A 60,948-nucleotide genomic window follows, 5' to 3' on the forward strand; every position below is an offset into this window, starting at 1 on the left:
CATACACTTAAAATTTCTTCTAACAAACTAACATCTTGCTAGAGAAATATAAGGCATAAAATAAATACATTTTTAACCTTTGTATAAACTTTATTCTTATAACAAATTTAAACTTTGTTAAAGAATGTAAATCAAGGAAAATTTTGCATAACAGAGATATGATTTAACCCTTTTGACAAATCAATTTTATCAAAGGATTATAAAAGAAAACTTATGTAAAATACTCAATCCTCCTAATAAGTCATAGGATATCATCATATTGAAAGAAATATTATATAATCTCATACTAGAATTTCTTATAAATAAAATTTATAATTAACAACTCAACTTACTTACCCTTTGATTTGAAGATTGAATTGAACAAAGTTTTTTTTTTTTTTTTTTTTTTTTTCCTTGAATACCGAAACAAGAGCAAGAAAGAGGGAAAATTTCTGAATTTTTTGTTCACTTTGAAAGCTTAGGAAAAGTGAGGCAACTCAATGATGCTTAAGGATTAATAGGCACTTAAGAGGTGAGTTTAATTATGCCATAATACTCACTTATGAGAGGAGTTACAAACTCCTCCCCTTCCTCCTCATCACAACCGGCCACCCCTTCACTCCCCTCTCATTATTATTTTTTTTTTTAATTTAATTTAATTAATTAATTAAGTCATTATTATATTATTGTTAAAATAAAAAGAACGTTACGCGATAGTCTCGTACGCGATAAAACTCGTTACCGTTAAAATTTAACTCACTTTACTTCTTAAAATTATATATGTGAAATAATATAATTTAATAATACGTATTTATTTTATTTTATTATATTATTTCTTAAACCCGATAAATTACGGGGTGTTACAGACTACCCCCCTTAAAAGAAGTTACGTCCTCGTAACTTATGTGGCAACGGAAAACATAGAACACACATGCTATCACAATTAACTCCACATCATGACTCATGAGTAAAACACAACTACCAAAACAAGGATTTAACATTCCTTGCGCGAAATTCCTATCGCCCTCTACCCCCCTTAAGAAGTTACGTCCCCGTAACTCTACTGACCTGAAAAAGGTGAGGGAACTTTTCTCGCATAGCGTCTTCTGTTTCCCAAGTAGCCGCTTCACGCTCGTGATTTGACCACAGGACTTTTACCATAGATATATCCTTCCTTCGAGTGCTACGGACCTTTTTATCCAAGATTCGAACCGGTTGTTCAGGGTACGACAAAGATGCATCCAAATCTAAAGGTTCAGGGTCTAATACATGAGTGGCTGCGGCATGATACCGCTTTAACTGAGACACATGAAATACATCATGTACCTTTTCTAAAGAGTTTGGAAGAGCTAACCGATAAGCCACTTTACCCACACGTTCCAAAACTTCATATGGCCCAATGAACCGAGGGCTCAACTTTCCCCGAGCACCAAAACGTACTACTCCGCGCATGGGTGATACGCGAAGTAATACCTGTTCTCCCACGTTGAACTCCTCTGGCCGTCGTTTCAAATCAGCATACGACTTTTGGCGATCCTGTGCCGCTTTCAAACGATCCCTTATCAATCGTACCTTCTCACTCATCTGAAACAACAATTCAGGTCCTAAGGTCACCGCTTCAGTAAAATCGTCCCAATAAACCGGACTACGACAACGACGCCCATACAAAGCCTCGAATGGGGCCATCTGTATAGAGGCTTGATAACTGTTGTTATAAGAAAACTCAACTAGATCCAAATGTTCATCCCATGAACCTTGCCACTCCATGACAATAGCACGTAACATATCTTCCAATACCTGATTCGTTCGTTCTGTCTGTCCATCCGTCTGCGGATGAAACGACGTACTATAGAGCAACGTTGTACCCATGGCCTGTTGCAAGGTTTGCCAAAACTGTGACAGATATCGTGTGTCTCTATCTGACACAATAGTACGGGGTACACCGTGGAATCGTACAACATACTTAATGTAGGCTCGTGCCAATTGTTCCATCTCCCAGCGACAATTCATAGGGATGAAACGTGCCGATTTAGTCAAACGATCAACTATAACCCATAGTGCATCGTTACCTACTTTCGTTCGAGGTAAACCCACAACAAAATCCATAGAGATATCATCCCACTTCCACACTGGTATCTCTAACGGTTGCAATAATCCTCCTGGTCTCTTATGCTCACTTTTAACCTTCTGACAGGTCAGATAGCGTGAGACATACTCTGCAATATCTTTCTTCATCCCCGACCACCAAAACATTAACTTTAGATCTTGGTACATCTTGTCACCACCCGGATGTACTAAAAATTTCGTACAATGGGCTTCATCCAGGATACGTTCCTTCAAAGATTCCTCCCCTGTCGGTAAACACCAACGACCCTTGAACCTCAAGCTTCCATCTTCATGGACAAGGAATCCCTCTGCTGTTCCTTCCCGTGCTTGATCCTTTAATTTCAAGAGTTTCGGGTCTTTATCCTGGGAATTCAAAATTTCCTCAAAGAACGAAGGTCGAATAGCCAAGGCATTCAGACACCCCTGTAATTCACCTTTACGTACTATTTCCAAGTTCAGTCTAGCAAAATCCCGATGCAACTCTTCAACTCCGTTCAGGGCAGATAGCGAGTGACTAGACTTCCTACTCAAAGCATCGGCCACCAAGTTCGCTCGCCCTTCGTGATATATGAACTCCAGGTCATAATCTGTCATCAACTCTAACCACCGACGTTGTCGCATATTTAAGTCAGATTGGGTATAGAGGTATTTCAGACTCTGATGATCAGTGTAAATCCTACACTTAACGCCATACAAGTAATGCCGCCATATCTTGAGAGCGAAAACTATAGCGGCTAATTCCAGATCATGGGTCGGATAATTAACTTCATGTACCTTCAGTTGTCGTGATGCATAAGCAATCACCTTACGGTCCTGCATCAGAACACAACCCAACCCTTTCTTTGATGCGTCACTGTAAACAGTATAATCCAACTTAGGGTCAGGTAGAGTAAGAACAGGGGCCGTAGTTAACCTTTCCTTCAAAGTCATGAAGGCCTGTTCACATTCATCCGTCCATTCGAACTTCTTCTCTTTCTTCATTAACGAGGTCATGGGCCGAGCAATACGCGAGAAATCTTTAACAAAACGACGGTAATACCCGGCCAAACCTAGGAAACTTCGTACCTCGGTGACGTTCTTAGGTGACGGCCAACTTCGAACTGCCTCCACCTTTACCGGATCCACCGAAATACCTTCCTTAGAGACAAAATGACCCAAAAACGATACCTTATCCAACCAAAATTCACACTTTGACAACTTCGCGTACAACTTATTTTCTCGCAGGGTTTGCAGGACAAATCGTAGATGTTCCTGATGTTCTTCTCGGTCTTTCGAATAGACCAATATATCATCGATAAAGATAACGACGAATTTATCCAAGTATGCACTAAACACTTGGTTCATTAAGCACATGAACGCGGCTGGAGCATTTGTCAACCCAAACGGCATCACTGTGAACTCATAATGCCCATATCGTGTTCTGAAAGCGGTTTTATGTATATCCCCTTCAGCTATTCTTAGCTGGTGATAACCTGATCTTAAGTCAATCTTCGAAAAGATCCCGGCTCCTCTCAATTGATCAAACAAGTCATCTATCTGGGGCAACGGGTATTTATTCTTAACTGTTACCTTATTTAACTCCCTGTAATCAATGCATAACCTTAAACTACCATCTTTATTTCTCACAAACAGAACTGGAGCGCCCCAAGGTGAAACACTAGGTCGAATATAACCTTTATCCAACAATTCTTCAAGTTGAGACTTCAATTCCTCCATCTCCTTTGGAGCCATACGATAAGGGGCCTTAAAAACCGGTCCAGTTCCCGGTACCAAGTCGATCGTGAAATCAATTTCCCGTTGTGGTGGCATCCCGGGAATCTCGTCAGGAAAAACATCCAAAAATTCATTCACCACAGCAATATCCTGGGGATTCCCCTCTTTCTTATCCCCCTGGCTGATATGACATAAATACAAAGGGTGTCCTTGCCTCACAAGCCTTTGCAATTCTAAGGTCGACACCAAATTCGTCCTGGGTCCCTTGGGAAACTTCCTATATCTAACGCTTTCTCCTCTTGGTCCTTCCAACAAAACTCTCTGCTCTCTGCATTCAATAGTGGCCTTATACCTTCCCAGCCAATCCATCCCCAAAATTACTTCTAAACCTTCCATATCTAACACATACAAGTCGCTAGGAAACACAACCTTTCCTATCCTCAAGGGTACATCCCTATACAGTTTTTCACAGCTGTACAATTTTCCCGATGGTACAGCCACCGTATAAGAAACTTTTTCAAAGGTCTCCAAATTCAACTCGTTCACTTTACTCTTTGCAAGAAATGAGCATGTAGCTCCCGAATCAAACAATACATTCACAGCTATAGAATGAATGGCGAACGTACCTGTAACCACATCTGTTGCCTGGTCAGCTTCTCTTGCACTGACCGCAGATACCCTTCCGCTCGCCGGCTGTACATTATTTCCTCCCACGTGATTTCCCCCGCGCTGCATTCCTGACCCTTCTACTCGATTTCCATCTACCCGGCCTTGCCCGCCATAAAAAGGTCGCTGGAATCTCTGATCAGCACTACCACGATTTCCATTCCCGTGCTGTTGACTGGCTTGACTACCAGCGTTGTTTAAATTTTGTTGCCGGTTTTGACCACTCGGATGTTGACTTCTCCCCCCTTTCTTTATGTAGCATTCAAACTCTCTATGCCCTCTTTTGTGGCAAAAATTACATTCGATCAGATTTCCTTCACAATCCTTTGCCGGATGATTTTTCTTGCACCTCTTACAGAAATACTTCCTCTCATTGCCATCTCTGTCCAATAATGGCTTAGTAAGCTTCACGTTGTTCCTAATTCCTGAATTCGAACTAGACCCGCCTCCCTGAAAATTTCCAAAATTCCTTGCTTTCTTCTGATAGAAGCCCGACACATTCTCCAAAGCCTGGCCAGAAACTTCTTTCCTTTTCTCAGGGACATTACCCTTCTCTTTTTCCTTTTCTTTCCTCAAAATATTCCCTATTTGTGACGCTCGCTTATACATCTGCTCCAGTGTGTTATATCGGTCACTCTCAATATGCTTTTGAATATCGAAAGATAAACCTAGCTCAAAACGTTGCATCTTTTTCTCTTCAGTGGGTACATCATCAGGACAATACTTGAGGTACTCCATAAATTTGTGATAATATTCGTCTACCGTCATACTACCCATTTCCAATCGCGCAAACTCGTTCGATTTATCCTTTCTAACATGCAGCGGATAAAATTTCTCTCGCATAGCTCTTTTGAACAAATCCCAATCAAAGTCTCCCTCAGCTTGCTCTAATAATCCCGATCTACTGTTTGCCCACCAGTAGTCGGCTTCCCCCACCAAATAAAAGGCAGCTTGATTGACTTTTAATTCTTCTGGGCACTCAACGACATCGAAAAGTTTGTCAAATTCTCTTAACCAAAGTTCCAGTTCTGACGGTTCCCCATTACCATCGAAAGTTGAGGGTTTACTCTGGCTAATCCTTTTGCTCATTTCTGAGGCTAACTCCGACAAAGACTTCTCTCGGGGTGCATTTACATTTGTTAACGCTTTCACCAGATTTCTTATCGTACGGTTAGCATCACTTCGAGACAGTCTCTTCCTAGAAATTGGAGGCATCTTCTGCAAGCGAAAGAAAGGTACAAATCAAAAGAAAGTCCTAAGATTCTTAACCTTTGGAGAAAGAACAAGGTTTGCTGGGTAAACCTAACAGTCACTTACTTGTTTGTTTATTCCTAAATATATATACATATATATATAGGTATTGTTATTTTCATTATTCGTTATTTTTACTGTTATTGTTATTAATATTATTATTATTATTATTATTATTTTTTTTTTTTTTGAGTTGAATTGCTTACAAAAGAAGAATTACATGTATAATACACGAACTTACAACACCAAAAGAAACAGCAACACACCTCAATATTTTATAGATATCTGTTGATACATCAAAAGTTGTCTCATACAAGAGTTTACATTATTTCCTTATCGTTTATTTGATTAAAAAGATACAACTAAAAAGAAAAATAGCTCAAGGAAAGATGCGAAAACAAAACAAAAGGAATAGAACATCTAGCGCCAAGCATCCCAAGTGTCAGCACCCTCATCGTAACTTGCTATATCGAAGTCCTCATCTTCCCCGTCTTCTCCAGAATCAGAGCTGGAATCCGAATATGATTCTTCTGATTCACTACCACTATCTCTAGGGCTGCTTAATTGTAAACCTTCTACCTCTTCCTCAGGATCTTCCTCATCAGACCACCCCCTATCAAACCCAACCTCAAAGCCATATAAGTCGTAGTGCGATCCCCAGTTCTCCCTCTCGTCATCATCGCTGGAAATTTTTATATAAGTAGGCGGTTCACGACTAGGCTCCCACATCTCGATATCACTCTCTGCCTGAGCCTCAGTTTCCACCTGTGGGGAATCAGGAAGAACCCGCTCTCTTAACGGTTCCGTGGTCACATTGGTGCCGCCCGATACTGGAGACTCGCCCTTCCTCTCAGGTGCTACACTCTTCCTAGATTCAGACAAACGAAGTAACCTATTTAGGTCCAAATCTAGATCGTAACATATTCTATTGGCTTTTTCCCTGACCATAAGCATCCTCTCCCTATAGTCTTGGACACTTTCACCACTCCTTATTTTCCATATGTCAGCGTTGGAGACCTCCCTCCAGACAGTTTCAAGGTCAAACATCGGTACTTCTCTCGAGTCACTGGGGGTGTGTGGGTCCATATTCCTGAACATATACACATAACGATGAGGAACCAAGTAAGAAAATTGTTAACTAAGAACACCTAGACACTTCATAACCCTAATGGTCCAAAGCCAGCTACATCACAACAAACACATTCATTATATTTTTTTTTTATCACATTCGACCATTCCCCATCTCTCATTACTAAGGTCTGATATTCCTCTAACTCCTAGGGAACGTTGGCTCTGATACCAATTGTAACGGCCCGGTTTAAGTGACCCGGAATATTATGTGAGAACATGAATCCGGCTCACAAACGGACGCAAGAAAACTCATCCTTACTCGGATCGTCAACGTTCCAACGGTAAAGGAATATGGTCAACAAATAAAATAGCGCTAAACAAAACAAAACCAAACCAAACAGCGGAAGTCTTTACATACAACTCGAGAGCCCACCGGCCTCTAGACTAGCTAAAAGTTGTACGAAATAAAAAGAAAACATCATAAACTTTGTTTACATAAACTGAGGTATTTAGACTCATTACAAAGTAAGTCTAGACTTGATAGTTACGGGTTCTAAGCTGAATCCTCACTCCAGCCCCCTCCTGCAATTAACCTGCTGCACGTCATATGATAACACGTAGCAGGTTCCAAAGAACAACCAATACACGTCAGAGACTTCATACATATACAAAACAGGTTGAATACAAGCATTGTGTTTACCCTAGCATGCAAAGGCTCTATTATGTAATCTTTATTCATTATTTCCAAACCTTGTAACGTTGCCCGTCCTGTTCGGGTCGTACAAGTCATATTCCAAATTTGTTTTGGTGGAATACACTTAGGAGAGCTAATCCCAAGGCAACCACCTACCTAAGACGTTGCCCGTCCTGTTCGGGTCGCCAAAGGTTAAGTATGCATACCCCCATGGTGATCATAAAGATCCCTGAATGCCATGGGAAAAATAGTTGATAGTTTCCAACTTATTTGTTAACCCTTTTGGGTAACATATCCATAAATTCTCAATTTCCACATAATCATTTCATATTATTTGAGGTGTCTAATCCTTATGTGATTACAATGCCTTGATTAGGAATAAAACAACATTACTTGCACAACCATATAAACAGTATGGTCTAAGCGTGTACCTTTAAGCACAGCAAATCCAAACGACGTTTACGCACGACAAGAATTTCACCCTCTTATGAATCGAGGTCCTAATTAACAAACACACAAAACGACCACGTTTAATAACGGGTTTACACAAACAATCCACTCCATACTACTAAAATATCACAAAGACTTGATAATTTCAAATGTTTTCATCCAATTCATGATCGCTCCAAAATTCCCATTCTGACCAGAAACTTTTATGGCCAAATCGGACAGTTTAGAAAATTCAAATTAAAAATCCGACTTCACCGCTGCGTCCGGAACGCATCAATTATCTTGGGTACCAAATTTCATAATTTCTAGCATCCGATTACTATTTTTAATTATTTTAAGCGTTTTAACGAGTTTTTAAAAAAAAACGCATCGGTTAAATAAAACCACAACGAAACACACCCGATACTCGGATCGGAGCGCCACTACCGAGGCAGCAGCTGCTGTCCGAAAATTCCCGCTACTTAAATTATTTTTTTATTATATTTATATATATATATTTTTCTATTTAAATTATTTAATCCCTTTTTAAATCCCCATATCAAAATATACCTAACCAAAACCAAATTTACCTTTTACTAAAATAAAACAAATAAAACCAAATCTCCTATCCCACCATCCACTTGATATTTCCACACATGTAACAATACATAAAATCCCATCAACAATCCAAACCATCATCAAAACACAAAACTAACAATTTAAAAATATTCATCCACAACATCCTTCAAAAGCAATTAAAGTTTCATAACCCTTGACAATTAAATTAAATACTTGATTCTCTTATCAAATTAAAATTTTGTAGAGAATCATATATCATCATTTTTGAATCAAACACCTATATAAGGACAATCCTTTAAACAAATCAAATTTTGTTAAAGGATTTATAAACTCATGGATACCTACATTACTTAATCCATACACTTAAAATTTCTTCTAACAAACTAACATCTTGCTAGAGAAATATAAGGCATAAAATAAATACATTTTTAACCTTTGTATAAACTTTATTCTTATAACAAATTTAAACTTTGTTAAAGAATGTAAATCAAGGAAAATTTTGCATAACAGAGATATGATTTAACCCTTTTGACAAATCAATTTTATCAAAGGATTATAAAAGAAAACTTATGTAAAATACTCAATCCTCCTAATAAGTCATAGGATATCATCATATTGAAAGAAATATTATATAATCTCATACTAGAATTTCTTATAAATAAAATTTATAATTAACAACTCAACTTACTTACCCTTTGATTTGAAGATTGAATTGAACAAAGTTTTTTTTTTTTTTTTTTTTTTCCTTGAATACCGAAACAAGATCAAGAAAGAGGGAAAATTTCTGAATTTTTTGTTCACTTTGAAAGCTTAGGAAAAGTGAGGCAACTCAATGATGCTTAAGGATTAATAGGCACTTAAGAGGTGAGTTTAATTATGCCATAATACTCACTTATGAGAGGAGTTACAAACTCCTCCCCTTCCTCCTCATCACAACCGGCCACCCCTTCACTCCCCTCTCATTATTATTTTTTTTTTTAATTTAATTTAATTAATTAATTAAGTCATTATTATATTATTGTTAAAATAAAAAGAACGTTACGCGATAGTCTCGTACGCGATAAAACTCGTTACCGTTAAAATTTAACTCACTTTACTTCTTAAAATTATATATGTGAAATAATATAATTTAATAATACGTATTTATTTTATTTTATTATATTATTTCTTAAACCCGATAAATTACGGGGTGTTACACACGTTGTTATACATTTTATTTTTGATTTAGATATATTTTTTTATGTTAATTCTGCTTGTATGCAGGTGGAATGGACTCCGTACATGACTTCTGCAAGAGCATTGCTAAATGAGCACCCACGCACCGCCTAAATCGGGGGTATCACTTGCTTTGATATCGTCGAGGTATATTTTTCGGAGAGGACAGTGCAACAGCTGGGCTTTGTGCAGGCTATTCCCCCTACTCCTATGAGACCCACACGCTCTACGACCGGCTCAGGGTACCTATTCCGTCACCTTTGCTTTTCCGTCTATTTACACAGAGGCATGGAGTAGGTTCCCCTATTGTGCCCGCGTTGGTGATCAGGCACTTCGTCGAGCATCTGTTCCATCAAAGGCTGATCCGAGTTACATTGACTGGTTCAGAGTGTCCTCCCACCCATATGTCCTCCCCAGTGAAGGATCGAGTGCCGGTTTTGGTCCAGCTGAAAGCATAGTGGAATACGTTAGTTTTTTCAATTTATTTATTTCCTATTATGTGTTTGTGTTATTTAAATGTTGTTTATTATCTTGTTCACACCCTTTTTTTATTGCAGTTTCTAAATGAATGGCCGAGTGTAGTCACTCCATTACTGAGATTTCCTCCTGTTGCGGATATGAGCCCCGGGAAAGACAGGTTGTTGATCCATACATTGATGATGTTTGAGATTTATTTGCCGAATGACAAGCTTTTAAGGGGCATGGCCCTTCATAGACTGTTTGAGTTCGTATATTATGCAGGGGCGCTATTGGAAATTCAATATATATAGGGTCGCAATAAAAATGTTCGGGATTACTTTTAAACTTTTAATTTAATTTTTTTAAAGTGATAATAGTGTTATTAAGTGAGATTTAAGTGTGTTAAACAAATTTAAAGTGCAGGGGTATTTTTGTCATTTTATTTAAGTAGGGGCGACAATAAAATGAAAAGGGTGGCGATGAATAATAATACTCCCTCCGTTCCTAAATGTTTTTCCACTTTGGGTATTTTACGGGAATTAAGAAAATTAGAATCTTTGGTGGTAGTGGGTATTATTTTAATATGTAATAGTGGGAAGTAATGATTGTATTGGAATAATGAGAGAGAAATTAATTGTAGATATAATTAAATAATCAAAAAAAAATCTGATTTTATTGTAGAGAGAGAAAGTACATGGAGGGAAACTAATCACTTTCCAAATTGGGAAAGTTTACAATTTTGTTTCTAAAAAAAAAGGAGGGAATTAGAATTACATGTTCAGCAGTAACAGAAGTATTAGAAATACATGACCTTGCATTGGCCAAATTAGAAATACATGGATTAGTAAAATGAATAATTACAAGTACAATATCCAAAAAAATGACCTTACAAATTCCTAATCAGCTTATTTAAGCTGCTGATTTAAGGCATGAAGCATAAAAATCAAAACAGCTGCTGATTCGGTTACTCAGGAAGTTTATAGGAGCATGCTCATAGAAAAATTAATTCCAGCAATTCTTAGAAAATGGCCAAGTGATGGTCCATCCATAATTTTCATCCAACAAGATAATGCAAGGGTTCACATAACAAATGATGATCCAATTTGGCAACAAAACAACAGGCAAGGGGGCTTTACATTCATTCTAACTCAACAACCACCAAATAGTCCCGATTGTAATATTCTAGATTTGGGTTTTTTTAGGAGCATACAATCACTTATGCATAAGAAAATGCCAAAGAACATGAATGAGTTAATAAAAGCAGTGGAAGATGCATTCGAAGACTTACATCCAATGACTTTAACCAATGTTTGGATTTCATTACAACACAACTTAAATGAAATCCTAAAGGTTAAAGGGTCTAATGACTATGTTCAGCCACACCTAGGGAAGAAAGTTCAAGAAGACAATGGAAGGTTACGAATACAAGTGCGAGTACCATCACAATTGGTTAGGGAATGTGTACGTTTCCTCAACCCAAGCACAAATCAGCAAGGCACACAAACAGTAAATGAAGATGCTGCACAACATAATCAACAAATACTTGAAGCATATGATGAAGCAGTGGAAGAATCTCAAAGACGATTATAAATTACATCCCCTCAGTTTATTTTTTATCATCATCAAAATTATTTCTATAAAACTTAGGAGCAACTAATTATGAAATCAACATCAAAATGGAAATTTAAGGTCATGCATATGTATTTACGTCATTATATAATGATCAGTTCAGTTTTTTTGCCCCCTGATTCATCATTGAGGTGTTTGAACCTCTCAGCTTTTTAAAATTTCAACAACAAATGACGCAAATTACTGTACATGAAAAAAAATATCATATGATGTGTCGATTGTACACAATTGCTACTCAACCAAGTAATTATAGATAATTTTTCAGATTTTAAGTCAAGTAATTGCATAAACACATCACAGGGGTTTAAAAAAAAATTTCAAGAACAGACTTCCAGAAAAAATAAGACGAAATCAAAAAGGTTCAGAACAAATCCAACATCAAACATCACAAAATCAAACAAATCCAACAGCAAACATCACCAGCACTTATCATGAGTGTAGAATTAAAAGGAAATTCAAGAAAAAATTACATAATTCACGTGCGTTTTTTAGGATTTTTTTTACCCCTTGAAGCAATAACTTCCTCAGGAGTGTCAGGGACAACCAAATTAACTTCGTCTTCATGAATCTTAGATGGAGTTGAAGGATTAACATGAGATGGAGACTGCAAATAATACTCAAGAACACTTTGTGGTAATTCTTCTTCAACATTAGGAGAAGGGGTAGAATCACGAAACATAGATGTAGCATCATCCTCCATCGCCTTTTGATATGCCTCAAGATCTTTTTTAGTCCATTTAAGAATTTCATTTGAATAAGAGTGTGACCTCCCATTAATGGAACAAGAACAAAATTCTCCACGGTCACACAAACCGTCATAAAGGTATGATGGTATGGTGGAATCACTCTTAGATTCGACAGTTGTCATGGACAAACAAAAGCTTCAAACAGTAACAATGGAAGTCGAAGAAGAAAGCAAAACAGAGGGCTTGAAAAAATCAAACTCAACCAAAATTCACAAAACGAACATCAAAATGAAGACCAAATTCCGATCTACATTTTAATGCAGTAAAAATGGAGTAAAAATGAGGAATGAACAGGGGATAAAAGCTAAGAAAGCCATGGAAGAAACTCAAGGAAGAGAGAGAAAGCAACGGCTTCTTTTGGGGAGAGGAAGCAAAATATAATGATGAAGTTAAATGAGACTGCACACAAACCGTCATAATAAAAGAATCCAAGTAATAAAATAAAATTATTTAGGGTAAAAGAGGGTATTTGAGGGGTATAAATGGAAAAAAAACTTTCCAAAAATGGAAAGTATTCTAAAGTGGAAAAACTTATGGAACTACCCGTTTTAGTAATGTGGAAAAACAAAAAGGAACGGAGGGAGTACCCTTTAAGAATTTATAGATAAAAGTTCTTGAGCTATTTTTGTGAGAGCCTATCCTTTGAAGAGACAATCTTAAAATAAGAAACTCATATTTTTTTTTCTCTTTAATTTGTATTAATTGAGTTATTTAGCCTATATATCTGATGTGTCTCTCAGAGAGATCATCTCTCACAATAATTTGTGAAATTTTTATTTTTTTTGTTATGTTTTGTTATGGATTTGAAAGAAAGATAAAATAAAAGTCTAACCAAAATTGTAACGCTCTTCTTAAGACTTTTATCTAGGGATTTTATTAATTTTTTTTCGTTCACTATTTTCATTCCCTTTAAATAAATAAAGACTTAAATTTTTTTAGAACAAAGTCTCATTCTCTTCCTGAAATCCCATGTGCCAAACGGTCCATAATGAATACTAAACGGTAGGAATGAAAATATTTGCAATGTAAATTTATGTGATATGTATATGTCATTTGTATGGTGATTAAAGTTTGATCATAAAAAAGTTTGTTCCCAATTTTCCATTGCTCACTCACTTAATTTTTTCTTCTCTCATTTTTAGGTTAATTGTTTGTAGTATTGATGCAGGAAATGATAGACAAACTTTTCTCACACTTATCTTCTTTACTCACTTATTCTCATTTTCTCTCTCCTCTCCTTTCAATTAATCAATAGGAGTTACCAAGAATTAATCAAACATTATCTTTGAAGAAAAAGAAAATTTCAAATTCTTGAATGTATGGTCATATTATAAATTGGGTATCAAATATTTGGAAAAATGAAATTTTAAATGATTTGTAATTGTAAATTGAGATGCTTCACAAAAAGGATAAAAAAAATTGAAAATTTGTTTCCAGGACACGGTAGAAAGAACAAGAAAGCAGAAAGCAGAAAGAAAAAAGGTAAGAATTAACTAGATAGTTTGAATTTTTAGACGTTAAAAGTTTGAAGTTTTTGCACCAAGGTCGGATCGATTTGCTGAAACCCAGCAACTGAAGTTAGATTATTATATTGCACGACAAGAAAATTATTGTAATTCAAATTAGACCCCAACGCTCATGCCACATTATTGTAAGCCAAGTCTGGCCTTATTTTTTACTTTAGGCTTACCTTAACACAGTGGCCAAAGTCCGTAAGAGTGGTGGGTTGGGTAAATGGGTCAACAATTGATTGAAAATGGAGATTAGGGTCGTTAGGTGATGGTAGGAGGTGGTAGGTGGTGGTGGATGGATTAGAATAGGTGGTGGGTTGGGTAAATGAATCAACAGCTTTTTTTCTTTTTTCTCTTTTTTTTTTTGTGTTTTTAAGTTAGCAAAATCAAAGGTAACCTGTGTAACATGATGTAAGTCATTTGGCCCATTCATTGCATATAGACATCAAAAGTTAGCCCTTTGTAGAATAAATTAAAAAATTAACCCTTTATTTGCAAATGAGCTAAGGTTAGACTTTTAAATATGGTTTTTTCTTAATATCAGTTTTTCCTTAATTTTTTTGCTTGCATTTATTTGGTGTTAGTTGACTTATCCATATAAATCTCATCTTATTTAAGAATTTTTTTATATTTAATTCTTAATATACGCATAATTGTTGTCAACATAAAAACATGAAAAAAAAAAGCTCCTTCATTTTGGATGGTTGTATGGATTATAATTTTTTTTTGTCTATTTCACGTCGATTTAGGTAGTTTTTTTTATGTTGTTGTTGCTTTGACTAATACAGATTTTGAACCATTTTGTCGAGCCACACAACCTTTAGGGATATTACATCCATAACCTCTACAGACTTAAATAGGCACGATCCAAGCTAAGGAAGATTTAGATGCCCATGTATAGCTCTTCAAAAAAGCTTACTTGATCAAAATGAAAAACAAAAACTAATTTGAACCACATTAGGATATGTTGTTCAATGGGTGGTGTGCTTCTGACCAAACGCAGCCAACTCAACATAAAATTTCAAGTACAAACCACAAAATCGAGTCACTTTGCTTGATCCTATCGGCCGAGCCACCTCCCAAACCATTGATTTCTCTATAACACACCGCCTAAATGAAGCACCCCCTCACAAAAGTTATCTAGAAAACTTTTTACTGATTTCATGTAATTATTATTAATTTTCAATTAATTAAAAATATTTGAATTTTGAGAGTGTTTGCTTACGGTGGTGCACTCAACTCCCATGAAAGCTATAACTTATAAAACATGTCATTTTACCAAAAAAAAGTATTTTACAAAATTGAATTCCTTTTTTGGAAAAATAGATAGTTTTATTTGGTTTTTTATTTAACTTTTAAATTTACTATTTTTATTTTTATGATAATTAACCTATAAAAATTGATGGGAAATTATCAATGGTATTCCTAAGTTTTGGTATTTTATCAATAGTACCCCTAAGTTTTTTTATTATCAATTATACCCTCGTACTATTGAACGTTTTACAACCATAACCTTTTTAAAACTTTTTCCGTAAAAAATTGTCCAAAACCGTTAACTTTTTTTCTTTTTCTTTTATTTTTCAAAACATAAAAGAAAGTTAAAGATTTTAAACGATTTTGGACAGAAAAAGTAAAAAAGAGTTAAAGTTGTAAAACGCTTAATAATACAAGGGTACTATTGATAAAATTTGGGGGTACCATTGATAAAGTGTCAAAACTTAAAGTAACATTGATAATTTCCCAAAATTAATTATGATTTCAGCTACAACATTATGATTTATGAGTAACCTTAGAGTTAAGTTATATTCATAGTTGGGGTTATGCACTAACTATCTATTTTCATTTCACACAAATTTTGATAGAATTGTTATATACTCCTATAATATCTTTGCAAATTATTTATATCCTTTTTTGTCACTAAATTATTTCATTCCCATTATCTCCTACTACTTTGTGCCTAATACCATAACTGATCTAGTATTTTTGGTATGTTGTAAAAAGGAAAAAGAGATGATTAAAACTATTTAGTGAAACTCTTCATAGTAAATTGACAATTTATATAGAGTAATTGCAAATTTTTTCGGCCCATATTTGAATTGATTATTGTTAACATTTCTAAGGTTTATATATTCACCTTATTTGTTTATGACAATTGGATATAAATTAACAATCTATATAGAGTAACTAGTATAGAAACTCGTACAATGCACGAATTTATGAGTATAAAATATATTAAGATATAACATTAAAAAATAATACAAGTGTATATTAATGTGATTAAATATATCGAATATTTGACGTTTTTAAAGCAAAAATCAAATACTGATTTATATTTAAATTATTTATTAAGAATTTTTTTTTCCATTCAATTAAATATATCAAATTTTAAATTATTAGATATATAGAATTTCTAAAATAAATTATATTTTACGTACTTTAGCTCTAATTTTAAAAAAATAAATTTTAAATTAGGTAAATATTTTCATGTAATCAGCTATTATCCACTAAAATAATTTCATTTGTCAAGGCTCCTTAAGGATGTCCTTTGTCATTTTTCAGCACTTTTATTAGTATGTACTAGTCGATAGATACTCGTGCCTTGCATGGAGATTGAAAAAATATTTTTGATTTAATTATATCATTTTAAAAAAATTAGTTTACAAATATGTTTTTTTATATGTGAAGGTTGTTGGTTATTATTTTAAACATTATATATACTTCATATTGAATATATATATATATATATATATATATATATATATATATATATATATATATATATATATATATATATATATATATATATATATAAATTATATATAAGAAACTATATTAAATTATAAAATAAATAGAGTGAAAAAGTTATATAAATAAATTTAATTTAAATAAATTAAATTAATATTGTCTTTTAAAATCATACAAATAACCCCAGACATCATCCCCTTGCTTATCCACTTTTGGAGAGTTGGTGAAGATGCACTCACCTGCTATCAAGGATTGCATCATTTGCTTCGAGCAACTCTAGTAGCACCAAGTCTAAGGTTTATATTTTTCACATGCTATCTTTTTTTTTATTAAAAATATGTGGGTGCTTAGATTCTTACTCGACTTCTTAATAATTTCTTGTAAAGTTTCATTATATAAATTGGAATACAATTTTATAATAAAATAATAATAATAATAATAATAATAATAATAATAATAATAATAATAATTGTTATTATTATTCTTCTTCATGTTATTATTATCATTGATGACCCAAAGAATTTAAGATATTTTCTGCAAATATTATACGCTTATTAACTAATTAAAGATATTGTATTTATAGAAATAAGACAAGAACTTGTTGACTTTTTAAAAATTTGGCAGATTATTCAATAATAGACAGTCGTTACATTGCTTCAAATTCAATATACTAAATTAAGAAACAAATATTTAATTAAGAGCTAATTTATCATATATATTACCAAATTTTTATGGATGACCCAAAGATTTTTAGATATTTCAGTAAAAGTCTTGTCAGATTGCATATATAATATACTAAGAATGAATTACAAAAGACAATTTTTAATTCCACATCAGCATGAAAAATAAGTAGAAAATTTTTTACATATAATCTAACACATGTTAAGACTGTTTTTTATTAGTAGTTTTTATAGATAGATGATTGCAAAATTTTTTATTATACGACACAACTTTGTTACTAACTTTAACTTAAACCTTTTAAAGTGATTTAAAATAAATTTTTGGATCATACCATTCACCAATGGGTAGGAAGGTTCCAAAAACGAAAAACAAGTCCCATGGCGATGACGCAAAATTTCCAAAAGCCATATGTCCTTTCAAGGGTAGAAGGTCAAACATAACATCTTATCTCCCACTATGTATAGAAGTACATTCTTGCTCCCCCTATTCTAATCAAAATTTCCACCCGCTGATTTTGAATTTTTGAATTTTTCATAAATATTTTTTTAAATTTACGTGATAATTTTAAGCTTTTAACTTTTTTATGTAGTAGATAAAATATTTAAATTTTTAGTTAAATTAAGTATTTATTTCAACTAAATTTCAAAATATGTGTTTAATTAGGATGATAATGACATTTTTTTTAAAAAAAATATCATTACGCTGGGTAAAAATTACGTTAAGTTAACAAAAAAAAAATTCCTTTTATCTACCATGTGGAAAAACAAAAAAGTCAAGATTACCATGTTGATTAAAAAAAATTTATCTACCACATAAAAAGCCAACAATTTAGGGTTACCACATGAAATTTCCCAAATTATAAAAAAATAATATATAATAATTTTACATTTATATGAATCAAATAAATCTCAATTAAATATATCTTAGCTTATAAATAAAGAATAAGATACAAATTAAGAGTAATTAATAACTAATAAGACAAAATTTAGGTAAAATTTAGTGAAAAGAAAAATTAAATTGAAAAATAAGACAAAAAGGATAAACTCGGCTCCATAATTCAGCATTAGGATGTCTATGAAGCAAAACGCTTCTCCTGACATCCACAAGGAGAAATTGAAAACAACCAGGACTAAGAAACGAGAACTGTTGTTTACAAATGTTGCTAGTAAGTTTGTTACCAATGGTTAAAACGAAAATAGAGTATAAGTTGTAAATGAGATTAAAATGACCGAGAGTTAGACTATTGTAAAAAAGAAAATAGTGCAAAATTAATAGGATAAATTCAAATAAAAAATAATACAAGATAAAAGAGACCGTATATAATAAGTACTTTATACTTCCTCCGTTCCATATTAGTTGCAACACTAGAAAATATGACATTATTCATTCAACACTTTTAATTTGTGATTAATAAATCTATAAGTTAAAATATAGTTAAGTAAAATCTTATTTGATTTGTCTTATTGCAAAGATTATTAATATTAAATTTTATAATTTTTTATTATATAATTAGAGATATTAAAAGATTGAATTAGTATATTAGATTACCAAAAAACAAATATTGCAAGTATTTTAAAACAAAGGAAGTATTTTACAAGCAGTTAGTTTCTTGAGAGACCGTCTCTTTGAGAAACGTATCTCAAGCCCAGCCCATTGAAAATTAATACCTATTTATGTATTCTTAATGCCTACTTACATTATCCTTAATGCTTACTTACTATATTCTTAATGCCTACTTTCATATTTTAAATGTCTACTTACATTAATCCTAATGCCTACTTACAATATTTTAAAACATATATAATACGCTGACCCAATTAAAAATGGTCTTTCAAAGAGACCGTCTCACAAAAATTTGCGTTTTACAAGATATTTATGGGTAAACCCTCCTAAATTAATGCAACTAATGGATGCAATTTTACTGGATCAGAAAAGTCTACGTACATAGTAAGTTGCGACAGATGAAAGCAACTATTAATATTATGATAATTCAAATATCTAAGAATAATAACCAAAAGAAATATCTACCAGAAGCAATAATCAACACGTTTCCAGACACCAACATTCACAATTCAGAACAATCTCTTATTTGCTTATTGTTGTGAACAAGCAATGCAATGCAATGTCACCCTCATAAGCTAGGGTTACATTATTAAAAATATAAAAATTAAAATTGCACTTCAAACCGTTTTTTCTTACATGCCCCTTGCTCAATCCAACAGTACCAATCAGCAGAAGCCTCCATGATGCTAAATTATATTTAATTAGTATTAAGGAACAAATATATCAATCGTGATACGATAACAATGTGGTTATTATAATGTCAAATATTAGCCGAAAGCATGAGATATCCTTTAAAAACGGCGCAAAACGGAAGTTTTTTAACAATTTCAAAACGTGGTAAATATTGATAACGCAACTGACCAGATACGATGCGATCTAATTTTGCACTATGGGAAGAATATTACCCCTCGTACCAACTAATCTAATGCCTAAGCAACACCAACGGATGCTAAAGCATAAAATAAACTCCAAGAATTATCAAAAAAAAAAAAAAAAAAAAAAACTCATGTTTTTAAACTCTAAATTAAACTCTATACCGACCAGCATCAAAGTAGACTTCAATCCCAGATAAACTAAAAGCCTTAATACATCAGCCCATGTTGTATAAAATCGGCTCACGGTGAAATGACCTCAAAACAAAGTTTCTATTACTGGGTTACTCAACCCAACTACGAGGCATGTCTTTGGATGAGACGGTCTCATCAAAAAATTTATCTAACCACATTTGGGTACTAGAAGAGTTCAATTATTTTCGCAATTGCTACAAAAATTTGCATAAAAGAGCCAATTCAATGATTTCACAAACTCATGATACAATGCTAAGCTAGTCATGAAAAATGTGATGCTGAAACACCATGATCGAAGCGTAAGGCATTGAATAACATATGAACATCCTAGAGTTTGGTGTGTTTCAATGGAAGAACATGAAGTATGTCAAACCAAACATGACAAATCTATACCAAATTTACAATATGATTACATTATGATTTATGAGGAGCAGCAACAGCCATATTCCACCGGGAAAAAACTGTGATCATAGTTTATGACATCAACTAAAGCAAAGAAGGTAAAAAGAAGCATGTTATCAAACCTGATCTAACAGGTATAAAGGGAATCCGACACTCGACAGACCCTTAAGTGAAAGGAAAGGGCGATACCTACTATACAAATGAGAGCTCTACGAACTTTTGCGTTTCATATGGTGAAGAACACCCGGTGTTCCTTCAAACAAATCAGCCAAGTACCCATCTAAATCGTCGTGTGTGTATTTAATGTACTTCCCAGCATGTCTTGTGCTCTCTAATTGAGGACCAAACCTCCCCAAGAACGAACGATACGCAGGAATAACCTTCTCGGATATTGATATACGAAGCTCGGTCCTAAGTTGGGGATCTGGGACCTTCCAAGCAGTTTGAGTCCTATAAATTTCCTCAAAATAAGCATTGAAATTCTTGAACCTTTCTTTCAAAGCCATTTTAAAGGCACTACTTGATCCACCCCCAAGACCTTCATCCCTCAAACAAGCCAAGACCTTACTCCAAGAAGCTCTAAGGTAATTAGTAGCATATTTTCGAATGATCCCACGACGCCTCTTTACCCAATCATCTCCTAAAAGCTTTCTAAGTTCAGAATCTTTCACCTTTTGCAATACATAAAGTTTATTATTCATCAAGAAAATACATTGCATTGCACTATCCTCATATAATTTAGCCTTTGTTTCAAGGTTTGATTCTAAACAACTTATCAAGGACATCAATCGACGACCAAGGGCAGAAATTTCCCTCACTTCTTCTCCATCAAACCTACCTTCTGATTGTTCTCCTTCATTTTCTTCTTTTACTTCATCAGTTTCTAACAGATTATTTAAAGTATCACTATAATCAACTAGCAATTTAACATAATTCATTACATACCGAGCAAGTGGGTGAATCTCCCCTCCATGAACAGGCTTCCTGGATGCTTCACCTTTAACAGCACTCTCGAACTCGAAAAAAGTTCCCTTGGCTGCTTCACCTAACCCATCCAAAACACCTCGAGCCTCAGCACAAACAAACTCCCCTGAATCATCACAGAATAAAGCCCTCAGATACCGCAAAGTATCATTCAAAGCTTCGTGCATATCGAGTATTCGAAACAATTTCTCAGGGGATCTCTTCCCAATGGCCACAGCTTCACCGAAATTCAGCAACTGCAGAACGCAGCCTTTAGCAGTTTCTACGAAACAAACCTCTCTAATTAAACTAGATTCAGAACCATCGAAGATCAATTCACAAAGGTGCTTCTCCCCAGTAAGAAGAACCCTAACAAAGATCTTAACAGCTTGAACCCATTTCTTCATTTTCTCATCCAAAACACTCCACTCAATTTTCTGCACCTCTTCAATGCTCAATCTTTCAACCCCTAAATTTGCTAAACATTCTTCAAGTGCTTCTCTCCTTACGCTGCTATAAACTTGACAACATTCTTTTTCGTAGCCAGCTCGAATCATTCGATCGGAAATCTCACGAAGGTCAGAAATCACATCAGGATGAATTAAATCAACTGAAACATCACCAGCTAAACTCCCTCCTCTTTCATGAAAGGGATGATTAAAATTTCCAAATTCCTCATCGACTAAATCGCCGTCATGTGAAGCAAACGAGAGGGTTACCCGATGAATCGAACCGTACAACCTGTCTGCATCAATCGGAACAGCACTCCTTGAAAGAACCCTACGAAGCTCTTCCTCAAGTTTAGACATAGCAGATTGAACAGCAGATTCAGCACGATCCGATAAACTAGGGTTTTCTTGGACCTTAAGATCGGAAATCAATTCAAGAATTTCATCAACAGCAGCAAGAAATTCACATGAATCATCAGGAGATTCATTAAAAGGATTTTCATGGCGGAGTATGATATTTTCAGCAGAATCAAGACGGGAAATCTCAATAGAAAGAGAATCAACGTTACTAGTAGAGGTACTAGGGTTTCCACCGCCGATAAGGTCAGAAATATTGGAGAGACGATTATCAAAGGTAGAAAGAATGAAAAGCATATCATCAGTAACATCTTTAGAGGTTCTAAGACTCTTGACTATCTGTTGAGCTGTAGCAAGCACCCTGTCTTCACCCTCTACGGTTGTCGCCATTGCTAGGGTTTCCAAGCTTTTTTCAATTAAGAGAGAAGATGGGAAGACAAAGCAAGAAGAAGAGAGAGGAATGAAGCCGTTTAGAATTGTTGGAAATGTACACTTGCACAGGCAACTTGTTTGTTTCTTATTCCATTTATGTTTTTATTATTTATTTTTAGTTTAACAAAGTCCAAAGTCTTTATTTATTTTTTTATTTCTTGTTAAATTGTATTATTATAATTATTTATATATTTAATTATTATTAATTATATTATATGTAATTAAAAATCATAAAAAATTAATTAAATATTATAAAAGTATGTAATTAAACAAGCATTATCATCATACCCAGTGTATCCCACCCATAGAAAACTATGGTCAGGGTTTGGAGAGGAAAGGATAGTGGCAACTCATACCCATAAAGGAGAGCGCGGCCAAAGAATCCCTCGATTCGAGAAAAAATAAGAGCAGTCTCTGTAATGGCTAGGCCGAGTGAGGTTGAAGCTGACTCCACATGTTTGCATCACATCGCCAGGCGTGACCCTTAAACATAAAAAGATAAATACAATGCAAATATAAATAAAATAAAGTCAAAATAACAATTAAAAGGAAACAACAACAACAACAACAACAACAACAACAACAACAACAATAATAATAATAATAATAATAATAAAGCGAGTAAAAGCCAGAGAACAAGAACACCGACTATTAAGTGAAGAGCAAATCAGTAGTCTAAAGCATTGATAAGGCGCCTCCAACTACCCCTATCTCGGGTCAGATCCACAAAGAGGTGTAACTCGGGCATGTCAACTTTTATTTGCTCATCCCAAGTTCTCCTAGGTCTTCCTCGACTCCTCTTACCCTCTACTATGATACTTTCAATCCTTCTTAATAGGGCGTCGAAAGTTTTTCTCTGCACATGTCCTAACCATCTCAATCTATTTTCATGCATTTTTGTGGAAATGGGAACAACCCCTAGTTTGCCTCTAAACTCTTAGTTCCTAATTCGATCCATCAATGTGTTCCCGCACATCTACCTCAGCATACGCATTTATGTAACTTTCATCTTATGTTCAAAAAACTTCTTTACGGATCAGCATTCTGTCCCATACAACAAAGCAGGTCTGATTTCCACCAGGCAAAATTTCCCTTTTAACTTACTTGGGAACTTCCTATAATATAGCACCCCGGTGGCTGCTTGTCACCAGAGCCAACCCGCATGTATTCGATGATTGACATCTCTGTCAATCTCCCCATTACTCTGAATGATCAATCCCAAAATACTTGTACTTGGTCGTTCTCGTAACAACATCTTCACCAATGTACATCTATGGCTCGCCAGTCGGCGTTGTCCCACTAAAGTTGCAACGCAAATATTCGGTCTTCGTACGGCTAATGCGCAACCCTTTACCTTCTAAAACTTCCCTCCACTCATCCAATTTATTATTAACCTCCTCTTTAGTCTCTGCAACAAACACGATATCGTCAATGAAAAAATCATGCATCACGGTACTGTCTTCCAGATAGATTTAGAAATATCTTCCATAATTACCGTAAAAAGGAAAGGATTTAGTGCCGTTCCTGATGTAGTCCTACCTTAACCGGAAAAGACTCTGTTATCCCCACCGGTGTTTGAATGTTAGCCGAAACTCTGTCATACATATCCCGTATGACCTCAATGTACATTAATGATATACCTCTAGCCTTGAGGCTATCCCAAATAATGCGTTGTGGTATGTTGTCATATGCTTTTTCTAAGTCGATAACCACCATTTGCAAATCCTTCTTCCGCTCTCTTAAAAAACACCATATAATTAAACAATCCAAATAAAAATTTTCATGATTTTATTATTTCTTAAAAACAACCAGAATATTATAAAAATATATAATTTAACGATCCAAATAAAATTTTACATAACTCCTTTATTTCTTAAACAACTGCAATGTGGAGTATAAAATAAATTTGCATAACAAATAATTTTAATAATTATAACGTAGCAAATGTGAACTAATACCCCTAATTTAGGTTAGACAAAAAAGCCTCCTACTAGTAATAGTATTGGGTGTGTATAATCCGCGTATATATTCCTAATATATTACATTGCTCTTATATTATTTTGCACAAATAATTTTTTACGAGCTATTTTTGTAAGATATTGTCTTTCGGTAAAACGACTTTATATTAGTAATTTATATTTTCATAAATCATAAGTAATATGCGTGAGTTGGACTATTTAAGCCGTATATAAGGTGTGTCTCTCGGTAAAATCATCTTATATAACAATTTGTATTTATTTATACATTTTAGTTTAATTGGTCATTTGTTGTCCATATGTATTTCAAATGGCGGAAAAAAGTAATACTCTATATATTTTCAAATGTTTTTCCTATTCACTTTTCGCGAATCCCAATGTAAATTTTAAAATCAAATAATTTTAATTGTGAGTTTTTAAAATTTTTAAAAAGTTGATATTTAGAAAGCATATATTGAAACAAATCTAACAAGATTCCATATGAATATTTTTTTCTTTTATAGATCGAATAATCGATGAGAAATCGTAGTCAAAATTTAACACTAAAATTCATAAATTCTATTTTAAAAAACATGAAAACAAAAGGGAGTATAAATTTAAAAAGTAGCCCTACTACCACCATTTAATTTTAATAGTTAACCTCCTTTAGCCTTGTAAGTGGATTGTTTCTTTTTTTCTTTATTTCGATCGTTTAGACTCATGTCTTAAATTTTATCATGGCATTAGAATTCGATTTATAATGTAACCTTTATATTAATTGAATGTTCATTTCCAATGAAATTTATTGGGTGGAAAAGTGCCAAACTACCATTTTCTAAATTCTATCAATTTTACACGTTATTTATTGTGTCAGTTTAATTTTGAATATTTTTAATGTTGATGAAAGCGCAAAAATATGAAAAATCAATTAGAAAATTAAAAAATAATTTAAATTGGCATTATTTAAGCATTTATTATATTTTTATTACTTAATAGCATAGAATTTGAAATTTATTACCAACTCATGCTCGACCATTATAATTAGTATTTCATATTTCAGTTTCTTATGCATAGCACTTAGAATTATAAATATTATTTTCCTTTGTTGTTTTATAATGTGCTCTTAAAATATTAAGTATATTATTTTTCTCTTTGGTAAACGTTTGGGTACTTTTTTTTTTACTTTGCCTATTTCTAATTATTTATAATAATAATAATAATAATAATAATAATAATAATAATAATAATAATAATAATAATAATAATAATAATAAATAATAATAATAAATAATAATAATAAATAAATTGTATCAAAATGAATCAATAATATCTCCACCATGTTTTAACTTAAATTAAAAGAAAATTCAAATTCAAGTTTAATGCATAAAGTAAAAAAAAAAAATAAATAAAATATATATTCGTTTTTTAAAATCAGATAATACTTAAGAAGCTTAAATAATAATAATAATAATAAAAAAAAAAAACTAGAGAAAAAAACTCAAACCAAAAATCAGCGTTCATCTTCCATTCACCTCAATATATTTTGATACTCATTCAACTTTTATTATACATTTACGGTAGTTAAGTGCTCATTTACATGATCAAATCTCAAAATAATCACTAATAACGTTAAAGTAGTCACTTATAGCGTCAAAATGACTCATTATAACTTTAAAGTGATCACTTGCAAATTTAAAGTGAATACTTTATAATCTTAAATGATCACTTAAAATCTTAAAGTGATCAATTAACCTTAAAGTGATCACTTATAACCATTAAAATGGTCAATTATAACATTAGACTGATCGCTTATAATCTTAAGGTGCCCAATCCTAACTTAAAGTCATCACTAATTGGAAAATGTGCTAATTATATGAGACTATCTCATGGTGAGACAATCTCATACAATACTTGCTTTTTTTAATATTACAAGGTAAGCTAAGGAAAGGAGAGAGTTAGATTACAATTAAACCCAAGACAAGAAAAATAGTAATTAAAGTAAATCACCAAAAAACTTTAAACCCATCAATTTCCCACAATAATTCTTTAAAAAAAAAAATTAAGAGACAAAAATCATTTCTCACACGCTAATAATAATGAATTATTTGCGCACCTTTAGCAAATAATATTCAATACCTTTTCATCTTTCTGATAATCCATTCCTCAATCAACCTTGACGCTTCCATTTAAAATCCACCATTTTCTAGAATCAAACACCAACTACGCATTGTAGCTTATGGTTGTCATCGGCAAACACCCATCTTATCAATTCATCCATGAAAATTTAAAACAAAATTCTCCAATTTTTTAGATTAAAATTTTGAAATTTAATATTTGTCGTTTAAGATTATAACAATAGTGGATAAGAATTGCACAAGAGTTAACGAATGCTTTCGAAGATTGATGTATGCGAGAAAGGAATATGGTGAGCGATGCGAGCAACAAAAATCTCAAACCTACAACTCCCACGAATATACCGGCAAGCACAGGATCGAATACATAGTGAACCCAAGTAAATGACAACTTTAATTTATTGCTACAGGTAATCGTATGATTACAAGCAAGAGAACCACTGCTTCTAGACTTGGGCAATATACATGCATACAACTTGGGACCTAGATTTAGGAAGGTCGATTTCTGAGCATCAGACTCAACCACAGTAGCTAATTCAATTAAAGGTTCAATATCCTAATCACATTCAACAAATGAATCCACACAAAATGCAAACTCCGTCATCCTAAGGCCTTCTAGGTTTTACCGAGGAATCCTACTGAAGAGAAGCTTCTAGGCCACTCAAACACCATGATGAAACCATAATAAAGCATTTCCTATGTTGCTTGGACTCAGGTACGATTTTAAATATTGGTATATGACCAAGTGTCGAGTGCTGAATACGTTTATATATTCAATTCTATGCCTAAATTGAAGAGTTTAAGTGTCATGACAACGTCCGAGCATCAAGGATCGAACATGGATACGTGAAGCTAAATGAAGAGTTCGAGTAACATTGAGCATTTCATACACACTGAATATTAAAGATAATCATGGTTAATTTCTATTATATCAGTACCTTGTTTTGTGTTTGTAGGTTATCTCAAGGGTCCAAGGAAGCTTGTCCAAAGACTAAGAAGAAGTTGTTCCTCACGTGCTCAAGTATGAAGTTGTTCCTGTTTCTGTTATTTAGTTTGTTAGGTTAGCTTATAACAAACTTGGTTAGTTTCTTGTACAACTGTCATTCCTTGTATCTCTTAGTTCTTTAGGCTTTCTTGTATTAATCCCTTTTCCTATAAATATGAGACACAAAGCTCATATCCTGTAATGAATTACAATTCAATTTCTTGTAATACAAGTCTCTGTTATTTTTCATTGTTACATCTTACATGATATCAGAGCAGGATAGCTTCTGATTTCCTCCTTATATCCTGTTTGCCATACCTCTGTCTCCCTCCTTGCTTTCTACTGTTAGCTATCATGGTTAGACCATTCCCTCGAAGAATGCTGATCCCACAACAAATCTAGTGTATACTTCTTGCATCTCATTGATTTAGGCCAAAGAATCATTACCAAAATCTTTAATGGGGTTGGGTTTAAAGACTAGAAAAGGGCAATGGTTATTGCTTTATAAGACAAGAACAAATTGGGGTTTGTCAATGGCACCATAAAAAGGTCGACAACAAATGCCATTAATGGAAAAGCTTGGGATAGGGTTAACAATGTTGTGATTGGTTAGATTCTTTATAGCTAACACATTACAATGGTTAAAGACTGCCAAGGAGATTTCGGATGAACTTGAGGAAAGGTATGGGCAAACTTCATGTGCACAATTGTTTTCTGTTCAAGAAAAGATTAGTAAAGTTGTGCAATCCTCAGATGAGACTGTTGAAACTTTCTTCGTTAAAATGAAGGGACTATGGGATGAACTGGACAATCTTTATCCAGCACCCACTTGTACCTGTTTTGAGTGCACGCGTGATATACGAAAAAAGATTGTAAAGATCCAGCAAGGTAGAAGACTCATAGAGTTTCTAATGAAACTGAATCCAAAATATCAGCACATTAGGAGTAACATTCTATCGATGAAAGAATTACCAAGTGCAGCAAAGGCTTATAGAATCTTGATGCAAGAGCAAACCCATCAAGAATTGAGTAAGACAACCTTGTATGAAGACTTAGAAACACATGATGCTTGTAGACTTGAAAAGAGAAAATTTGTTGACAAGGCAAAGAATGTGCAGAACAAAAAGGGTAGCCATTTTTGTGAGCATTGCAAGGTGCATGGCCATAGTATGGAGAGGTGCTGGAAGATTCATGGGTTCCCAGCAAACTATAGACCTAATATCTGGAGAAAAGATGGGCCCAACAAGGCCAACACAACACATGTGAGCACACAAAGTGCAGAAAAGAATGCAGAACCCAAGCTAACCCAAAAGCAGTATGACAAACTCATGAGTCTGCTCAACACACAGTCCAACAAAACTGAGGACAAAGAATCTACTATTGCTGCCTCTGCACACTCTGAAGGTCAGTGTTCTTTAAAACCTGTTTGGATTCTTGATAGCGGAACAACAGACCATATTTGTTGTGATATTAACATTTTCAAACACTATAGTCATATTAACAAGCAATTTACTATAGTTATACCTGATGGTTCTCATGTTCTGATTAAATACATAGGAACTATTGAACTTGGTAATGGCTTGAAATTGAATAAAGTACTTTATGTACCAGGATTTCAATACAACTTGATCTCTATATACAAATTATGCCAGGATCAAAATGTCAAAATTAGCTTCATTACTAACATGTGTGTCATGTAGGGGTTTTTGATGAGGCCTTTGCTTCTTGGTAACTTGAGAAATAATCTCTATTACCTTGAAGACAAATTGATACCTGCACGTTTTGACAAACACACCTAATGGGGAAAGCTTTTGTCTATGTTCACATCTCTGTCAGAGAGTAAAAGCTTACACTCTTACAATGCCTGCCTACAGTCAGGAAGTTGCAACAACACTGATCTTGCCAAGATATGGCACTTAAGGCTAGGACATATACCTTTTAATAGGTTACATCTTGTTTTTCATGAGTTACAATGTAATAAGATTGATCATGAATTTGTATGTACTATATGCCCTTTGAGTAAGCAAACAAGAAAATTGTTTCCAAATAGTTTCATAAAGACTAGTGATATCTTTCAAATGATACACATAGATCTCTGAGGTCTTATCAAGTTCCCAAAAGATTAAAATGCAATATGTTTTGCACTATTGTTGATAATTTTTCAAGATCCACATGGGTGACATTCATCAAAAATAAGAGTGATTTCTTTGACATTTTCAAAAAATTCTACTTGTCAGTCCAAACTCAATTTGGAAAACTGATTGTAATAGTTATAGGACAGACAATGCACAAGAATTGAGTAAGGGAGACGTCTTGGAATTTTACAAGAGCAAAGGCATTCTTTTTTAAACTAGTTGCACTGAGACCCCACAACAGAATCGGGTAGTGGAACGCAAGCACAAGCATCTATCGGAAATTGCAAGAACACTTTATCACCAATCAAAAGTACCCTTAATGTTTTGGGGTGATTTTGTTCTTAGTGCAGCACACATTATGAATAGGATGCCTCTAGTTCCTTTGAATAATATTACACCCTATGAAAAATTGTATGGGACCAAGCCTTCATATGAGTCTTTTAAGAGTGTTTGGTTGCTTATGTTTTGTATCAACACTCAAAGGGATAGACACAAACTAGTTCCCAGGGCAGACCCTTGTACATTCATAGGATACTCTTTGAATCAGAAAGGTTATAGGTTATATAATCTTAAACTAAACTTACCCTTGAGTCAAGAGATGTAAGCTTCTATGAAAAGTGTTTTCCATATAGGTTTGATGACAAGGATCAAACACATATTGGGAATTTGTTTGTTCGAAGATAATATTCATATGAATAATACTGAGACTAAGACTGCAAAAGGAAACACATGATCCTTTAAACATTGACAAAGAAGAAGAACTGAGGTCTATAAGTGAAAAACCATGACATGATGATGATCCTGAGCTCCCATATGTGAGAATTGAGGATGAAAAGACTGATAATCCTCACAGACCCAACAGGCCTGAAAGAATTAAAAAGAAACCTGAGTATCTTGAAGATTATATGTGTAACTCCACTAAAAGCACACATTGGTGTAATTCAATCCAATTTCATGCTTTATCAAGTGCACATAAACAGATTGCTCAATCTCATTATAAATACATTGAACCAAACTTATGAGGAAGCATGCTACAATCCTCAATGGATAGGTGCCATGAATAAAGAGTTAAAGGCTCTCTCTGACAACCACACATGGGATGTTGTTTCCTTACCTTATGGTAAAAAACCAATTGGCAACAAGTGGGTCTACAAGGTTAAACTAAAATCTAATGGCTTCTTAAAAAGGTTTAAGGCTAGACTAGTGACAAAAGGATTTAATCAAAAACAAGGGATAGATTATCAGGAGACATTTTCCCCTGTAGTCAAAATGACTACCATAAGGTGCATCCTTGCAGTAGCAGCCAGTTATAACTGGATTGTACATCAATTGAATGTCAATAATGCCTTCCTACATAGAGACCTATATGAGGAAGTGTATATGAATATGCCTCAAGGCCTACCAAACCCTGAGAATAAAGTTTGCCTACTGAAGAAATCTTTATATGGCCTAAAACAGGCCTCTAGACAATGGCATGCAAAGCTTGCTGATGAATTATGTTTCTTAAGTTTTATACAGTCCAAAAACGACTATTCTCTATTCAGTAAGAGACAAGACAAGTTCATCACTATTATAGAAGTTATGTAGATGATATCTTGATAACGGGGAATCATAAAAATGAAATTGTTCAACTTAAGTAGCATCTGCACAAGGCCTACACTATAAAGATCTTGGTCAGCTCCACTTCTTTTTAGGTATAGAAATCAGCTATAGTCCTTAAGGGATGACTCTTATGCAACAAAAGTACACTGAAAAGTTATTGAATGACAGTGGCATCACTAAGTTTAAGAAGGCTGTTACACCATTACCTTTAAACCTAAAGTTGAATTCTCATGAAGGAGAGCCTTTGTTAGATGCTGAAAAATATAGAGGTTTAGTTGGGATGTTGAATTTTCTAACTAATACAAGGCCTGACATTGCTTTTACTGTTCAAACATTAAGCCAGTTTATGCAATCCCCTAGAACCCCACATTGGTAGGCCTTACTACATACCCTAAACTACATCTATTCCACTTGTGGACAAGGCATCATCTTAAAGGGAATGATAAACTTATACTCCAAGCCTACACTGACTTAGACTGGGGGGCATGTCCACAACTAGAAGGTCTATGTCTGGATATTTGGTGTTGCTAGGAAATTCTCCTATTAGCTGAAAATCAAAGAAGCAACCAACTGTGTCAAGATCCAGTGTAGATGCTGAGTATAGGGCAATGGCAACTGCTGCATTAGAGGTGACCTGAGTGGTTAGGCTGCTAAAGGAGATTGGGGTAGAAAAACTTGAGCCAGTTACTTTACATTGTGATATTTAGTCTGCCATATACATCGCAAAAAACCCCGTCTTCCATGATAGGACAAGACACATTGAAATTGATTGCCACTTTATAAGAGACAAAGTCTTGGAAGGGCTTATACAGTTGTCCTATTTACCTACAAAAACATCAATTGGCAGATGTGCTAACAAAAATCCCGCCCTCTGCTTACTTCAAAGAGCTTGTATCCAAACTAGGAGTGAGTGATCCCCCTCCTAGTTTGAGGGGGGATATAAAAGATAATCATGGTTAATTTCTATTATATCAGTAGCTTTGTTTGTTTTGTGTTTGTAGGTTATCTCAAGGGTCCAAGGAAGCTTGTCCAAAGACTAAGAAGAAGTTGTTCCTCACGTGCCCAAGTGTGAAGTTGTTCCTGTTTCTATTATTTAGTTTGTTAGGTTGTTAGCTTATAACAAACTTAGTTAGTTAGTTTCTTGTACAACTGTCATTCCTTGTATCTCTTAGTTCTTTAGGCTTTCTTGTATTAATCCCTTTTCCTATAAATATGAGACACAAAGCTCATATCCTCTAATGAATTACAATTCAATTTCTTGTAATACAAGTCTTTGTTTTTTTCATTTTGTTACACTGAACATCATTGGCCATAGTTAAATCTTGAAACAAAGTGAAATTCACTATCTAGGATTAGATTACTTCACCCTACTTGTTAAGCTTCTAAGGCTTCAACAATTTGGGTCTCTCACATCATGGACCACAAGAGAATAAATCCATACAAATTAACTCAATAAACCCTAAACCATACTAAAATAACTGTAACTCAAAAATTGCCCCCAACACCTAGCACGAACAGTAAATACTAGGGAACTTCTATATATAGTAGGCCACTTCTATTCTACAAATAAAATGTTCAATGGATAATGATGTATACTCTTCCTATTTTTTTCCTATTCCATATTCCCATTTTCATTTTTACTGAATTACTCTTTTAGTAGGACTCGAGATCAGCTGCACTGTGTAAAACAGGCTAGGACATTTACAGTACATCATCTTCTTTTCAAAGCTTCTTACAATCTTCTACCTCTATTTAAGCAAATTCAAGTAACAGAAGAAAGAAATATATAGAAGAATAAAGACCAAGTACCAATTAACACCGCAATCAACAGGGAGGTTACCAAGAAGTTGCCGACAGGGCGACAGGCTACAATAGAAGAATCGTCGATTGTATCAAGGAGTATCTTTTTCTTTCTTGGGGGAGGATCATCAGCTAATGTTCAAGGTGGAACACGTATTCTGTCAGGCGCTGCAATTTACTAGGATCCAATTTCTGTTCTGCTACAATAGATTGTTTCTTCACAGTGAACATTCCAGCAGCCGAGTCCAAACTCCAACCATTCAGCAAAACATCTATATAAAATAAAAGATTCATGTCAGTCATTTACCAAATAATTCAGGGAATTAAGATGAAGAAAATAAGACCAATAAAAACTATGGAAAATGAGGCCCACATGGAGTTCTTGCTTGTATTGAAAGATTGAAAAACAAGAAAACCTGACCCTTTTGTGCCCAAAATCAACTATGTGAGATCAATTCAGACATCCTAGAAAAGGAATGGATTATGGTACAAGAAAATTATCGTCCCTGCCCTTTCAAAGATTCGAGGTGAAGGTTATTGGCAGTGATGTTGATCAGGTGATGGCTGTGTTATTGATGTCTAAGAGCAGGAGGTCATGTGGAGAGACAAAGAAGGTGGGTGTTTGAGGGGGAAAGGGGAGAGAAAGAGCGAGGTAATTTCAGAAACAAAAAAATATATATAAAACTATATGAGAAATAAATGATGCCACGTCGTACGATTGCAAACTCCAACAAGTGAGTGACTGGCTCGGACTTGTGAAATGATAAGTGGTGATAAGATGAGATGTTCGAAATCATCCAAGTAAAAAGTGGGGTTTGAAAATTCTCTATTTCATTTAAATAAAATAGGTTTGTAAACCCTTGCAATAACATGGTTACTTCTCAATTTTGCTATTACAGGTGGCCATCAGTAACTTGGATTCACCTACACAAAGGAACTATCAAATAATCTAATCTAAGTATTGTTAAGAATTCATTTCAACAAGAACCAAATTATAAATTGGAAATTTCTATGTGTAAAACCATAATGTTTCTATGGGAATACTACCAAGAAATTGAATCATTTACACTTCTTATTTATGTGAGGTTGCACGTGATGTTGGCTACCAAGGGTCAATCGGAAAAAATCTCTTTGTTAATTTCATTATTAACAAGGGAAAGTTTGTGTACATCCGACCCTCCCAGCTCCCACCACACTTAATGGCGTAGGGGTAATGGAACTAGACATATAAGGATCCTTTTCCGAGCATCAAATAAGCTACATGGGGTTGATTTGCCCAAAATTTAGTTTATTTATCAACTTTTTCTCCCACTCCCTAATCTACTCTCCCACCAACTTTATCACCCTCCTTGATATATAATTTTATGTGCAAGATAAAATGGAGAATCTTCGAGAATCTATTCAGCGAACACTCAATATACCACACCGTGAAACTCGCAGGAAAAAGAACCAAATTACATCATAAATTCTTCATGGTTTAGTATGTGAACGCCTTTTTGGACTATTTTGAATTTCTGGCAATTACCTCTAAAGCACCTCTAAAGCAGCATGTCCATCATACAATCACATAAAGGAAGAACAAGAGAGGGCATATTCAATCCTTTGCTTTTGATTATTTACCTATTTTGCTGTTGTGGTGGAGAGAAGGAAGCACAAAATTTAGGGGGAAAGAAACAGGGTTTTATTTGTTTAATTTTAAACTCCATTCTATACTATTTTTTCTTTGGCTTATTTATATCAATCAATGTTAAATTATTAATTCAAATTAGAACGAGGGGGACAAGAGTTGAGTCACGAGGTTTCAAATTAAGTCGAACCATGACATAGTACATGGGGTAAAATTTTAGCACAAACGAGATAACGAGAGACACTATATTTTTAAATAAATATAGAAGAGAAAGAAATCGCTTTAAGGGGATGCTTCAAATATCTTAGGTCCATATTTTAGAGAAGCGGGGATATCAAATAACATGTGACCTATAGAATTAAGTGTGGGTGACAGAAATAGAGAGCAGTATCATGTGATCGAGGTGTGCCCTTAAAGTTAAAGGGAAAATTTTATCGAACGACCATTACACCAGCGCTACTATATGAATCAGAATGTTGGGCTTTTAGAAATGATCATAGTAGAAAAATGGGAGCAGCAAAAATGTGAATGCCTCATTGGAATCGTGGATACCTTGAGGGATAAATTCAAAATGGAGATATAAGAAGGGTTTAAAAGTTGCAATATTGAGGAAAAGATGAAAGAGAATCGTCTAAGATGGTTTGGGTATGTGCAAAGACGGAGTATTAGCAAACCTGTAAGAAAGATATAAAGTTGGAGCTCAAGAGACTTAAAAAAATGGGAAAGACCGAAGATGACTTGGATGACAAAAGCAAAAAGGATGTGAATGACCTAGACGTAGAAATTGCGATGGTAAGAAAATAGAATGAAGAAGAAGAATCCATATAGACGACCATTAGCACTCATTTAATGGTTCATGTAGCTGACCTCAAGCTTTAGATATTAAGGCCCTAGTATTGCTGTTGTTGTTATGTTATATTATTGTTAATAAGATAAAACTGACAAGACTATGACACTATGTACCAAGTTTGACACTCTCCAAAACTAAAAATATTTACCATATTCAGATAAATTAAGTTGGTCCTTCGTTAACTTTTGCAGAAGAGATCTCTTCGAATAAATCATGGCACTGTAGTAAATGAATAAAACTTGAACTATATTCTTTACTTCAAGAAGGATGACATCCCGTTCATATTTACCAATTACCACTTTAAGACGTTAAAAATATAATTGTATATTCTTGTTGATTATGCTAAGTCATGCAGGTAAATCATTATGAATCAGCTAATCATTTAGACAGAAATTTACTCACACTTTGTCACATCTTCTTCACTCATTCCCAAAAACAGTGCTGTATCCTGAACACTAATGGTTGAGTAAGCAGCAACCAGTAGATGAAACATCTTCTTGGTATAATTTTCTACAAAATTAATTAATTAAAATCAGGACAAGAAGCAAAACAAATTATAACAATTGGAGCTGCAATCAATATTTAAAAGTTGTTTACTTATTATTGGCTTTCAAAAAAGTAAAATTTTCGGCAAAATATTATACGAGAAAAAAAAATTAAAAAAAAATAAAATGTTCTGCCTTGCCTACGAAAATCCCACATATTCTCCTTTCGCCTAGGTTCGAGTTCTTATGTGCCTCAGTATGCCTTGCTTAATATAAAAAATGCAACAATAGAAAACTACAACAGCAGCTTGCTTTTACTTCGTTTTGTTTTCAACCAAAGAATGAGAAAGGCATAAACTAGAGGGCAAAAATGGTACTCTAAAGGACGGTAAAAGGAAAATACAGAAAACAGAAGATCAACGTAAGAAAATATCAAAGATTTAAAAAACCTTATGCCAACACATTTGTCTTCAATAATAATAATAAGAATGTGATGCTACAAAACTTAGCAATTGATATTACTTAATTCACCTAAACAAAAACCACAAATGATACAAAATTCCAATGAAGTTAGTCACATTATCATGTTCTTTGTTTAATGACAATCTCTAAATGAATGGCTATTGTAAAATAGGTAGAAAACCTTTTCCCCACAGAAGTTCTCTCTCAAAAGTAAGTCTACATATGATAATGAAATCCATTTTTTGATAGCTAAAATTTCTTTACAGATAAAGCACTAAAGCAGTCAGTAAAACTACAATTGGTAAAGTAGTCACTTATAGTTTGATGCTCGTTAATCCCAATATTGTGTTTGAACTTCCAAAATCCCTTGAGGATCTCACTCTCTTCAAATTTTCACCACTTTTGCTCAATTGAAGAAAAAACATAATCCCAGAAGTACAACATACTTCCATAAGATTATTTTGAAAAGATACACAATTGAAAACAAGGGATTTTTACAAGGTGGCTTCAACTATTTGTTAAACACTATTCTTTATAATTATCACTCACAACTAGAGCAAGCTACGCAGTCAGCATACATATCTTAAAAAAAGTATTATCCAAATGCTTTTAGGATTTCCCCTAACGTTGCTTTTCAAATTAGTAAAATTTTCATAGGGGTATTGATCATGATCCATGATCCATGATAACAAATCCCTTTATGAAAAGTAAAGTATCTAGTCTTCTTAACAAAAATGGTGTATCCTTTAAAAGCTCCCACCATGGTGCAAAAATGTGGTAATGACTTCAAAATCCTAGTTATGTTGACATTATCAACACCCAACTTAGTTGACATTATCAACAAGCACCAACCCATCCAACTATCAATGCATAAGCCTCATCAATTGTATAATACTTTACATGAGGCTATATATTCTTTTAACACCCACTAACCATAATTTTTCTCAATATCCTTCCTTCTCTAGTTAGTTTAACACCCTGATTCCAATGCAACATTAAAACTATCAAGCAGCAATGACTTCAAAATCCTTATTAAACGATGATTAAGTTTCTGTGATGAATTGGTAAGACAAATTTGACCCACTGTCTATGGTAATACCATTCACTTTCATTCATCAACTACGACCCAAACCAGATAGTTTATGGGTATCTTAAGTCCAACCTTAATAGTGAATCAAAACAACATACATACATATATACGTACATACATACATACACACGTCCCCAAACTGAAAACATGGTAGAATGATGATTTCACAAACAATAACACCCATTTTACTCCCTCTATTTCAACAAATGTAAACATTAATGTTAATATAGACAACGGAAGAAACCAGATCCAAAGACAATTTAGAATAAAGGTAACCTGAAAAGGCAGCAACAAGGGGTTGAATTTGTGGAGTCCAATTGAAAGAACGAAGAGCTTCATAAACAGCAGCATATTCCCGTGTCCAAAGCTTTTGACCAATCTTCCAAACTGCAACAACTTCAGGCTGATTCTCTTTTATAGCTAACGGCATAGATTTCCAAAGAAACCTCGCGCTATTACTGTATGTAAATCAGACATCAAAGATTAAACCAAAGGTATATTAGGGTTTATCAAACAAAATATCAAGAGTAAACTGACTTACATGTCACCGGCATATATGTGCCCTAGTAGGTGAATTGCGTACGGCCAATCGTTCTCATAGGTAATGCCTTCAGCGGAGACCTGAGACCAGAGTAAATGATCAACACTATGGATTAAGAGTGATCAATCGAGAAGAGAAGAGAGAGCCTGCCTGAAGCATCAAATTGTCGCAGACATCAGCGATTTTGTCGTAAGATTTTGCAGCAATTGCGTCAGTGAGTGATGAGAAATCTATGGCGGTCGCTTCCTCCATTGTTGTATCGGTGTATACTACTTCAGAGATTTGCGATTTAACTGTTAAACCTTCAAGCTCTTCTCACATTGAAAATGTAAACTAAAAACAGTTAGGCTTTTTAAAGATCGTTGAAAGACGTATCTTAATGCATATTTACCGTATTTTTAATGTCTATTTACATTATTATTATTAATATTTACTTATCGTATCTTTAATGTCTAGTTTTAATATTTTAAGTATTTACTTATATTAATTTTTAATACCTAGTTACAATATTTTAAAAAATATATAATGAGCCGGTCCAATTAAAGATAGTCTCTACAAAAGACTTTGTCTCGCAAGAATAAAGAACCTTGTACAACAATATTAGTAAGATTGAAACAAATAAGCTTATTTCAAAAAAAAAATTCCTAAATAAGCTAGGAAAAATATTAATTCTAAAAAATAAGCGTCTTCATGGCAAAGTTAAAGTCAGGTATGTTCGTTATTGCTAACAGCAAACAAAAAAAATAGTAAAAAAAGTCAAAATTTTTTGTTCGCTAATTTGTTTGTCAATATAACAGCGAACAAAATTTGTTTTAATTCTTTTTGTCCCTTCCAACGCTATGACATCGTCTCTTTTAGTTTGTTGTTACTCTGTTTTAATTTCTTGTTTCTTCTAACGCTATGACATTGTCTCGTTTTGTTCGTTGTTACTAACCGCGGACAAAGAATTTTGACTTGTTCTGACCAAATTCTTTGTTCGTTGTTACTTACAGCGAACATACTTGACCTTAGTTTTGACATGAAACGCTTATTTTGGGAATTGAATTTCCCGAAGCTTATTTTCGAAATTTTGTTGTACTTAGCTTTGCAATATCAAAAAACAACATACAATTCACAATTAGTTAAGGCTGTTAATTTTGTATTTGAGGCTTTACAACCAAATGTTTTGAAATTTGTATGGATCACTTTACAAGCATGTAAATTTGAGGTGATAAAAAAATTTGGGTGGTGTAGATTATCACATTCCATATATGAATAAGACCAAACTTGCAAGAAAAGGAAGACTTTCAAATTATTGTATGTAGGCATCAATGATTGAGAAGAGTATGTTTGAAGTCATTTTATTTTATGTAGGCATCAATGATAAAGAGTATTTTCACTAGACAACGGAACCAACAAAATAACCAACAATGAAAACAAGTAAACCAACATTAACATAACCACTAATAACACAACCGTCATCAAAATAAGCAGCACTAAAAGATCCAACATCAACATAAACAACAGCAAATGAACCAGCATATAAATAATAACACTTTTGTAAAAACCAGTTGCATATTAGATGGGCAAACAAATCACAAATCGCAAACAGTAGTATAACTTTTGGGTTACTTGTGAACACTCACACTTTTGGGAAAGTTTAAGTCAAAAAAATACGAAGTTATAAAAATCATGTACTAGATCTCAAAGTTTTTTAACACTAAACATTTTAATGGAACGCAAAATATTAAGAGTAAAATGATAGCTTAATACTTAAATCAATTGCATGTCTCTCAGAGAACAAATTGTTCTCATCACAGAGAAGTGAAGAACCCATAAAACAAATCAATTGCCTCCTAAATCCGACAAAGAACATAGCCTCCTAAACTTCAAGTTTGGTGGCCTTATGAACTCAAAATCTTAGATTGGTGGTAAAAAAAAATTAAATTTTTTAGAGTTTTTCAATAGCTAAGAATAAAAAATTTATCTTAAAAAATAAAAATCATAGGGCAAAAAAGAGGTCTCAAAATCATCATTGACCACAAACATCCATAAAATCAAGCAAAAAATAACGAAATCATCACAAGTCAGGAGGAAAGATAGATCCGCATACAAGAGAAGGGTCAATGTACATCAAAATTAGACTAAACGTCATCATCGAGTGATTCTTTATCTAAAGAACGGAAAAGATCATCCATATTTAGTAGATCTAGTTGTAAATCAAATATACACTGAATATCTTCATCCTCTAAATTCAACTCCCTTAGCCAAGTTGGATCCGTTTCTGCAGAAATGGTTGGAGAAGAGGCACATAAGTATTGTAAGAAAACCAAGGATTTGGAGGATTAGCAAAACCAATTTTTTTTGATGAGAATAACTAAGAAAGACCCCATTTTAGTGAACCATAATAATAAACCTAGATGAATACAAACCTAGATGAGGAAGATGAAGAACTGTATTTTAAGGATGAAGAACCAAAAGGAAGAAGATGGACAAGTTTTATTGAGTCAAATGAGGAAGATGAAGAACCGAATTTTAAAGATGAAGATAAAGAACCAAAAGGAAGAAGATAAACAAGTTTTAGTGAGTCAAAGGAGGAAGTTAAAGAACCGAATTTTAAGGATGAAGATGAAGAACCAAAAGAAAGGTGAATGAACAAATATGTATGGAAAAGGAAGAAGATTCGAGACTTAGGGTTTTAATGAGGTGAGTGAATGAGTGTAGGAGGTTAGATTAAATAGAAAGGGAGGGAATAATTAAGATTTTAATCAGAATTAGTGCATTAAATATACTAGATTAGTTAGATAAGTAAGGATAATTTTGTAATGACATAAGGGTAGATAATATAGTAAAAGACCAATACCAAAAAGGGAACACATTTTATTGTATGAGACGGTTTCACCGAGAGACATGCTTCATATTTAGATTAAATAATACAATAATTAAAACTTTTAATCAAATGAACTTTTTATATGAACTCGTCTCACGCTAAAACGGTTTCATACAAGTGTAAGGAAGAGAATGAGACCATTAAGGTGAATCTACCCCATGAGACCGGTATGAGGATAGGAACCCCAATTTGCAAGCCTTGAAGTTTAATTTGCATAAAAAAGGAGAACTAAACCTTGGAGTCTCTGGCCGTTGAACATCAGCGACACAGGAGTGGAGATAGACGTAGAAACGATAGAGAGAGAAGTAGCGAGAGCAGTGAGCGAAGATGTTCTTGAGAAGGATAGCGAGGCCATTAATGGCGAAAGTGAAGGAAACAACCGGGATCGTTGGGTTGGAGGTGGTTCCAAATGCACGGGAAGTTTTGATTTCTCTCTACACCAAAACCTTGAAAGAGATCCAATCTGTTCCCGAAGATGAAGGCTATCGTAAGGCTGTTGAAAGTTTCACTCGCCATCGTCTCAAGGTTTGCCAAGAGGAATTTGATTGGCAGACGATCGAGAAGCGTCTTGGTTGTGGTCAAGTTGAAGAACTCATTGAAGAAGCTCAAGATGAACTTAAGCTTATTGCTCATTTGAATGGTTTGTTTTCCTGTTTATCTACATATTTCTAGCTCCTTTCTATAATGACGATTAATTCGTACGTTATTTTTTGAGTTCTATATTGCCGTAAGCTTATCTTCAAACCCTAATTTGGTTTTCTCGATTTGGGATGGTTTTTGGATCTACATTTTCTATTAAAATACTGTTAATTCTACCTTCAATGATCGGATCATGAACACCATTGCTAAATGCTTCCGGAATTTTTTTTTTTTAGTTTATTCGATGGCGGACTCTGATTTTCTGCAATTATTTTCATTAGCTTATAGTTTTAAGTTCCAATGTCGATCATGAACACCAGATGTGGACATGTCTTTATGCCGCTTAAATTAGTTTTTAGAATGTGAAACTGGAAAGCTATTGGTCGGATAGCCGACGTATTTGTATAGGAGATTAACTGAAATTAGTTATTCTTGATTTATTAGTGATCCAGTAGAATGGAAATCTGTTCTATGTGTACCAAATTGGTGTGTCAACATTTTGCTGGTCTTGCTTGAAAATGTGTGCAACTTGGTATATCTTGACGTTTTCTGTATCTGATGTTTGACTATGTATTGGGCTTTCTTCTGACGTTATTCAATACTCACACAACAGACTGAGGAACTAAGATGAATTTTAAAGGTTCATGAATCATGCACTCCTCATCTGAGATTGGGACTAAACCAGCTTTCTGCTTGTTTGCCCTACATTATGAGGCAACACTGTAAAGTTTGGGAATCAGGATAGCAAATCACCCTTCTGAATCTTTTTTTCGATTTTATATCCTTTGTTGCATCTGCGAATGTTGTGAAATCATCCAAGGTGTACGCTAGAAGCTGAGAGGAAAAACATAACAAGTAGCTATGACAAAGTTGTTCTTGAGACACAACAAAGGAAAGGAGAAATAGGAGAATTAGAAGAAGATAAGTTAAATGGTTTTCTATGATACTACTTCAACCACAAATGATTTTTATTTCTATTATGTAATTATACACACAACTAACTTTATTGGAGTAAGTTCTGTTGAAGATTACCTCCCCTCTTTGGTGATGCTTCCCCCTCTCTCCGAACTTTCTTGGAGGTGGATGAGCTTAAGTTGTCACATTTCATCACACATCAATCTTTATCTTCAATACACATTTTTAAATCCCTCAAAAGGGCAAAGGAATCATTTTTGGAGTGCCAGATGAAGATTCTCAGAGCTAACAAAGTGTTCGTTTGATAATTGACATCGCTCAACTCAACATAAGTCATTTTTGTCTGAGCAAGCCACTTCGTGAAACTACACTTCTTGCTTGACCCAACTGCACTTCGCTCACTTTGCGCATCCGTGTGTGCACAACTCCTATGCTTGTTAACGGGGATTTGCTCGTCTAGGCAAGCGCTCAACCTAGCTATTGTCTGCCAGACCAGTGCATCTTTGATGCTCATTGGAGTCTTTTGCTTCCTTGCTCTACCATCATGATCATTACTCTTGGCTATCTAACACCTAGATCTTGTCATCATTTGGGAACTCTTCTTCTTCTTTACTCATTTTTTTAATGATGACATTCATTCTAGCAAATCCTTGCTTGTCTGAGCGAGCGTTGAACCCTGTTCGTCTGAGGAACCACTTCCAGCCAGCTTTTACTTTTCTCTTCACCATATGCGTGCTCCCTTGGTCACCTCTAGCTCGTCTGACTTTCTCTGCTTTGGTTGGCTTGGCCCTTAGACTTATAATGATATTACAAATACTTAAGATATTAAATGGCTCTTCTATCTCCTTGTTGATTTTCATTTCTTTGCGTTATATTTCCAGTCACAAGTAGCTAAGTGCTCAAGTTTGGGAATGTGAGAAGGAAGTTGACAGATTTAAACACTCACCAGGTTGTGGTCTTATGTCTACCCATTTGACCTTAATTATTACTCCCTAGTTCGTCCTGCTAATAGAATGTCTTTTATAGCAAGACTCTTAGATATTGTGGGTCTGGTTGTATCTTTCCCATTTTGAGTTTCCCATACACACAAATATCTGTCAATTGATTTAAAAACCCTCACCTATACCTAGAACTTGTCGATGCGGAAAAGGCTTGAGAATTAGGAGATCAAGCATTTCTCTACAAGTTTATTACTTATGAGAGTATTTAAAAACCCTTTTTTGTTTTGTAGGAAGAACAAGAAAAACTTAATTGTGAGTTTAGAAATTTAAAGGTATCCATTTACTTGTTTACTTGATGAAGTATGCTACTTGTGTGGATATAATCCATTAATGACTCATTAGTCACAAAGTAGTTCAAAAATTTGTTAACAAAATCTTTGACATGTCTGATCGGGACTTTACGTCCTTCAATAGTAATACCGCAAGTGCATGGCGTAGCGCAATACGTCGGCAAGTACGGGTCGAATGCACAAGGAGTGGGGTGTATATCAAGGGATTCTCAATCAATTAGTTGGTTCAACAATGTATATATATGTTTGTTGGTGTAATTAACTAAAATAAGAAAATAAAGACTAAAGCTAAAACAAAGCATAAAACAAGTAAAGATGCTAATTAACCAAGAACATTAGATTAAAGGCATAAAAACACATGAAAAGATAATATGATGATGAAGAGGCAAAAGACTAGACTTTCTCATTAAAATAGTGTTTACTAATCTTCAATCTAAGGTCATAGATATGGGTTATGGGGAAGAATGTATCTTGGATACTAATGTTCTCTCTCAAGCAACAAAAGCTTCTTAAAACATACTCAACTACCTATTCTCATGGAGCTAATCACATTTTAAGACATGGAGCACACATTCAACATTTCCAATCAAAACATCTACCTTTTTTCATAAAGATGATTCGATTTTAAAGCATGGATTATCATTAGAAATCGACTCTCGCCCTCAATCCAGACACTATGGTAATAGCAATATTCATCTCAAACCATAAACAACAAAACCAAGCCAAAGGTAAAGAAAGCAATTTAGACTACATACATGTGATAATACCTAGCCTAAGCCAAAATAAACTATTCACTCATATTGAAGTTAAACATAACTAAAGACATTGAATTCATGATAAGCACTAATAACAAAAATCAATAGCAATTAAATGTTGAGAATAGAAATTACTAGCTTGGAATTCAATCCAAAGAAGATAATCAATTGAAGAACTAAAGAATGCCAATGATAAACTCCATAAGCTCCAATTGCAATCCAAATGTTTGATGAAATGCTTCAATAGATTGACTTGATCTCAATTACATGAATATATCAAATGATCTTTAATAATGAACTAATAAAAAGCATGAACCCTCTAATAAGTGTTTGAATAGAATTTGCAACTAAGAGTACAAGAATGAATCAAGGAAAATACATAAAGAAAGATTAAAACTAACTAATAAAAGCTTAAAATTCAGAACATGAGTTGTAGAAGAAAATGGATCATTTGCCTGAGCCTTCTTTTTCTCTATTTATAGGAGGGAGGACAAGTGGTGGGTGGTGGCTTCATGATTTCTCCACCACCTTATGTGTGAGATAGGTAAGCTATAGATGGGTGGCAAATAGGGGTGGTGGAGCAGTAGAGTATAAGAGGCATAAGAAATGGGTAGGGCAGCGAATCAGCAGCTTTTAAAAGCGTAATTATTTCTGACCTCCCAAATTGCTCGACTCGAGCCAATCCGCTCGGCCTGTCGAGCAAGCATCAGGTACACAGGTCAAAATTTTAAAAACAGAGCAGTCACCAAAAAAAACTCCGCTCGACCCATTGAAAATGCTTCTGTCGATATTTTAAAGCTACTGGAAGTGAATAGTACTTTCGCTCGATCCAAGCCAACATCGCTCGACCGGGTCGAGCGGCCTTCAGGATGGTCTTGCTCAGCTTCTATCTCTAATACAAGTCTTTTTTATGTTCGAGCAAACTTGGCTCGACCCATTTTTGGTCGAGTGGGCTTAGAAAGGTCTACTTTAGCTCCTTTTGGTCTTGTTTCCTTGACTTGGGTCATCAAGGCTAAGTATTATGAAAAGTTGGTTGCTCTTTTCGGATTGATCAAGATATGAAAAGAAAATTGACTCTTGGCGAGGAATTGGTTCATCTGTTATAATTCCCTTCCCCATCTATTCTTTTTCTTTTCAAGTCACCAAAACTTGTCTTCTTAGATTTCCGCCTTCCACTCCTTGGGATTTGCCATTACTTTAACTCCTCTATAATTAGAAACCCCTTTACCAATGTTTGTTTTCCTACTTACTCTTATGTCCTTGGGTTTAATACCTTGCCATCACGGCCACCATCCTTACTCATGGTTGGAATTGCTAGTGAACATGAGTGTATATTAATCATTAGATATTATATGAATGATTTGGCATTTCGCTACGCTTATAAAAATACCTAGTCATCACCTCCTTCAACTTGTGTTGCTCAGACTCAAGACTCAACATTTCCCGACCATACTGGTGGGACCTAATCCACTTGTCGACAGGGAATACAGACTCATTAGAGAGAAAATGGACTTTGAATTAATTGAAGAAAATCTTATGTCTTGAAATCAAACACCAAACTAAGGGCATGGTCTATGAAAAAGTCCATATAGTCACCATCTCCAACATGAAAAAGTCTATTCATTTGATACTCCAACATCATGCAATGCAAGATAGGATAGAGAAAAATAAGATATTTGTAAATAGTGTAGAGATAGATTGTGTTGTTTTTGACATTTTAGAGGCACTGAGCAAAAAATGAAAACAAAGTCCCTTATATAGTTTTCACTTTTTTTAAAGTTGAAAATTTTTCGATATAATTTTTTCAATAAAACCATTTAAAATTACTAAACTTAAAACATCAAATATTAATAATAAACAATTTTTTTGAAAAATTAAACAACTCTTATTCTAAAATTGAGCTACATTTTTCGACCACCATCATTATTTATGTACAATTTTTTTTTTTGCTATACAAGACAAAAATTCAAGTCCTTTAAAGTAAATGTATCACAAGCTAGAGATATACTCCCTTTATCCCTAAGAGATTGCTACAGTTTCTTTTTTTTAGTGTCTCTTTTAACTTAACTACAATTTTCTTTTATATAATGTTTTCCTCATCTATACATTTCAACTTTCCTTTGATATCTTCCACCCAATTCAAACGTCTCACAATATCTTAATCTTTGTGTAATATGTAACTGTGGCACTTTCTTAGGGAGGGAGGGAGTACTTCCTACTAGCATTGCTCAACGGTCATTAGTGAAGATATTTTATTGTACTATAAATATACACTTCTAAAAATACTCCTAATAAAAAATGCAATTGTGAACTACTCTTATAGTGGTAGACAATCATAATTTTAATTTGATGTACAACAATTTACCGCCATTATCATATACTACTATAATTTTATTCCAATAAAGATGAGTATGTTTAGTGGTTGTTTCTCGAGATGGAGTTTCTCCACCGCCACTAACCAGTATTTCGACCTCTCCTCACCTCTAGGGACAGGCCCCCCATAAATGGAGGGAAGAGGATACATTATTATCTTAGGACATGGAAGTAGGAAGGGTGAAGGAAAAGCTTAGTTTGTACATAAAAAAAGATTATTCATCAAATTTTTTCCTTAAAATTATTTTCTCCTAGTAGTGCACGGTGACACACATAATGTTTTAGAAGGAACATCTTATGCCCATATTAGCTTAAATAGCACAATAGCTGATTATTTGAAATCTTTCTTTGATAGTTCCTTGGCTTCGACTAAAGTAAAATGACTCATTAAATTATGTGCACTTCTTATTTATATGAAGTTGCACATGACGTCTGGGTATGGTTGCCGAGTTATTGATTTGGAACTTTTTTAATTGAAAAAGGTTGTTGCTTTGTCGGTGATTTATGGTGGTAGTTGACAGCTCGATGATTGATTGTGGGAGGGATGATTGATGAGGAAGCTTTTTGATTCTTTTCCTTTCCTATGTGCAAACCAAACAACCCTTCAATTTGTGAGAGCAGCTACTGGAGTTTGGTTAAGATTTTCTTTATGTTTTTGTTTCGGTCTTTTTTTTTTCACGATCATTCTCTAGGATATTTGAGCCTGGGGACTAGAGATTCTATGACATTGTCATGTCCTTCACGCATGAGGTTAATTTGTTCATATTCATTGATTGAACTTTTTTTTTAACAGATACTAGTATATGTTTTCAAAATTGGCTATCAAATTCTAGAGAGCAATATCCCTGACGAAGTAACATATTTTTCTTCCTGCAACTTAAAGAGCTGTGTCCATTCCTGAATCCATTTAACACTCAAGCTAACATCAGTGCTTGATGATTGTCATCTATTTAGTAGTCGATCTTTTCTGTTTGCATGTGTGAGTGTCTCTCTCCATCATTCCCTACACAACAAAGCATTTGTTTCATATGTTAAGGGAGAGATCACTGTGCTAAATTGCTGTGTAATATGTAAATTACACCAACTCACTAACAAATGAAATGTTTAGTGTTGATGTTGGTAATTCCCTCTGTCCCTTTAATCATCATGAGCACCTTACCTTTCTAATGGATGACATTTTTCTGAGCTGCCCTTTTCCTGGTTTTTTGAGCTGCCCTATCTATGTGTCGACAATTTGTTGATATTCTAATTTGTTGGTTCTACAGAGTGGGATGCATGGGGCGTCCCTGATGACTATGAGTGTGAGGTTATTGAGAATGATGCTCCAGTTCCAAAACATGTTCCATTACACCGGCCAGGACCGCTTCCTGAGGAATTCTACAAAACGATGGAGGCAATTACTTCAAAATCTGTCAATGAGTCAGCTATTACAGATGGTGATTCCAAGTCGAAGCAGTAGGACGCTGGTCCGTTGCTTTCCAAAATTGGTGCATTTTTAGCTGTTTAAAGGCCATATCTTGGCTTTTGATCCCATAAGTGTAGTGAATGAAAGTTTATTACTAATCTGACGTGCAATTTGTTTATGGAATAAGAGGTCCATGTGCTCGTTTTTTTGTATCCAAAAACCATTTCTTGTTTGATACAATTTGGGATGCTCGAATGAATGCGACTGAGCGGTCTACTATATTGTTATTTATGTTTGGCATCGTCCCCTGAAAGACTATACCATATGCTCCTATGTTTTTAATGACTCACAAACCTTTACATTTTCTTTTTTTTCTTTTATTTGAGTTTGAACATTAGACAAATCATCTCAAATCTCATCTTTTCCTCTATACAAGTATTACGCGGGAGACAGAGATGGGGGATACAAGTACTAAGAAACTAGAGTTGGTCGTGTTAGAAAACATCGGTTTCAAGACAACTAACGTCCACGAATCTTATTTTTCTTTGAAATCTCATATTTCATCTCAAATATCACCCTATCATTATTTTTTTTTTTTGGATACAAAATCTCTTTCTCTCACTATTTCCAATCCCATAATTTAAAGGGTGAATATAGTCTTGTCTTAAATTGAGTAAGTATCACTCTTTTCAAGTAAGCTCTTTGAGTTCGATTCTCGCTGTCTCTATCCATTTGCCCGCCTTTTTCCTAACTCACTAAAAAAATTCCCTTCAAAAGACAAAAAATAAAACATGAATTTTCAAATAAAATAGTCTCACAGTGAGATTAAATCTATTAGTTTGACCTAATAATTAATTATAATTTTTAAGTAATCACTTATATTTTTAAAGTGATTACTTTTGATAATTTTAAAATGATCTTTATAACCTTAAGGTAGTGTTTGGTAACATAAAATTTATTTAGAAATAAGAAATTTAAATTTGGTATTCAAATTCAAGAATCGTAAATGACACTTATATACTTGAAATTTGCAAAATTTAATACCTGACCCATTTTACATTGTTATTAGAATTATATGAAATTGACCCAATTCCATATTTACAAATTTTAAATTTGCCAAACATAGTATTTTTAGCCCAATTCAACATTTAGAAATGAGTTTCAAGTTACCAAACATACCATTATAAAAGACTTACTAAATTCAAAATCTCTTTCCAATCTCAACCTTACCCCTCTCACCTCCAAATTTACGTTAAACAAACACCCTGTAACCTCAAAGAAAAAAATTAAGAGTATTAAAAATCAGATCTTATCTTAGTTAGAGACTAAAATCCAATTACTAAAATACTTCTTCTGTTTTCAAATGTTTTTCCCCATTTACTTTTTTCACAATTTTTAAAGTAAATTTTGAGCTTTAATATCTTTAAATACGTATCATAAAAAATATATAATAAAAAAGTAAACATTAAGACGAATCTAACGAAATTTCACATAGATATATTTTATCATCTATATATCTCTTAAAAATCTTAATCAAATTTCTCTTTTAAAAATATTATTATTTTAACCAAAAAAAACATTAGGAAACGAAGGATTATGAGTTCAAATCTAACATGCCTATCCTACAACGTACTCACTTCTCACAACGTAATTTTAAAAAAACAAAAAACTCCTATCTTACTTGGCCAGTTGTAACGAAAAGAAAAGAAAGAAAGAAGGCAACGAACAGAAAAAAATAGGCCACCCCTTTTAGTGAGACTCAACTGTCAACCTCAACCTACCAGTTCACAGGACACGAGGGCGGTGAACTGTATTTGTTTTTTCTTGATACACAACATCTCATTACGATCCAATTTTTTATTTTTCAACATTAACAATTTCAAGATAATATTCATTCACTAACCAGTGATTTTCTCTTGTTCTTCACTTCTTATTACCACTTGGGTATGCTCTATTTTTGATTTTTCATTACTATTAATTTTATCTTCTGTTATTTGATAAATGGGTTTTGAGTTTTGACTTAAGATTTGTGGGTTTTGTTTATTATTTTTTATAGATTTATTGTTGTTATTATTTATTTATTATTAATTATAATAGTTTTGATTTTGATAGAAATTTTACATGATTGCCATTCTTTTGTGACAGTTATTAGCTATTAACTTCTATGATTGAGGTCTCTTTTGGGTATGCGAAATTTTTAGATTTTTGATTTGTATCTTCACGTTTCATTTTTCATTACTTTTTTTTTCTTTCTTGATTAATACTAATTGGGTTTCGACTTTAGGTTTGTGGGGTTTTCTTTTTTTTGTTTTTTGAGATTTATGATATGATTTATGATTATAGTTTTCAATTTGATAAATTTTTCTATTATTTTCAATTTTTTTGGCAGTTATTATTGCCTATAAAGTTCTATCATTGAGGTCTCTTTGGGGGAGTTATCATGAAACCTATTTTAAATTGGAGCAGAGATTAAGCATCATAAAGCAGATTATGATTAATTAGTAAGGCTTTTTCCTACTCAATATCTAATTTTTGGGCCCTTTTCTTTTTATCTGTTATTTTTTACTCTTTTATGATTGCTTTGTTGACCGATGTATTGGGTGTTTTTTGATATAATTGACTTCTGAATTCTGATGAGCTTACGCTATCCTATTCATTGGTGTATAAAATAAATTTAGTTCTTTTTTAAGCATTTTGGTAGATGATGAAGGAGAACTAAACCCATTTATTTAGGCTTATAGGGAGTTAACTTTCTTAAACTTTATTGTTATGGAGATGAGTTTTTATGGAATGTGAGAAATTAGGCTTATGAGCATGTATATTTTTAACTCATACTGACAATCGGTGGAACTGATTTATTGGTTCATGTAGCCGGCTCATCCTTTATCTATGTTTGGATAACATGTTTGGATAACATTTTATTTCTCAGAATATGGGGTGTTTTATATCAACTCCAAAGGAAGCTGATGGAAATAGAAGACGACCAAGCAATATTGGCGAAGTCTCTGTTTTTGTGCCTGGGCTTCGAATACCCAAACCAGTAGAATTCACTCAGTGCCTTAGCGATGATGTACCAAAAGGTGTTGTAGATCGCTTGTCTGCTCTCAGAACACAAATTGTTGTAATGGTCGGCCATGAAGCCCTAACAGTCACAAGATCTAGAAGAAAAACTGCTACTCAACACGGTATATATTGCTATCTAGGAATGATGTGATATTTGTTAGCCGTTGGCCATATGTTTTTTAATATTGGTTTATTTGAAACGAATGATTTTTCGTTATGCAGGAAGTTCCACTTTGTCTGATCTTTTGCAAGCTCTTGAAGATTACTTACCAGTTCTTATGGGATTAGTTAAGGATGGTAAACATCATCACCTTTTGTTTAAATAGTCATGCTAACTTTAGATTCAAGTTCAATTAAGCTATTTTTTTCAGGAAGCCATTTGCAGCACAAGATTCAATTTGCTTGGGTTAATCAGGAGGATGTTATAGAGGTTGATCCTCGTATTGTATAAATGTTACATATTTGTTAATTTCTTTGTCTCTCTGTGTATCCCAATCGGGAAATATAATTATTGAGTCATGATTTTTTTTATCTTTCAGGAAACTGCCATGTCTAATGCTTGGTACGAGGTTTTGTCAGTCCTACATTTGATGGCAATGCTATCATTATCTCAAGCAAACCTGTTACTTCTTCCCAGAATATCTACTGATGGCTATCAACCCAAGGTTTCAGACGGTGAGTGTCGACTTTATGTTTCAGTTGTTGGAAATCAACTACCATTTTATTTAACCATTTTGTGCTCAAAGTTTTCAAGATATAGAGGTGATGGTACTCTATTTGTAAATTTGATCTCTTAATGGAATATTAAGTTGTTGCTACCCACCGTGGTCTATGTGTGGATGATGTTTTTGTGATGATTCTAATAAATCAACTGAAGAAGTTCAAGGTCATCAGTCTAGTTGTTTGTTGGTGTAGCCGTGTTCCGTGTAGGTATTGTGTTTCTGAGGTTTAGTAAGTACTACTTAGAGGCGAAAAGATTTTTAATTGGGGCAAATGCTTTGCCGATCAAGCAACGCCACATTCTTTAGCTAATTGTGATATGAATGAGCTTGTTTCATTGATATTATTTTTTTCCTAGAATTGAGAAAATAAATGCATTGGGATAATGAAATGTTTTTGAATTGAGAAAATGAAGTGATTAGAGGCAAGGTGAACACAACCTTTCTTGATGGTAATATAGTTAATGCAATGACGTAATCCTTCTTTTAAGAGATGCTAGGGTTAGGACTTGGGAGAAGTTAAGATCAGTTTGACACGCAAGGAAGCAAATCCAAGAAGACACGAAGTAGTTTTTGGTGTCCATAAAGGTGTGACTTTTGATTGAAATGTCCTGACGTTCTAGGATCAATATAGTGGATTTTGACCTCTTGTTTGTGTGTTCTTGTTGGCATCTCATGTGCGATTCATCTTAATTCATATTGCTTGCTTAAAAAAGATGCGGTTACGGATGCGTTTGCGGAAACAATCGCAGTGTCACGAAAAAACAGCTATAACAGATTAATAACGCGAATCGTGGCCAACACGGTGCAAATTTTCGATAAAAATCACATAAGGTGAATTTTAAGCTTATAATAGCATTTTTTGTTGTTGAAGTTAATGTATCCATAGTGTGATTGCGTGTCTACGCATCCTAATATTTGTTCTATGTGGCCTACTATGCCGACGTTGTAGTCTTTACAGCATCTTTTCGATTTTAAATGATCACCTTCTAATGCTGTCTTATTCCCAAGAAGTTTTTGTAATGAGAATATTTGGATGACACTTGAGAACATTGACTTTTACGGATGCTTCTAAGGAGTACCTTTATAATTGACCATTTTATAGCTCTTATAGAACAATCGACTAATCATTTCTTAAGGGCTAGTTTTTTGAGACTAATAGCTGAATATATATGATAGACGTGTTAATTAAGCATGATTCGTTAGAGGAAAAACTTGATAAACGATTTATGCTTGAGATTGGTGACATTCAGTTCAACAATTTATAATTCATCTAAAATCAGTTTCGTTTCTATGTACAGCAAATATTTTTTTTTTATCCTTTAAAGTGTTCTCCAAATCTTTGAAATATAGGGGATTTGAAAAAATTGCATTTCGTCTTAAATAATCTATACTGTTGTTTAAATCATACAGAAAGCAGGCGTGCTTCTGTTGATGTATTCTTGAAAGCAGCAGGATACCTCGATTGTGCTATCCGCCATGTTTTTCCACAACTTTCAGTTGAAATGAGGTTGGGTTAATTATATTGTAGAGCTTCTCTTTTTATTCGAAATGCTTATCATTTTCATTACAGGAGAAAATTGCCTGTTGACCTAGCTGAAGGAGTTATTCGGGCGCTTTCCCTGCAGGCATTGGGCCAGGTAGTTGCAGCTCTAACTTAATTTTCCCATGCATGCAAGCAATTACATTCTTTCACCTTGATTAGTTCGGTTGCTAACACATGGTTTAAGAAGAGGGACAAACATTTGGTGACATTTAGAACTCGAGTAAATGTAATCTAAATTGGCCGGGTTTTGACAAGGAGTATAGAAGGAGGTAGTTTCCTAAATCTGAAGTATATAGTTGGAGAGTGTGTGGCCACCCAAAACAAAGTACTTGTTCTAGACGTTCGCTTGCATGCAACGCTTTAATTATGCCTCAAAACAAAATCAATAGTGGTACTACGTGCATTACTTTTGTCTCATGAGTTTGACAATATTTCTATTTTGGTCCGTCTCTATTATTTTACAACATATCTATTTTGGGTAATATACATTTTCTTTCAGTCTCAATTATTTTGCTACATATCTAATTTCGGTAATATACATTTTCTTTCACTTTTAATCTTATTCAAACAATTTATTTTAAAGCAAGTAGAACAATTTCATGTATTCTCATTTGAATTTTTACTTTTTGATCATAGGGTGTAGATATTCAACTTGGTATGGCAATTGATAGTGCGAAAGCTACACTTGCTGTTAAACGAAGGCTGGCTTGTGAAATGGTGAAATGCTGGCAACAGGTATGTGCCTCTTATATAATATTTGTTCTAAAATACTTGTACCTAAGGCATCATCTGACCTTTCTGGTGTCACGTTGTGAACTTCAGCGATTTATTTCTATAACTTCCTCCACTATTTATTCGTTAAAACTGCAACACTTCCCTTTTTGGTGTAAATCACTTGCCTTACTTCTTCTCGGCTTTATATTATTCATGTTACTTTCATGATCACATTGTTAGTGAAGAAAAGGAGGATGTGCAATTAGAATAAAAGTAAAATAAAACTAAAATCTAATGAAAACTATTATGAATATATTTAGAAATGTGATGTTGAGATTCTAACTCGGTATAGGCTTAGTTGATGGATTCTACTCAAAAGCTTCAGAAAATTAATTAACATGTGTTAGTGATTTTGTAAGTAGTTTCATGGATGGGACATCTTGTCCCTTAAGTTACTTTCTATTTTATTATTATCTTTTCTTTATCAAAACAAAGGTCCCGCACTAACCCTAATGTTAGTAACTTCAAAAAGCTCCAAGAAGCTAGGAGAAGATAAATTATTTGTGTGCTTTGGGATTAAATGAGCGAGAAATTTCAGGAATTTGTTAAATTGAACAAGAAACTTGCCAATTTTTTTGTGGGAAATTTCATGATTTGGTGTTGTGGACTTTTTCCGAGGGTTTATACGATGGTTAATTTGGAGGGTAATTGATTGAGATGAGAACTGAGAAGTGAAGAGGGATGAGATCCATGTGATATAAATTTTGAAAAATGATGGACTCTGTGGGTATTGATCAAATTGCAAAATCAGGTAGTTAATTTAGGATTTTTTATTAGGTAGTTAAAGTCATACATTAGGTACTTTAACATTTGTCCCCTTTATTTATCAAAAATCAAATTATTGTCATGGGCTAGGTTTCAAAAACAGAGGGTGGTAGGGAAAGAACTTAAAAACGATTTTGCACCGTAGGTGCTCCAAGAGGCAGTTTCTTGCTCATTTGGAACTTCATTTGAGCAGATGAACAAATATACATTCCATGTAAGCATAGTTCATCTAGGTTTAAGATAAAAGGTTGTAAGAAAAAAATGAAGAGAATGCAATACATATTAGTGAGGTATATACCCACTTTTAATTAGATCAATGGCCGGTTGTACGACTTTAATTTTTCTAGCTTGTAAAAGTTTTCCGTTACCAAAAATTGTGAAACAGTGATCTATATTTTTGTGAAACCAAGGAACACTACTTGAGATATATGCCTCTTCATCTCATCTTAAGACTTTCAGTGATACTTAATTTGCATCGTTGATTTTAAGATTGTTCTATTAAGTTGTCTTTGCTTGTGTTAATTTCGAGCTTTGTGCAGGCGCAAGATAATATTATGAATTTACCATTATCTAATGGATGGGGAGAAAAACATCAACTTTTTATCAAGTATAAGTATGTTGAAGCCAAGGTATTGAATGGATGCTCTATTTTTTCTTTTTGTTTTTTACTTTTGTTGCCTTGGGTTTCATCTTACTGGTTACGATGTTTTTCAAAAATTTATATTCTTTCTTGATTTCCCGAGCCCAAAGGAGATCCCCTTGTTTACGAAGTTATGCATTTTTTATTGTTAAGAGTTTGGTTTGGTTTACAAAGTTACCTCTGTCCCTCTGAGTAAATGCTAACAACCCATCAAAGAAGCCAACTAACCGGCCAATGGAGTAATGGACAATTGCCAAACATTTCCTATTTGTGGCTTATTTTTCACGTTCCTAGTTTTCTCTAGGGTTCCTAAGCTACCCTCACATTCACTTTTTGGCTGTTTCTTTTCTCAATATATTGCCATTTAGTTTTGTCCGTGAGGCTAGTCTGCGTTGGGCCAAAAAAATGAAAAAAAAGCAAGAATCATTGAAATGTAAGGTTTTTTCTTGTGGAGGGCCTGGTGTTAGGTCTTCAGTGGATTCATTGTGTGGCGGGTATGCCGTTGCTATTGAATACGTAATTAGGGATGGTCATAGGTTGAATCTCATAAGACCCAAATCTGACTTTAAATCTATTTCCGTGACCCAGAAACTTTGATTTTAGGATCTAAAAAAGTTGGACAACCTTTACCCAGGTTGTTAAGGATCTAAAAATTTTGGACTCTCCCATGCTAGTTTCAAAATATGATTTTGTTGCTTTTGTCCAACTTCTCGTAGGGTGCTGCTTACTATTATCATGGACTCATTTTGGATGAAGTCAACACAGAGAAGTCCCATGGTATGGCTATCGCTGCCTTGCAAGTAGCCGATGAATATCTTAAAGAAAGTAAAAAGGCTTGTGAAGCATTCAACGTGAACCCTCCTCAATCAAGGTATTACATCTGTCAATATCACTATCAGTTTTTATCCTATTGCTCTCGTTGTCTTTCTATTTGGTAAGTTTTAGATGAATTCAGGCTTGGTGCTAGCTATCTGTAACTATAACTAAATTATACATCCACCCCTCTTGTATAAGATCGTCTCACTGTGAGATAACCTCAAAACAAGAAGCCCATAAGCTAAAAGTTTCTATTATTGGGTTATTTAACTCAAGTATGAAACATGTCTCATGGTGAGACCGTCTCATACAAGAATTTGTGATTAAATACATCATACACTGAAACTTGGACCACAACACTTACGAAAAAAAAAAATTTAGAAACTCCAAACCTGTCGGGATTAGTAGATTGGAATGACTAATAAGTGTTCTCTATGTGCAAGTGGTGGTGCTTTGCTCGACAGAGTGTTACTTTATCCTGATTCCACTGTATCAAAGTTACTGGTTGTGCTTTAAAGCAAGTAGTTTAATTGCTATGTTTAAGAACTTATCATAAGATGATTTTGTTTAATTTTTGAGATTTCACTCATCATTATCATCTTCTCATATAGGTTTAAATGATGTAAAACGTGTTGAACATGTCAACTTTTAACATCGAATTTTAGTTTATTTTAGACTCTTTATTTATGTGAATTTGCACATGATATTTGATACCAAGGGTGGAGGGATGGTCATGGGTCGAGTTTGGACCTACCAACTAGACCCTTTTATTTTTTTGTGGACTTGAAACTGAAACTATAGGGTCTAAAAAATTAGACCTGGACCTAGATCCGTCGGTCTAATGGGTTTAGGGTCCTAAATGGGTCTTAATCTAAATGTTCATACTTTATCTTTTTACATTTTAAAGATTAAATTAGGTCTATAGGTCATATATAAGTCGAAATTTAGTCCAAACGAATATAAAGTATGTTTAATATGAGTCTAAAATTGATTATGGTTTGGGTCATGGGTCGGGCCTAGTGCTGGTCTGGGTTTGGTTGGCTCTAGAGTGGGTGTGGGTCTAATGACCCCAGCCCTACTCAGTCCCATTTACGTTTTTTGGACGCAAATCCGACCCTGATCTGTTGGGTCTCAAAAATTGGTTCAGACCCTAAAATTAGCGTCGAGTTTGGGACAGGTCTAATAGGGTCTTGAACCCATGACCATCGCATTTAGAAACAACCTCTTTGTTTTCACTGACATGGATGATGTTGTGTACATCTGACCCCCAAAGTCCACGTAGGTAGGAGACTATTAATGGCGTTGGATATTGCACGGATGATGTTGGAAAATGTTATAGCAATCAACTATGCAGCAACAACAATGTCATAGCCTCAATCCTAAAACCTAAATAGTTACATTTAAAAACCTCTTAAGCATCAAGCTGTCATCGCCTTACCCAGCACAGCCGAACCCGCCTCCCAAACCCCCTTGTTTTCCTCCATCTCAACACCATTTTCCTCTTCTGGCTCACACCATGAGTAAAAACCAGAGAAAGAGAGAGATAAGGAAAAACAAATCAGAAGTCTTCATCTTTTAATTGCATCAAACTTGCTACCATGCTAGATTGGTTACAAAGATTCTCTTTTGAGAACATTTCCATAATATCCTCATAACAGAATTCTGTTGTATTACTTCCCACACGCCACATCACAAGCTTCTTTCCCGTTCTTGCACCTGTGATACGTCAAAATGCCCTTGTTATGCTTTCAGGTATGACACAAGCATTTGTGTGCAGTCTCTACGTGCCCACATTTCACATACACAGAAATCAAGTGAGTTTGAAGATCCTACTCCTACTCAATTTTTAATTTCGTTAACAACCCATGATTCTGCAAACCTTCTTTTAGTTATCCAAATTGAGAACAAGCTATGAGATCAAAGAAGAGAATATTTTTCCATTCAAAAACCTTTCTCAAGCATGAAATTGATAATACAAGAGAAAACTTTGATTTATAGTTAGCAGCCGATGATGTAACAAGTACTTCTATTCCTATGATTTTGCTACATTTTCCATGCAGGGTCGTTGTCTAGTTTTCTACATTTCTCTTTCTTAATCTCTTCATAAACTCATTCTCTCTCTCTCTTCATCTCATTCACATAGTTTCAGTTCCCTTGTCCCTTGTCTTATTCTTCCACTACAAATTAATAAATTAATAAAGTTCATTTGTAGCAAATTCAATGTGATACAGGAACTACATTAAATGTCGAAGGACCTCTCTTGGATTATATTGTTTCAACCCTCATAATTTCATGTTCATTGTCTGGCTGTGTTTTTTTTGGAGCCAAGAAGATTCTAAATTATAAAAAGCTAAAGGACTTGCTTCTTAACTCTTGGTAGTTATCTTTGTACACATGGGAAAACTGATGTCTGTGATTTCATTTAGCTTGGTAATGGAGTTGTCATCTATTAATGAAGTGTTTCAAATATGTCTTTGTTCAGTAAGGGTGTTTCCATGTGAATTTCTACCTCTTGTGCATTTTGTTGACTTATTAATGAGCATAAGGCACCTCAAACTAAGGCTTTTTTTATTCTTAGGAATCCACCATCATGGGGAACCATGAAGTATCTTTCTGAAAAAATTCCTAAAGACACGGCTAGCAAGGTGCGGATCAATCGGGATTTATATACACATGAAAAGTAAGCTTTTGTTTGGAACATACAACTGTTTCTAATATTAATTAATTACTGATTTTTTTTATTATTTCTGTATTACAAGTTCATTTTCTTTGCTGACCAGATTTTTTGTTCGTCTTAAATAATATCTGAACATTCTTTATAAAGAGTCATATGCAAAGGGCTAAACCCTTGTTTGTAAGAGAGGTTATAAGCATTGGCGGATCGAAAAAAAAGAGGTGATATCAATAATTTTTAAAAAACAATAATGGGTTTTGAACCCTGGTCATTTATGTGTAAGACAATAACACTAACCAACTCATCTAGGGCAATTATTTTGGATTTAAGTGATGTCAACTGACCTAAGTGACCTCATAGTGTATCCACCCATGGTTATAAGTGTAACAAGTAGTTTAGTAGGCTGTGTCCCCTTTATAGTTCCACTCGTATCGTGTGGTTTTGAACTATGTTGATGAGAATATAAGCACTTTATGGAGTAGTTTGACATCCCTTATGTTTGTAAATCCTTCAAAAGCTCTCGGCTATAGCTCTCGTGTAAGAGAGCATATCGATATCGTAGTAGTTTAAAACATTCTTGGAGATGCTACTTAAAGCCCGCAATCACTCGTCTATGTGCAGAATCATGGAGACAGCACCAACACTGCCTGATTTTTCTCTAGCACTTACGCCTGATGAATATCAATTACCTCCCGTGCATTCTTGTTGGAGCGGAGAGACTACAAATTCCGGGCAATAAGGCTTTAGTGAGCGTTCCATTTCGATGGCATGCTTGACACCCACATTTTCTTTTGTAACCGAGATGATCTTTGGAATATTTGAAGATGAGAAGGAAAATATTGGTCAATTGTGACATTATTTCTTGGGTGCAGCTAGAGGACTTTAGTTCTATATGTTCCAATCATTCCTTGAAGGTTTCCCATGCACAAACCTACCAACAAAAAATCATGTATAATTGTATAATATCAAATGTTGGGAGGTGTCTTTCTTTTCAATATTGAAATAGTTTTGTGTATTACTTATTTTCATTTACTATTTAGTAATATTGCAAAAATAATACTATGATAAACTAATTTCATATTTTTCGTTGAATTCTTGTTTATTAGTCTTTCGTTCGGGTGAGACAATGTTAGGCTAGTTGGTGTTCTTACTTTTATTCCTCCTAAGCTTGCTCGAAAATAAGCAAGGGATAAGTAGAGGTGTACAATGGGTGTTCAGGTGGGTTTCAAGTGCGTAATACCTCGGGTCCGGTTAATTTCGGTCCTTGTATGTATGTAATTATCTTGACAATCAAATTTGATTTTTATTTGTGTATTATTGTTGGTCGAGTCAT

The 60,948-nt window shown here is 34.1% G+C and overlaps 4 protein-coding genes across 8 annotated transcripts; 2 read left to right on the top strand and 2 right to left on the bottom strand.

The window, feature by feature from the left end:
* Window positions 1-20,471: 20,471 nt before the first annotated feature.
* LOC130798220 (exocyst complex component EXO70B1) lies at window positions 20,472-22,785 on the bottom strand. Its single transcript, XM_057661120.1, has one exon. The coding sequence runs from the start codon at window positions 22,663-22,665 to the stop codon at window positions 20,716-20,718; it is 1,950 nt and encodes a 649-aa protein (XP_057517103.1). The 5' UTR covers window positions 22,666-22,785; the 3' UTR covers window positions 20,472-20,715.
* Window positions 22,786-26,673: 3,888 nt separating this feature from the next.
* On the bottom strand, window positions 26,674-38,704 carry LOC130797922 (COP9 signalosome complex subunit 8). The gene is made up of 5 exons (XM_057660718.1): window positions 38,522-38,704; window positions 38,372-38,451; window positions 38,107-38,288; window positions 36,196-36,303; window positions 26,674-33,588 (listed from the first exon to the last, which is right to left on the bottom strand). Exons 1-5 carry the CDS (start codon window positions 38,621-38,623, stop codon window positions 33,449-33,451), a joined length of 612 nt encoding a protein of 203 aa, XP_057516701.1. The 5' UTR covers window positions 38,624-38,704; the 3' UTR covers window positions 26,674-33,448.
* Window positions 38,705-41,370: 2,666 nt separating this feature from the next.
* Window positions 41,371-48,909, top strand: LOC130798173 (probable NADH dehydrogenase [ubiquinone] 1 alpha subcomplex subunit 5, mitochondrial). The gene is made up of 2 exons (XM_057661062.1): window positions 41,371-41,880; window positions 48,479-48,909. The coding sequence occupies exons 1-2, from the start codon at window positions 41,568-41,570 to the stop codon at window positions 48,670-48,672; spliced, it is 507 nt and encodes a 168-aa protein (XP_057517045.1). The 5' UTR covers window positions 41,371-41,567; the 3' UTR covers window positions 48,673-48,909.
* A 1,326-nt stretch (window positions 48,910-50,235) lies between these two features.
* On the top strand, window positions 50,236-60,707 carry LOC130798310 (uncharacterized). Of its 5 annotated transcripts, XM_057661244.1 has the most exons (14): window positions 50,236-50,562; window positions 50,764-50,802; window positions 51,008-51,119; window positions 51,548-51,803; window positions 51,904-51,978; window positions 52,053-52,111; window positions 52,221-52,356; window positions 53,814-53,910; window positions 53,974-54,040; window positions 54,583-54,681; window positions 56,025-56,114; window positions 56,842-56,996; window positions 59,520-59,621; window positions 60,237-60,707. In XM_057661244.1, the coding sequence occupies exons 4-14, from the start codon at window positions 51,551-51,553 to the stop codon at window positions 60,352-60,354; spliced, it is 1,251 nt and encodes a 416-aa protein (XP_057517227.1). In that variant the 5' UTR covers window positions 50,236-50,562; window positions 50,764-50,802; window positions 51,008-51,119; window positions 51,548-51,550; the 3' UTR covers window positions 60,355-60,707. The 5 variants fall into 5 exon arrangements, with proteins under 5 accessions (XP_057517227.1, XP_057517226.1, XP_057517228.1 ...); XM_057661243.1 differs by lacking the exon at window positions 50,764-50,802; XM_057661242.1 differs by lacking the exons at window positions 50,236-50,562; window positions 50,764-50,802 and adding an exon at window positions 50,810-50,902.
* The last annotated feature ends 241 nt before the right edge of the window (window positions 60,708-60,948 follow it).

Source organism: Amaranthus tricolor, chromosome 13 (assembly GCF_026212465.1).
Source record: "Amaranthus tricolor cultivar Red isolate AtriRed21 chromosome 13, ASM2621246v1, whole genome shotgun sequence".
Lineage (NCBI taxonomy): Eukaryota > Viridiplantae > Streptophyta > Magnoliopsida > Caryophyllales > Amaranthaceae > Amaranthus > Amaranthus tricolor.

Bases quoted from the DNA above. Each gene is read 5' to 3' on its own strand.
- LOC130797922 (XM_057660718.1), bottom strand. From the start codon at position 38,623: ATGGAGGAAGCGACCGCCATAGATTTCTCATCACTCACTGACGCAATT. The intron at 38,452-38,521 runs GCAGGCTCTCTC...CTCTGGTCTCAG, and splicing joins GCGACAATTTGATGCTTCAG to GTCTCCGCTGAAGGCATTAC. The intron at 38,289-38,371 runs GTAAGTCAGTTT...ATTTACATACAG, and splicing joins CACATATATGCCGGTGACAT to TAATAGCGCGAGGTTTCTTT.
- LOC130798220 (XM_057661120.1), bottom strand. From the start codon at position 22,665: ATGGCGACAACCGTAGAGGGTGAAGACAGGGTGCTTGCTACAGCTCAA.
- LOC130798173 (XM_057661062.1), top strand. From the start codon at position 41,568: ATGTTCTTGAGAAGGATAGCGAGGCCATTAATGGCGAAAGTGAAGGAA. The intron at 41,881-48,478 runs GTTTGTTTTCCT...TTGGTTCTACAG, and splicing joins GCTTATTGCTCATTTGAATG to AGTGGGATGCATGGGGCGTC.
- LOC130798310 (XM_057661244.1), top strand. From the start codon at position 51,551: ATGGGGTGTTTTATATCAACTCCAAAGGAAGCTGATGGAAATAGAAGA. The intron at 51,804-51,903 runs GTATATATTGCT...TTCGTTATGCAG, and splicing joins AAAAACTGCTACTCAACACG to GAAGTTCCACTTTGTCTGAT. The intron at 52,357-53,813 runs GTGAGTGTCGAC...TAAATCATACAG, and splicing joins TCAACCCAAGGTTTCAGACG to AAAGCAGGCGTGCTTCTGTT.